The sequence below is a fragment of the Gossypium arboreum genome, chromosome 2, assembly GCF_025698485.1.
Source record: "Gossypium arboreum isolate Shixiya-1 chromosome 2, ASM2569848v2, whole genome shotgun sequence".
Lineage (NCBI taxonomy): Eukaryota > Viridiplantae > Streptophyta > Magnoliopsida > Malvales > Malvaceae > Gossypium > Gossypium arboreum.
In genome coordinates, this window is record NC_069071.1 from 58,061,338 (window position 1) to 58,133,426 (window position 72,089).

Here is a 72,089-nt window from a genome sequence, read left to right on the forward strand (position 1 = left end):
CAAAAATTCCATCCATGTCCAATTTTTGTCCATAAACTTATAAATTGGTAAAATTTCTATTTAAGGCCTCCTAATTAATATTTCAAAACAATTTCATACTAGAAACTTCTAGAATGCAAGTTTTGCAATTTATTCGATTTAGTCCCTAATTTCAATTTAAGCACTTTATGCATAAAATTTCTGCACGAAATTTTCACACAATCATGCAATCATATCATAGACCTTAAAATAATCATAAAATAATTATTTCTATCTCGGATTTTGTGGTCACAAAACCACTATTCCGACTAGGCCCAAAATCAGGATATTACATACTCACTGAAGAACATCAGTTATAATTCTAAATAATTATGTATCATTTCTTTTTCTATTATTTCATCAGTCATCATTCAGTAATTAATTACCCATTGAGTTTATACCCAGTGTTGTTGATTCAGTTTTCATCTAATTCACGAGACTATTCGTTTCTAGTATACATTTCATAATCAATACCATCGATATTTTCGTCTAACATTTTCACTATAAAACAGTACCAAACAAATATATCAGCATCCGATCCCGACTCAATTTCGACTCAATTATGGCATGTACCTCTAGACTCAATTCCGAGCTCGATTTAGTCCGAGAATCGGCTAAACCTGAATAGCTCTGATACCACTAAACGTAACGTCCCCTAACCCTATACCGTCACCGTAGCAGGTTACGAGACATTACCAACAAGATACCAATTCTGTCATTAATTAAAATAAATATTCACACACATCCTAGTTTTAAGATGTCGTCCCTTTAATGGGCCCTCGCGGTCCAATATGAACAGTAAATTCAATTCGGGACTAATTTAGAATCACTACGAATTCTTAGTAAATTTCAAAATTCATACTACATACCGTTGCCAACCATAATTTACTCATTTCATCAATACTTCTATAACCTAAATGACTCTCATAAAACGTCCTAGGTACATGACATTATCAATACTCAACATACTTTACCTTAATGAATTCGGGATCGTCTTGGGATGCTTGATTCAACGTACTATCTTTACTTAACTCAAGCGACGATAACAAACCGTGCATGAGTATGGTATACTCAATGGTATTTCTATAATTCGAACAATTAATAATATAATAAATACTTAAGATCATAATAACAATTACAATTATTTAATTATTTATTCATAGATAAATTTCAACTACTTACCATATAAATTTTATACAAATCATATAATAAACACAATAACATAATTGTTCAATTCTTAACTAAATCCATTATTATTTACTCCATTCTTTCACTTACTACTCGGTATAGCTTCCCTTAATTTACTCACAATTCAATATCATTAAACTATATTCAACTATACACTTATCAATCATATTCCATTTTAATTCATTTCAATAATAGTCAATTTCATTTATATCATATCAACTTACTATCCCTGATAGCTTTCAGTATATACATGCGATTCATATATCTCAAATCACATTTCAATTCATCAAGTGGCATCATATATCATCAATTCGAACTCCAATCATTTCATGAACCTTTGGTTCATATTTTCAATTTCATATCTAAATTTTCAATTCTCAATTCAATTTTTCTTTTCATTTTAATAGCTTGATCAATCAAATTTATTCGATTTATCTTTCACTTATTTACCCCTATTAACAAACCCGGACTTTGACGGATACACGGATTCCAACCCAAACACACCAGTACGGCACATTGTGCCTAAAACGGTACATAGTACTGATCAAGATATCGACACATAAAGTGCCTAAAACGACACACGAGGTGCCTGATACGACACATGAGGTGCCTGAAATACGACACATAAAGTGCCTAATTGGTAAAGCCGGCAAATCCCGTACACTTTCAGATCCTATGGCATGCCAATTATATCCGACTTAGCCCGACTAGTTAATTGGGTATTTCATTCACTTTCTCAATTTAATAATTCTTTCATCAATATCTCATTCAAATAATTACATATATTTACCCATTTTCACAATTCATACAATTTCATTCAATTCAACAATATATTTCAATTATTCACGTTAATTCATAATTCAATACAATTCAATTCATTTTTCAATATCAAATATTCAAATATCACAATCTCATTTATTCATATCAATTTCCTCATATTTCTAATCAATATATTTTTCAATATAATATTCATTCAATATTCAAATTTCTACATAAATCATATATATTATATAATTTAATCAATATAAATTCAATCAAAATAATTTCAATCAATATAAATTCAATAAAACAGATATTCATAAATCAATTCAATATAAATTTATCACACACTAAATCAATTCATTTCAATTATAAAGACACAATACAAAAATTCTCATCTTAATTATTTATCATAATATTTATCCAAAATTCAATTATCATAATTGCATAATATCTCATTCACACACACACACACACACACACACACACACACACACACACACACACACACACACATATATATATATATATATATATATATTTATAATATATAATTCAATTTAATTCAATCAATATAAATTCATCACATACCAAATTAATCCATTTCCATTATAAACACAATAATTCTCACTTCAACATTTATTAAATGCATTGAATAAAAAAAATATAACAATTAATAACTAGGTTCAGATTATAGAAATACAAACCGTAATTTTCGAGCTAACTCCCGTTGACTTTGTCTTGTCCTTTCTTAGCCGAGATTTCCGGTACCACATTGACTATGAAATTAATACAATTCATAATCATTAATACATTACTAATTCATATCTTGAGTTACAGAATTCTAAATTAAGATCCGCTAATTTTTCCTGAAACTAGACTCACAAATCTTCTTACAATAAAATTTTCAGAATTTTTGGTTTAGCCATTAAGTACAGTTTATTCTTTAAATTCACCCCTATTCTGCTGTCTGACAGTTTCGTCCCTTCTTCACTAAAAATTAATTATCTCACAGTACAGAACTCGGATAATATTCCCGTTGATTCTCCTGAAAATAGACTCATTAGGGATTCTAAAAATATAACTTTAAGCCTCTAATTATTTTTCTTAAATTTTTGGTGATTTTCCAAAGTCAGAACAGGGGAACCCGAATTCATTCTGACCTTGTCTCACAAAATTCATTATATCTTATAATTTACAATTCAATTGCTTATATCGTTTCTTCTATAAGAAACTAGACTCAATAAGATTTAATTTCATATTTTATTCATCTTCTAATTCGATTTCTATAATTTTTTATGATTTTTCAAAGTTAGACTATTGCTGCTGTCTAAAACAGTTTTAGTGCAAAATATTGATTTACTTTAATTTCAATTTAATCCTAACTAAATTCTCTTACTTTTCTATCTTAATTCATACTTTATTTCTATTCAAATTTTGTCCAAACTCATACTTAACTATTAAATTTCCAGCATATTTTCATAATTTGGAATTTATTTCCATTTAATCCCTAAAACTCAAAACTTATAGCTTAGTTTACGATTCAATCCTTTATTCAATTCCAATCAAAATTTCTATCAAATAAACCCCCAATTCCATCATTTTATTCAACATGAACCAAACTTAGAAATCTAATGACTTTCAAAATTTCTACTTAAAACAAGTACTATTTATCTCTAGGATTCCAAAAAACTCAAAAATCATAAGAAAAAGGGCTAAATTGACTTGCCAAATTAACTTGGAACCTTTAAAACCTTATTTTCCCTTTTTCTTTTCTTTCTTTCTTTCTCCCCTGTTTCTTCTCTGTTTCGTTTCCTGCTATTCTGTTTCCTTCCTTCTTTTTATTCTTTTGTTTCTTTCCTTTATTTCCTTTTTATTTACTTTACTTTTAATAATAATAATTTAATATATATTTTAACACATAAAAATCTCAGATTTTTATGTTTATGCCGCCTCACTTAGGACAAATGGCATAATTGCCATTTTGGTCCTCTTCATTTTCTTTTAATCTACAATTTAACTTTCATCCTTTATTCAATTTAGTCCTTTTTCTTAATTACTCTTAATTAAATTAAATTCACTTAATTAAACTCTAATTAACCACTCATTTTACTTCGTAAATATTTTTAATAAATATTTACAAATCCGTTTTTCAGAAATGGAGACCCGAAAATACACTTTTTCGGTAACGGTAAAATTCGGGTCATTACAGTTAAAGCCTTGTATTAGTTTTTGAGAATAACTCATTTTAAGTTTGTTATAACTGTAATTTGAACGTATGGGATTAAAATGTCAAATTACATGAAGTCTTCGTATTTACCAGAAGTATGTTGTATATTTTGTAAATCTTCAGTGAAAATAAAATGCGAAGCTGACCAAGCCTGTACTTGGTTGCATGTAGCATTCTCTGAGGGGCGATCGTTCGACCTATAGGATGGAAGTTACATGCCCTTTTCTTCTATATATAAATATAAAAATAATTTTTGAAATGATTCTTGCTCGATTTCGAGTCAACTTTATATTTTTCGTAAGCTTGATTTAGACTCAAATTTGTTTGTAAAACATGATTTATTTATGTGTTAGATAATTCAATGTTTATTTAAAATTTTTTATTTTAAAATTTTGCATGCAACTGTTTCGTTATGTGTGGTAGCTCCCTATAGCTCGAGTTCGAGGATTGGACCAAGTGAGGGGTGTTACAAAAAATGAAATGTTTAGATATGATTTTGGTTTGGTTTTATGCAGGTATAAGTGTGCATTTAAGCACCATTTGGGTAAGTTGATAAGTTGGCATGGAATAGGTACCAAAATGCAGATTTTTTTTTTCATTTTTGCTTTGAGGTATTGATACCTCAGAAAAATGTATTGATACTTTAGCAATTTTTCTTAATTTTCAAAATATCAAACATTAAAATGGTATCAATATAGAGGTAAAGCACCGATACCATGAAGGAGGTATCAATATTTCATGACTAGTATTGATGCATTAATTTTAGTTTAATCTTTTTCTAAACATCGAAGCTCAAAATGGTATCGGTACCTAGCAAGGGTATTGATACCTAATCTGAAAATTTGAAAACTTTGCAATTTGATCCCATTTCATATTTGAAATAGCAAATGAGCTCTCGTAAGATCATTTGAGTCTCGAAAAAGTTTCTATAGCATGTGATAACTGTGATTATGGAATGTTTGAATGTTTAAATGATTTATTTATATTGTTTTTGTTAGTAGTTGCTCCAGCAACGGATGTGACATCCTGTAACTCAGACCCGACGATTGGGTCGAGTGAGGGGTGTTACATTATTAGTCTAATAGTTCATGAAAATTCGGCATGCATATAATGATTATTGTTATAGTTTTTATATGAATCACTATATAGTTGAAGTTTATATTAAAATCCTTGAAGGATTTAGAATGTTGGAAGCATATAGAAATTTTTGGGAAATTGTTCAATATATTTGCATAAATATTTATTGATGTAATTTGAATATATGTATTATTATAGAAGGATCATGATCAAATGTGATTATTGTTGGAACATTTGAAGAGATCAAAATATATCTCCCCAAAATTTTTCCTCACTCATGACTTTCAGAAAAATTATGATATAAGTGTTTATCAAATTTGTTGAAGTGATCATTTGAAAAACTAGTATTCAAGATTGAATACGTAGAATATGAAACATCATGTGATGTTGTCATGAGGGAAACTAAATACGTGTTGTACTCTTTTTTTCTTAACCGAGGTTTTGTCTCATTGGGTTTTCCTGGTAAAATTTTTAATGAGGTAGCATGTTATGCGTATTATAGATATGTGTACTATTTTAACTTAGAATTTTTTTCACAGGGCTTTTATCTTAGTAAGATTTTACTAAGGCACATTATCTATCAATGGGCATCTAAGGAGAAGTGTTATAAATAATTTATTATTATAGAAGTGGATGTCCATTAGGATAATAAGTTTAATGTACTTAAGGACTCTAATGTCGAGTTTTATATCATATATACTTCTTATGTCTATAAATATAGACTTTGAAGAAGTATTATAAATATCCTATTGATCAATTAGATATACACTTCTCTTTGTTCTCCTAGTTCTCTTGCCCTTTACTCTCTTTATTCTTTTATTTTATAACAAAAATATTTATACTTATTCATTTAAAATTAAATTAAAAAAACAAATTTTCAAATCTTAAAAATCTTAATTTGAAATTAAAAAAAGGATTACCGAATTTAAATTTAAAAACTCAATCCTAAAATTAAAATATACATAATCAATTTCATTTCAAATTTCAAAACTATCCATTTTAATTATTTTAGAAAGTAGTATATCAAATTAAAAATTTAGAAATAATTTTTATACTAAATAATGAACTGATGTTAATTATTTTTAATTACATTATATGTTTTACATGTCACCCAATAATATCATTTATTAGTTTTAATTTTCTTTAATTCTGAAATAATGTATTTAAAATTATTTCTCATATTATTCAAAAATGTATAAAATTGTAAAATAATTTAATAAAATTTAATTTAAACATACGACCAAGTCGTGGGAAATCAACTAGTAATTATATAAAGGATTGGATTGTGGATTTAGTGTCCATATCCAACCTACACATTAATTTAGATTAATTTACATTTTGTTTTGAACAATTATCATAATTTTATTTAATAATTAATAATAGAAAATATATTAACATTTTCATATTTTTCTGGCAAAAAATATTACTATAATTTATAAAAAGAAAATTTAAGTAAATAATTATTGTTTAATAAAATTTAATTTGAAATTAATTTACATGTTGATATTTTTTCTAATATAGTATTGTGTTATGTTTTTTTATCCAATGAGGCATATGTATTTGAAAAAAGTTATATATTTTGGTACCCAAAGGTAATATTGTTAACCTTTTAGTATTTAATTCGATTTTATATTTAATTTGATGAAAATACATAATTAGCTAATAATATTAGCAATTAACTTCCATCAAATCAACTCTAAAACCGAATCAAATCACATCTATCGAACTGTATTTATCAAATTAAACATAAAATTAAATAAATTCACAGTTAAAACTAAATTTATTCTATAAACAAAATCATGAAAAACCAAACCTAATAAATATTAAAATGTTAACACCGTTAACTTTAAGTACGAAAATATATAACTTTTATCATACAAAGGCACTAAATTGGACCAAAAAATAAAACATGTATTACATTCAAAAAAGTGTCAAGCTCGAATACCAAATAATGTATTCAACCAGTAACTAATTAAAATTTCATTAAAAAAATTGAAAACCTCGACGTTAGTGGGGATTAAGGGTGAGATTGGATAGGCGGTGCGTTTATCTACAATTAGTGTAAAAACAGTGGTGTTGGTGAGATTAGATAATATAATGGTATTGTAATGTGAGACAAAAAATAAGCTAAACACACCACACTACATCTAACCGCTTATCTAAACTCATTCTCAAATTATAACATACTCTTTTTATACTCAAATCTAAAGGAAACTACACGGATACCAATCAAATTAAAACGATCGGCGAAATAGTGAAAGAAAATACTTGATTAAATATTGTTTGAAATATTAATAATTCTCAACAACATAAAATGATTAACGCTCCTGTTATCACCAACGTAATTCCCCTAATCCAATTTATAACTTGATTTTGACCCAACTAAAAAAGCATCAAATCACTCCATTAACATTTAGAAAATCAATTGAGCATTGTTTCAAACAGCAAGAAAAGAGAAAGTAGTTAGTTTCGGGCAGCCTGAAAATAGCTTCATCGGGCACCTTCAAGTTGAAATTCGACTTGGTTTTGAATGCTGTTAGACCCCATGGAGCTGTTGGTGGCATTATCCCAATAAATGTTTTTCAACTCCTCAGCAAGCAAATGCTCCGACTCTTCCACTTGCAAATTACGTTTACTCCAACTGTACATTTCCATTGCCTGCATTCCTGCCAATTCATGAGCAACCTCCTTCATTGTTGGCCTTTCCTCTCCCTTCACTCTCACACATTGCCTGGCCAAAGTTGCCACTTCCTTAAGCTGCTCAAAGTTTGTATCATTAAGCAACCGAGTATCGACAATGTCATGCAATTGATCTTTTTTCATCAAGGAAACAAAGTACATAACCAAAATTTTCTGTTCTTCTGATTTTTCCAAACATATTGCCTTTCGTCCTGTTAATAACTCGATAAGAACAACCCCAAAGCTATAGACATCACTTTTTTCAGTCAACTGACCAGTATGCATGCATTCAGGATCCAAATAACCAAATGTTCCTTGTACGATTGTAGTTATTTGTGCCTGGTCTGACGAGACTAATCTCGAAGCTCCAAAATCAGATACTTTTGCGGTGAAGTTTTCATCTAAGAGTATGTTTGCTAGCTTGATGTCTCGATGAATGATTGGAACAGAAGCTGCCGAGTGCAAATAACAAAGAGCTTCTGCAGTTTCTGTGGCTATTCTCAAACGAGTCTCCCATGGAAGAAAAGTAGAACCAGCAGTATTGTGGATATGGTCAAAAAGTGAACCATGAGTCACAAAGTCGTAGACCAACAAAGGAACTGGTGTCTCCAAACAACATCCTAAGAGTTTGACGACATTCTTATGGTTGATTTGGGAGAGAACCATTATTTCATTAATGAATGGTTCAACTTGACTATGGTCTCCAATTATTGATTTTTTAATGGCAACCATACGATTTTCGGGTAGTGTTCCTTTGTAAACTGTTCCCTGGGCTCCTTTTCCTAAAATACTGCTTTCATGGTAATTGTTGGTGGCTTTTTCAAGTTCTTCAGCTGAAAATATTTTATCATTTTCAGAGCACCCTCGACTTTTTGAAAGTCGTTGCAACAAATCCCCACCATTTTGCTTGAAATATTTTCCCCTCATTTTCTCATTCTTTCTTTTCCTAAATAACAAAAATGACCATGCTATGCACAGGAAGATAGCACCAAACCCAATGCTCATCCCTGTATTCAAATTCACATTTAAGAAGTACGTACAAATCCATTATAATTTATATAAGCATTTTTGGTGATCATGATATTGATTTTCAAAATATTTTATTTAAAATTTTTACTATTTATTACTTTAGAACTTATAATTTTATTCAAAAAATTTATTAAAATCTATTTCTCTTTTAAAATATATTTAAAAACAAATTCTAGTTTTGGTCCTACTATGCTCAAATTTGGATTTAACCCATATACTTAGATTTGATATAATTTTTATTCCTTTACTTTTTAATGTTATTAATTAGTCCATATAATTAACATTGTGAACTATTCCTATCAAATGTTGATGTGATTTTTAAAAATACCAATTCCAACTCATCATGTTAATATGAATTATTTTATTGAAAGATGTGTTTTTAAGAAAAATTTGTACCAGTTTTTTAACGAAATAACTACTTAAACTAACTAATGACATTAGAAAAATAGAAGATCAAATTCTACCAAATTAAAATTGTTACAACATAAAATATGGGAGTGGCTTAATATGGTGGTTCATACCGTGAGGGTGCGAGAGCTGCTAAGGTAAGGGTAGTGCACACCTTGGAAAGTGTAAAGAGCGACTTGAAATGGTGGTTTTAAGGATCTTATGAGCTTTGGTAAAGCTTTAGTGGGCTTCCTAAAGCCTCCCCTCTTCTTGTGGTGAAGAGAGCTTTTATAGAAGAAGGGGAATTTTGGCATAGATCCCATTGGAATGATGCCCTACTATATATAGGGTAGTTGTAGAAGCATGGGTACTTTTTGGGGTGTGATAGGCAACTTGATGGTAATGTGTTGGAATGTGCATAATGATTACCCTCAAATAGAAGTTTATAAAGTCAGATTTTTTGAGATTATAATGTTAGGGTGGCGGGGTGTCATTTTGGAGAAAGTGGAGGCTTCTGCCGTTAAAATACCGATTATGAGGCTTAATTGCATTCTACTTGAGATTTAGGTTCCATATGATCTTGGTGGATTTTTTTTTTGTTGTAAAACACCCTTTTTTGAATTTTCTCCATGAGAGAGATCTATGAGGGAGATCCATGGATATGCCTTTGAATATGCTTTTTCAATAAGCTCCTTTTGGCTAGCTCTTCTTTTAGTTATAGTTTTGCATGCTCGGTCAAACTATATATCTGGGATCCATATAAATAATTAATATGCTTGAGAAGAGTGGATTTGAGTGGATGATGTAGACATAATGAGGTCCTCTTCTAGAAGGGTATGCTTGAATAAATGAGATAGATATATTGTAAAAATAGAATGTCGATAATGGTAAGAAAAGAGAGAAAAAATAAAACACATAGATTTTACGTGGAAACTTTTTTGGGAAAAAACCACGGGCAGAGGAGAAGAAAATTTATTATATCGAATTCGAATGATATAAGAGAAGAGACGACTACGTCTATTTATAGGTTTGTAAAACCATATTCTAATCAAAGTCAAATAGAAGTAATGCAGTAAGGTTAAAACACCTTATTCAAATCAACATCAAATAAAGGAAACATACTTCTATACAAATTTCACTTGTGTAGCTTCGCACCCTCAGCCTTCGCCCTTGTAGATCTCCTATCTTGCCACTTGTATTTTTATTTAACAAGAATTTGGTTCACATATCTTTAACAATCTCCACATTAACATGAATTCTTAACAAACAAGTTCATCGCGAACTCTCAACGAACAAGTTCTCCACCCTTTCCATGAAACCCCTTAAGGGTTTATCTTCAACAATAAACACCAACCAAGTCTAAGCAATGCTTAAATTTGGTTATCAGAAGTGACTTAGTCATCATATTTGCAGGATTATCATGAGTATTGATTTTGTTCACAATAATATCACCACGAACAATAATATCATGAACAAAATGATACTGAACATCCATATGCTTTGTTCTCTCATGAAACATTTGATCCTTTGTAAGGAAGATGGAACTTTGACTGTCACAAAATTGTACTAATTTGAAGGTCTTCATTGAGTTCACTAAAGAGACCCTTTAACCAAATAGCATCTTTACAAGCCTCAGTAATCATCATGTACTCAGCTTTAGTGGTAGACAAAGCGACAGTAGTTTGTAAAGCGGCCTTCCAACTTATTGCATAACCCCATTATAAAGGCATAATTGTGAGAGATCTTCTTTTATCAATGTCTTCAGCCCTTGGCCTTCGCCCTCGTAGATCCCCCTATCCTGCCACTTGTATTTTTATTTAACAAGAATTTGGGTCACATATCTTTAACATATATAATAAACTCACTCGTTGGGAGGTATGCTTAGATAGATGAAGTAAGTAAATGATGAACTCACTCTTTCGGTTTTTTGACATTTGAATAACAACTATCTTTTCTCTTCCAAGCTCTTTCAATATAAAAAATCTTTCTGGCGTAATATTGGAGAGTTGGAGGAAAAATATTGTAGATTATAGAGTGCTTTGCCTAACTACTTTTACTTCATCAATTTTTGAGCCTCCTTTACAAGATGAAGATGATAAAGATTATGGTGTCACAACCTTGTTTTCTAGTTGTTTTCTATGTTTCCTCTGTAATTTATAAGCTTTACAATTTGCTATTAATAAAAATGGATATTGAAGAGTTGCCCTAATTGTCTTTTGTGCTTCAATTGTTTTTGTATTCACTCGTGTAGCTTTATTATTAGAAGTCAATTTTAATCTAGTAATATACCATATTTAATGTTATGGCTCCTCCTCACTTTGGCTTTGTTTATTTTTGAGGCTTGTGTTTGGTGAGCTGAATAGTTGCCTTTTGATGAATCGAGACCTTAAGAGACCTTATCGAAAATGAATTTAGGGTTTTCAAAAGGTCATTAGTGTTAGGGAGCTATTTTGTGGTTGTCATCCTTTAGTGAGTTAGGGCCATAAGAAGCCTCTCTCGATGGGGAACTAGAGCCTTAAAAGGCTTTACCGAAAAAAAATTAGATCCCCCAAAAGGCCATTGGTTTTAGGGAGCTATTTCATTCATAATTGCTTTTAGCGAGTAGGGGCCTTAAAAAGCTTTGCTTAATGAGGCACTAGAGCCTTAAGAGAGCTTGCTCGATGGGGTATTGGAGGCCTAAAACACTTTACCAAGTGTGATATTAGGGCTACTAAAAGTTCATTAGGGAGGCATATAAAACATGCATTCTTGCATTTTTCCAAAATTATGTTAGCATATTTTTCAAAATTCTTACCTATTTCTAAGTGTCTAAGTATCTAATGAATCTAGAGATAATATTTCTTTACGTGTCTAGTGTTTTACATTCTTGGTGTGGGTTAATAATCCAGGATGATAACTCATGCATTTCACATCCTATCTTTTTTATAATCTAGTAAAGCCCCTCCCAGTTGGTAGCCAATTTTCCCCTTTGTTCTAAGATGATGCTAGCTTATACATTGCACATTAGTAAATTGCCCATATGAAATTATTAATTTTTTACCTTATCATTATAATACTAAGCCACTTTTTAGGATTTAACAATCAATCTTTCAATTGTAACTTCTTTAGCTTTTTATAGAATATCTAAATTAGTGCTCAACGCCTCTTCATTTGACTACTCTTGGAAAAATGAGTAGTTCTATGCATGATGACATTAAATTTTGCTAGTACGATGACCGTTGAGCTATACACCATGTTGAACAATGTTTCTTCTGTCCCTATATGTGGTGTTGTCTAGATCACCCACAGTATTCCTAAGAGCTCTTCTGTCCAAGGCCTTTTTGTTTCCTCCATTTTTTTAATCAATCCTACAAGGATTTTCTTATTAGTTGCCTTTGCTTATCTATTGGTTTGAGGCGGTTTAACAGAGTTATGGGTGAGTGCAATATGAAGGTTAGAAAAAAATCATACTTGCTTTGAAATTAGATTTTGTTGTCTATAATAATGAGCTTAAGGATCTTAGATCTATAGATTATTTATTTCCACAATAAATTTATTTACTTGCTTTTCCATTATAGTTACAGTAGCGTTTACTTTGACCTATTTAGTAAAATAATATATGGCAACAATAACAATTTTTTAGGGGGCTGTAGTAATGGGTGATGACCCAAGGCTATCAACCCCTCAAGTCGCAAAAGGTTATGGATTAGAAATTACTTGGAGCAACTCTACAAGTGTTTTGGGTACTCGAGCAAACTTTTAACCCATGCCACATATTTGAACTAGCTCACTTACTTCCTAAAAAGAAAGTGGGTTGATAGTACCGTTACTATAAGTTTTTTTTATGCCAATGCCTTTACCCCATATGGTGTCCACAAATATCCTTTTGAATCTCATGGAGAATACTTCTTTAAGTTCCAAGCAACATAGTAAGGGTTATGCGAAACTCTTCTTCTAGAGGACAACTTGTATTAAGGTGTATTACCTGGTTCAAATTTCTACTTTGGTTGTTTATTGAGGGTCTTTTGGGAGATTTTCATGCTTTAAACATTCCTTGATGAATGTTATCTAGGTCAGTTCACCTATCGTGGCTAAGGTGTGGATATGGGTTTCACAAGTAGGGAATTCACTATACTGCAGTAATATCTTTCCTCACTACTTGATTTCAATTGCAAATGTAGGTCAAGCCAAATCATATGCCTTTATATTAAACTTCCCAGATATCTTTTGCAAGTCCACGTGGTAAAATTTTCTTAATAAGGTAGTGGTAATTCGATGGTATTTGCCTAAAGTTTGATAATGTACTTCACATTCTCCCTTTATTTTTTCACCACCAGCTAAGAATTTATTATGATATGCATGTTATTTTATGTCTAACCATTGCGCTAACTCCATTTTTTTAAGTAAGGCCTTTTATTTTACCATATTATCAGAGACAATAAACCCAAACATTAGCTTGTATTGTCATTCATTCCCTTTGAGGTCCATTAACATGACCTATGCATTTGATCTTGCTTTCCCCTAACTCGTCAACAAATAATTCTCATTTCTCCCTGTAAGGTGCTATTGTGGTTTCAATGTTTTTTCCTTCAACATTATCCTTGTTATGTGGTGGTGATATCAGTTCGGTTTAATTGGGCTTTTTAGATTTTTTGAACCATTCATCATAATTTGGTTTGGCTTGGTTTGGTTTTCAATTTTTCCATATTAAGACCTTTTTTTTTTTTTTAGACTTATTTGGATAAAATAAGCTTTGTTTTATGGCTTTTGAATATTATTTGACAAAAATTTAAGGCTTTTTTCGTAAATATTTCTAAAAAATAATAAATTTTCAAGAACTTTTTAGATAAAAAATATTTATTTTTATATCATAATAATTAAAACTAGTTATATGTTAAATAAAAAAGAAAGTTTGATTCGATTTTGAGTAACCATGGTTTTTGAACTTGCATTCCATAAACCATCCAAATACCTCACTTCAGGTCAATTTTCATTTTGCTCAATTTTTTTTTTACTCAACCCTATTGTTAGATAGGTACTCTTCAGGGGTTTGAATGTCAACTATTGATTTTGAGGATATAGTAGACTAAAAAGAGCACCCTGTCATGAAGTTGACCAACGCTTGGGCTTTGATGGCTTTAGGGGTTAAAATTCTAACCCATACTCACTAGGTTCAATACTCCACTTTACTAACCTTTTTGAGTTGTTTACCTTGTCTAGAATTTCTTTTAAAGGCTAGTCAAACATCATGCAAATTGGATACACTTAAAAATACTATTGTAGCCTTCGTACCACGAAAATCAGGCGCATATTATCTTCTGTGCCCAAGTATAATTAGCTCGCCATTGTACAGTAAAAGTCTAGCATAATATATTAGTATTTGGTGTGGCCTCTCATATTTGACTAGAACAATACCCACAATTTCATCATATTTAGCAAGATATATTTGAAAACAACCATCGAGTAAAGGTAAAACTAATAATCGTGATGACAAAATACCTAGATACGAATGGATATATATATCTAGGTATTTTGTCATCACGATTATTCGTATCTAGTCATTATTTTCAATGCCTTATAACAAAAGGCATTTTCCTACCAACTTTGAAACAAACTAGTTTAGAGTGGTCAACCTTCATGAAACTTTGAATATCCTTAATGTTCTTAGGAGGGTGTAGGTCCTATATAGCCCTAATTTTTTAGGGTTGGCTTCTATTCACTTTTGTGAAACCATAAATACTAGGATTTTTTTCACCGTAGCTGTAAAGGTACCTTGGTGGGATTCAATCTCATGTTATGCCTCTTAAGAATGGTAAATACTTTTACCAAGTCCATTACGTGTTGTTCTATGATTGTGCTTTTCATCCGTATGTCATCCATAAAAACCTCAATAGATTTTCTTATATATATTTCAAATAATCATTTTATAAGGTGTTCATATATGGCTTTGACATTCTTCAACCTAAAGGGCATGAATTTAGGGTAGCCTCTATTAAGGTCAGTTAAATCCATGCATAATCGCCACTTTCCTTTAGGTTTCTTGACCATAACCACATTGGAGAGCCATTTTGTGTATGCCACTTTTTTTTTGATAAAGTCAATCCGTGTAACAACCCATTTCTCCCTATTCTGGTAACGGATACGGGTTAGGGGTGTTACATTTAGCTAGCAGTTTCTAGGCTTCTTATTTGATCGTTATTTTTTTATCCAAGGCAAATCATCGTTGCTTTTGATGTATAAATTTGGCGTCAAAGATGAATTTCAATGAGTGTTCTATTACTGAAGGATCCACCATTGATGTATCTATTATTATCTAGACAAACATGTTTGTGTGCCTTCTTAGCATCTCCTTAAGTAATGCCTTTGCTTTTTTGTTATAAAAATAAGAATTTGGGTAGTCTGATCCTTTTCCAAGTTAAAAAGGTATATTTTCGACTATACTCTGATTGCTTTTGCATTAAACTGGCTAACGTCCACTCTCACATCTAGGCTTTCTAATTTTATCAACTCCCTATTGATCGCATATAACTGGCAGCTTACATGTCTCTCAAGCTGGACATCGATTATTATTCTTTGACTTTTATGTTAATTAAAGTTGAACCATTTACAACGACACATTGTGGTTTTCTCATACTATTCATTAATCAACCAATACCATTTTGGTCCTTCATGGGATGGAAAAATTTATCTTTATACAAAAGGTCACTATTGTCACCTCAAACTTCTTTATTAGCGATCGTCTAAAAATGAGATTGAATACCGAAGGTTGATCAACCATTATAAATTTCATTATCTTTGTAACTTCTCATCTTTCTACCCTTAAATTCTCTAGGAGCATTTTCACCCCTTTTACGTTAATAAGTTGCTTCATAAACCTGTAAATGGGACTAACTTTTGTCAATTTCTGCTCATCTAACCTCATATGTCGAAAGGCGTCTTGATACATTACATTCATCGCACTATCACTATTAATCAATATTCTTTTAACCTTGTGAATAGTGACGGGGATGTTATCACTAAGGGATCGTTTCCATCACCATCATCATTATCATCATCACCACCACCACATCTTATTCATTGGCCTCATCAAAATTCACTCTTCATTGATTTCCCTCTTTTAATTTCCTTGATGGGTGGGATTTTTACCAACATAATGCTTCACATGTAAGCTTTTCTAGCAAATTCGATGTAGCCCATTCCTTTGTTGCTTCTATTATCATGTCTAAGGTTCCCTTTATTGGTTCTCTATCAATCATCACTCTATGCTTTAGCCTCTTTTCTTCTTTTCTTTTCTCCTGTTTTTTTTCCCCCTTTTCTTAGGGTGTCTTTCAAAAAATTGATCCAATTGTCCATTCCCTACAACTCATTCTATGGCATCCATCAAATCTACTCACTCATCCATGATGTTTCCTACTTCTCCATGATATTTGCTTCTTTCTTTTGACCACCATCAGGTAGGCAAGGGCTTTATGCGTATTGGAGATCCCAACACCTCTTCCCTACCAATCTAGTTTAATATGTGTGCTCAAGATGCATTCAAAGGTGTGTATCCTTGAAACCAATTGTTCAGAAGCCCATTTCTCTTCCTAAGATCATAATTTCTTCTTAGTGATTGTTTCTTAATTTGAGAATGCCCGAAGAATGGTTGTTTCCTCATGTCGACCTGTAAGTGAGGTTTTTTTTTCATTTGTCTTTGATATAGATCCTTTTGAGATGTTTCCATTCTCTTTTTTTTATTTAACATTTCTTGGTTTTTTTTATCTTGATTGGGTTTATAGGAGCATGACTAGATGTATTTAACTCCTCAGTGTTGAGGTAGTGATGCAGATTTTTGTATAAGGAATATGATTTATCAGGCGAGTGCTCCATTAATGCATATTTTAGGCGTTCATGCGTTACCTAGTTGTAAAGGGTTGGATTGCCTAATCATTCATTAAGCTTTTAATTCCCTTAGTAATCGTCTTGAATTGTTAGATATACTCCCAAAATCTTTCTCATTCTTCTTACTTAGTGTTAAAAGGTGTTGTTGGGTTTTAGTGGCAATAATATTAGCAAAGTGATAGCATTCAAAGTTGCGAGCTAACTCATCAAAAATTGTTGATTGACTTATTTATGGTGAATAACTTACACTTCAGGACATTTGAAGCTCTCATAATCCTCATATAACTATTATATTGTTATAAATGATCTCAATAGTCCTCTAGCACATAATAAGTCTCTTTTGGCAACTTAGAATAGTTTGGAATCAACTCTACTACTACTCACGCAATCAATGAGTTATGAGCATATTGTGAAGAGGCTGTTGCTCTAGGCTTTGTCAACTCCTTCAATTAATACATCACCTTTTTAAAGTTTTCGTTTTTTTTTCAAGTACAGAGTTGGACGGGATTGTGTCCACTTGTTCCAAGCCACACCCAAAACCTCCCATCCCTATTCTCATAGGATGATCTCTTCACTTTGTAGTTGACGAAGCCGCCTTCTTGTGTCTTGGTGTTACATGTATTGTTTGAGGGTGTTCTCGCTACTCCTCAAGCTCGTGAGTGACTTGTGTGTTTTGTTGTATAGTTTCTTGTTATTGGTTAAAATTTTCCAACAAAAGTTTGAATTGTTCTTGAAGCTGTGTATAATGTAGTGCAATTGCTTCCCAGCAAGATTTGATTGGATGGGATATTCTTGATAATACTGAGGTGGTCACTCCTATCAATGCTCCTAATGTTTATCTCGATTGTAGCCATGCTTGCAATACCACTCTTAATCATACTAACCTTCCTCTTACTCTTAATCATACTAACCTTCCTCTTACTCAGCTTGGTTGTAATATTGATCATGGTAATGCTTTCTCATGTTCACGATCCACCTTATTGACTCGTGCTTCTAAGATGTTTTTAACTATTTGAGTTAGACATTTGGCTCTCTCACTATAGACAACGCCAATTGTTAGAACACAAAGGCTTGAGGGTATGTTGTGGCGGTTCATATCGTAGGGATGTGGAAAGTCGTTGTAATGGGTGTTGTTCACACCAAGAGGTGCGACGAGTTGCTAATCTTGAGCGATGGTCACTTTTCAGGGGTTATATGAGTAAAGTTTTTGGTATGTGTATATTGCATCCCTCTCTTCTTAGAGTAGAGTGGCGTTTATAAATAGTTCCAAGCTTAAGTTGACTACACCTTCATGATGATCTTTGTGTTTGGATAGATCGTAGGCCTAGTTTATGATGTAGATTGGATTTGACCTTATAGCATATATAATAGATCGAGTGAGAATGTCTTATGATTAGTGAACTTGGAAAGTTGAGATTATTAAACAAAATTAAGTATAAAATAAGTTGTGACAGTTCTTTTAGTGATGTTTCAACATTGCTCATCAGACTATTTATGCTGGGATGACATTTTAAAATTGTCAGTCTAGGAGTATAAGATCTAAAACTCAAATTTTAATAAGTTATTAATATTTATAATTAAAAAATATATTGTTATTTAAACATTAATGCTGGTGGAGTAAACCCAAATTATTAAAAGTTTGTGGCAAACTTTCTTAGTTGACATTTAGTCACCACTAAGAAAGTAAGGCAAGAGAAAAAGATGTATAATAAGTTATTCATTTGTATATTTTGTATTTGTTCATAATAAAAATAACTTAGCGGTGATTTTCAGCAATTAAAACTTTTTAGCATTAAGAAGAAAAAATTATTGTTTTTTTTTTACAAAAATGGGCTTAAAGGCGACTACCTCAATTAAAGCGAATAAAAAATTATACAACTATGGATATCGCTATAATATCGGAAAAACTATTTTTATTGCTAGATTTATGGTATTTTTAATGAAAAATAGGTAATAAATATATTTATTAAAATTTATATAAAAATTAATTAATATTTAGCTTAAAATGATAAAGTTAAAGGTTTATTATGCAATGTGAAAGATAATTTAGCAACCTTTAGTATTGGGTTAACTAGTAATTTCAATGCAGTAAAACACTTATTATTATTAAGTACTAACCAATGGCAGTCTGAGTAATGTGCAGTTTCCAATTGTGATGGTTGACCATAGGACTGCAACCAGATCCATCCTGGCGACCATCACCTTCGTATCCCTTCGGACACGAACAATAGAAACCTCCGAACTTATTGTGACATGTCGAGCTGCAGGGCCTTAAAGTTTCACACTCATCTATATCTGATAGATTCGAAAGAAAGTTCATGTTTGATGGCCATGCGATGGAAACAAAGGATTTAAGAGAAAAGGGATTCATTACCTTGGCAACCATTGGAGAGGTATGGGTTCCCCTGGAAACATCGCCACACTTGCATAAATATCCATTACCATTTTCGGGTTCACGACAGATAGTGTTCTCTTTGCAAGCGTAAGTTTCAGGATCCTTTTTGGCTTCACTGCAACTCTGATCCCCGATGGTCCAATCAAGAATCATGGGAAGTTTCCAATCCTCACCAGAATTGTTAAGATGTGAAGCAGAGAATTCATATTTTCCTTCCTCCACGACAAATGCATGGCTACAAGGATTGAAGCTTAATACGCGGGAATGGTTGTAGTAACTTGCGAGGCTGATGTCATACTCCCTCACCCCTCTGGGAATACTTGCCTAGCAGCAGCCGATACCCGAGCAAGATCCATTAATCACATCACTGATATCATCACATAACGATAGACAGCCAGTTGCATAATCCTGCCCAACTGAACCTGTGATGAAAGCGTAGGTGTCGTAACCGATGGCGGTGAACTTGTTTTTGGTGCTTGATATGTTGTATAGACCAGAACTGAGCCAGGTACTGAAACGGAAACTGCTGCCTGATGAATTGTAACAGTCTGAGCCTAGCCAATTAAGGATACGTAACTTCTGTAACAACGCTTTTGGGGGCTCCACACTTTTGTTACATTTGATGAAAAATTGTGTCCATAAAGCAACCATCTTCGGTGCCAAATGGGTATGGGACGCTAAGGTTGCCGCATTGGCTTTGGCAGCCGGCTTTCGCTTGAGCTGCTTCCATTGTTGCTGTTGTTGTTGCAGTCAATATTATCACAAGGACGATTATCTCCACTTGAAGTTGAACCCATGTTGATTTTCATCCAATGAAAATAAGAATAAGATGGGGTTTTAGGAGTTAGACTCAATCGTATGTTAGTGGTTTTCTAGGCAAAATTGCAGACAGTTGAAACCGAAGTAACCCACAACAAGGTTCAGTCAAATTATCAAAGGAAACAAAGACGCTTCTCCAGGCCATCGTTATAATCACAGAAATTCTCGTATATTAAATTCATGTTTGATTTTGTCCGAGAACTTAGAAGCACTCGTCCAACTTTAATTTCTCTTGTGGAATTTTCCACCATTTTTTTTTATCAAAACCATTCAAATTAAACCAAATATTCAGTTACGGTGCACTTATATAAATATAATGCCAATACTTATACTTTGATAAAATTTAAATTAAGTACTTATATTTAAAAAATTAAAAATTAAATCCTCTTACTTTTTCTATTTAAAATCCTAATATAATCATTAATATTGTTAGTCTTTTCATCAAAATTTGCTAACTTGACTTGTTTATTTGGTTAATCTCATATGGTGTGACATATGATTTACAAAAATAAACATATTTAATTAAAATTTTTGACACGATGTTAATGATCGTACTAGATTTTTAAATTTAAAAATAAAAGAATTTAACTTTTAACTTTTAAAGTATTAAGAATAAATCTCAAATTCTATAAAAGCCGGAGACTAACAATATTTTGACTTTAATGATCTTTTCAAACTCTTATGATATGAAATAAAATTATATATATATATATATATATATATATATATATATGACAAATACTTTTAAATAATAAAAAAGCATATAAAAACTTTTAATTTCTTTTGAATTTACTAATGTTCCAAGACTTTCTTACATAAAATAAAAATTCTCATTGTAATATATTTATTTATTTATCAAAGTTCAAATTTGATTTTTATTCGTGTTACAAGATATAAGATTTCTCCTCCTTTTATTTCCAAGCATTAGAGATGCGATCCAAATTCATCATAAAGTAAATTACATGTGGTAAAATACAAATGTGCAAGAGAAGTTCGAATAGAAGTATACTTTCTTTGTTTAATGTTGATTTGAATAAGACCTTATTGCATTATTTCTATTTTATTTTGATTAGAATATGATTTTGTACACCTATAAATAGATATAGTCTAATTCTCTTATAATCATTCGAATTCGACATAGTAAGTAAATTATCTTCTTCTTTGCTAGTGATCTTATCTTGAATCGTGTTTTTTGTGATATATTATCATTCTAATTTTCAAACCAGGTATGGATTTATTTTATTTTGATGAAAGTTACACATTTGGTCGATAATAAAAGCAACACATGAACCGGCAAGGGATGAGTATATGAATAAATGCGATTCTTATAAACAATCAATATTTGGATACAATCCTTTAATAAAATGATCATTCCGCATGGAATTTATCAACAGCAATAAAAAAAACTAGAATTTGGAGCACTTGAATCTTCCAGCAGGAGTTAATGATCAGCGGCCACCATGAAGTGGTGTTGAGAATATTTGGTCTCTCAGGCTATCAAAACCAGAAGTTGTGGTAGTGGCAGTGACATTGCCAGAATTACTGCCAAACTCAATATATGAAGAAGGTAGAGGCAGCAAGTGCTCGGTTTCTTCAATACCCAAATCAACTTTAATCCAAGAATGTTTCTCCACAGCTCTCAAGCCTTCTAATTCCATGGCTACTTCCTTCATGCTAGGCCTTTCCTCACCTCTAACCCTTAAACACCTTTTTGCTACCTCAGCCGTTTGGTTCATCTTTTGAATGCTTCCCTCATTCATGATACCATCATCAAGAATTTCAACCAACCGATCTTCTTTCATTGAAGAAATGAAGTATATAGCAAGGTTTCGCTCCTTTTCAGGTCTATCGAAAGCGAGAGCTTGCTTGCCAGTTAGTAGTTCAGCAAGAACAACCCCGAAGCTATAGACATCACTTTTCTCTGTTAGCTGACTGCTGTGGAAGTATTCAGGGTCCAAATATCCTAGTGTCCCTTGCACCAATGTGGTTAACTGCGTTTGATCCAGTGGAACCAACCTTGATGCACCGAAATCCGACACTTTGGTTGTGTAACTGTTGTCTAGCAATATGTTGGAAGTCTTGACATCCCTGTGAATTATCGGCATAGACGTTGCCGAGTGCAAGTAAGCTAGCGCTCCGGCAGTCTCTGCAGCAACTTTCAGACGCATTTCCCATGGTAGTGATGATGCAGATAGTTTATCATGTAGATGGTCTGCCAGAGTTCCATTTGTAATGAATTCATAGACGAGTAAAGGCACCTCTGTCTCTAAACAACACCCTAATAGCTTAACCACATTCCTATGGTTAATTTGTGAAAGCACGAGTACCTCATTGATGAATTGTTCTATTTGGCTTTGGTCACAAACTTTTGATTTCTTAATAGCTACTACTTTATTGTCTGGCAATATTCCTTTGTAGACTGTTCCATAGCCACCTTGGCCAAGGACTCTGCTTTCATGGTAATTGTTGGTGGCTTCCTTTAGCTCCTCTGCAGTATAGATTTTGGCAGTTTCGATTGATCCATTAGAGAGTTTTTGCTGTAACATAAGACCACCATTTTGCTGAAAGAATTTCTCCTTCAGTTTGATAAGCTTTCTTTTCTGAACTCCCCAATATATCCAGCAGCCTGCTATAATTATCAGTAACAGACTCATGCTGACACCTGCATAGAACTTATCTGGTTTAAAAACAGTCCTAAACTTTCTTATTGATCCTAACAAAATAAATGAAGTATTATCTTATGGATTAAAGAATATAAAGGATGAATCAATGGAATACTTACTCAATGGAATTATCAATCTCCTTTGATCACCTTGATTGATTATTCGACGACAACCGGTCCCATTTACCATTCCATCCCCTTCAAACCCTTCTGGACATGAGCAAAAAACACCTCCTGGAAAGTTGTTACATTTCCCACTGCAGGGATTTGAAGCTTTGCACTCATCAATATCTGGGAGAAAATGGAGCCAATCACAATTCCAATCCATATAATATGCATATAGCATAAGATTTCTTTTTACACTTTTGGTTAATGAATAAACTTATGAGAAAAGTAAACATAGTACTACCATATGTAGGAAGGTACCTTGACAGCCATCAACAAGATAAGCGTTTCCTTGAAAACCTGTCTTGCACCTGCAGCGGTACCCCGGTCCATTGTTTGAATCCAAGCATTCGCTGTTCGCGGCCTCGCATGCATAGGTAGTTAAATCCTTTTGAGCTTCTTGGCATGTTATATTTCCTACAGTCCAATCAAGCACCACAGGCATGTCTTGTTTGTTCTGCATATCTATGAGATCTGCAATGGAGAAGTTATAAAACCCTTCTTCAACCAAAAAAGCAAAGCTGCACGGGTTGAAGCTGTTCACAGTGGAATGATTGTTCAAGCCACCAACAGCTGCACCGAAATTCCGCGTTTCTATTGGTATCATAGTCTGGCAACAGCCGATTCCTGCGCAAGACCCGTTAGTCACACTCTCCATTTGATCACAAAGTGAAAGGCATCCTGTTGTGAAGTTCTGTCCTCGGGTTCCCGCAATGGCGGCGAATGTATCACAACCAACAGCCGTGAACCTGTTACGGGTCGAAATGGGGAATTTCTCCGAAACGAGACTAGAAGTTGTTTCCTCGACCAGCATGCCCGACGCATCATAACACTGGCGGGCTACGGAGAACGATACTCGCAATTCACCATCTAAAGAAATGTTGAGGACTGGGGCAGGTGTATTGCCTGGTCCTAAAAATGGTCTGGGAGGGCTGAAAGTGGTGTTACAAGTAATGAGAAATGAGTCATCAAGGGAACATCCCTCGCTTATTCCAAAAGGATAAGGAATCTCAAGGGAACCGCAACGCCCACTGCAGCCTGGCTTGGTTTGTGAGGCCACTTCTGCTACAAAAATGATCAAAACAACTATAAAATGCAGCGAAAGCAATGGAGGGAATTTCATTCTTGGGGGGCGGGAAACAAAAACCAACTTGTAATTGCCAAAGCTTTCACATATATATATATATATATATATATAATCCACTAAGCGTTGAGAAAGGTCATTGGTTTTTAAATCTGTTGGACTCAGTCCAGGGTTTTGGTTCATTTCTTTGACCAGGCCGCCCGGGTGTTGTATTCAGTCAATAAAGTAGGAAGTATGATGGCTAAGCAATTTGATGAATCTGAATGAGAATTATACGCATATTTCATATCTCCTTTTGAAGAACCAACAACCACCACTGGTTTTAACAGAAAACATCTTTACAGGTTTGCTTTGTCTAATGGTCATTACTCAAGCAAGTGCGCTGGTCTTAAACGAAACATCTTTTAAGTGTTTGCTTCGCCTGTTAGTCATTACATACACCCACCATTGTTGTCAATTCTATTCTCAGAAAAGGGAAAAAAAATAAAAGGATTAAAATTTTTAAATCATATTACTAATTGTCATTAAATTATAATTTTTATTTTTTATATAAAAGTAAATTTTTACTTATTTAAACTATACAAGTTGGATTAAGAAAAGTAATTAATTGTTAATTATTCCACAACAAGTATGAAAGGAAACAAAGACACTTCTTTCTCCAGGTCTTCGTTATAATCACAGAAAGTCTTCCATAATAAATGCTTGTTTGTATTGTCCGAAAACTTTAATTTCTTTTGTGGAATTTTCCACAAAATCATCTCCATCATTCTGCTTCAAATTCAACCAAAATATTCCCTCTCACTACCCCAATATAATTTAAGTTTGATTGAGTTGTGTTATTTTAATTTCATTATTATAAGCCAATAAATATTATTTTGAAGGTATATTTTTATTTTTATATTTAAATATAATAAGATTTGAATCTAAATTAATATAATTTTTAAGGTTAAAATATAAAATTTTCACTTTATTGTCGATGAATATTGAAATTGGCCACTATTCTTTATTTTGATTAATATTTGCCATCATAATATGATTAAACTCACCACACAATTTTTATGTATTGAATTTTACTATTAATCTTGATTTTTATTAAATTTTTCCAATTAATAGTAATTTTGATTACTTGAAATAAAATTTGACTAGAAAATAGTATTTCAAATATTATCTTTTAATAGTTAATAATAAATTAATTTATAAAATATTGAAAGATAATAAATTAACAGAGAATTTTATTTCATGAAAGAAAGACTTGAAAAAAAAGTTTACTTTTTACAAATAATTTTTTAATTGTTGATACAATATTACTTTTTTATTTCAAGTATTAAATTATATTATTAATTTTATTAATTTTTTAAATATATCTAAATTAAAATTAATAGTAAATTTTAATTCTTAGTGAGAATTTTAATTAAATAAAAGTAAAGTGGCAAAAATTAGGATAAAATTAAAATATAATCGTAAATTTATCTTTAACTCAAAAGTACAATGACAAATATTAATAAAAATAAAGTATATACAGTGACAAATTTCAATTTTAATCTAAAATATAGTCAATTTTACACATTAACCCTAATATTTATTATCTCAATCTGTATTATTTCAATCAAACACGCATTTTATTTTTATATCAATTTTTTATGAATTTTTAAATAAAAATTTTCACTTTATAATATAAATTAATTGTTTGATGAAATATTTAAAGAAAAAAAAGGTCTAAATTTCTTTTATGGGTTGGAATTAGACTTGCTCATGGGTCGGGCTACCCGGCCCGGCCTCAAGGCCTGCCCTAAATGTGGGAGGTTTGGGCAAAAATATAGGTCCGAAAAATGGGTTTCGACAAAAAAATAAGGCCCATTTAAAAAATGGACCGGGCCTCGGGTAAGGCATTTTTGGCCCGGGCCGGCTCGAATTCACTAAATGACAAAAAAATTCTGCTATTTTTTTTTTGTTTTTGAATGTTATTTTTTTGTTGTTTTCTCCCTATTTTGCTACCATATTACTATTAGTTGCTCCTATTTTGTTGTTATTATTTGGATATTGTATAAAACTTATTTTATTATTAATTTTGTTATTATTTTAAAGGCATTTGTTAATTTTATTATTATTTTAGAAGTATTTACTTGTTAAGTTGCATATATCTTAGTGTTATTTAAGTCTACATATTTTTAAAATTTATTTTCAATTTGTTGGAAAATATTTATTTTAATTTTTTTAGTATTTTGATGTATTATATATATATTTAAAAATTATATAAAATAATATAAAAATAAATACTGGCGGGCTAGGCCGGGCTCAGGTTTTAATATTTTTATTTGGGTCGGGCTTGGGCTAAATTTTAAGCCCATTTTTTTGGCCCGGCCCTGCCCGAGCCCAATAAATGGGCCTAAATTTTTAGTTGAGCCCAACCCGAACCCAGCTCGACCCAGCCCATGATCACCTCTAGTTGGAATGTTTCATTAATATTAAAATATGCTGTGAATACCTATACTAAGGTTTGACCCTACATTTTAAAAGTTAAAATTAAATTTTCTTATTTTATAATTAAGTCTGTTACTTTATTGATATAAAAATTCTAATTTAGTTCTTAATATTATTAGTTTTTTCGTCAAAATTTACTAACTTAACATATTGACTAGGTTGCCTTCATGTGATATAGTATATGATTGACAAAAATTAATATGTTAAATTGAATTTCTTTTATAAAATTACTAACGATGGTAACAATTGAACTATAATTTTAAATTAAAAAATAGAAAGATTTAATTTTAATTTTCAAATTACATGTAGTGAATATAAAATTTTGTAAACCTATAGAGACTAACAACGTATTTAACCTTTTATTAATGCTCTTTTAGACACTTATAATTTGAAACAAAACTTAATATATATATATATATATATATATATATATATATATATTAATGTTATGAATATCTTATTATTAAGTGGATGTTCATTAAGATTAAGATAAGTTTTGATGTACTTTAAATTTTAATAGTAACTAGAAAGTAAAGTTCTATTTTATTTATACTTCTTGTGTCTATAAATATAGACTTTGGAGAAGCATTGTATATCCTATTGATAAATAAAATATGTTCTCTCTTTGCTCTCGCATTTTCTTTGTTCTTTATTCTCTGTCTTTTATTTTATAACACGTTATCAACTCGATTCTTTTTTATTTTATAATACAGTCACTCCAAATTTGATGCTCAAGCTGTTGTCAATTACCTTCTAGAGCTACTACTATTTCAGTTTTTAATTGGGGTGTGCAAACTGTGAGTAATCATTATGTAAAGAAATTTATATAATCCTTACGTGTTATGTTTTTCTCATTTGTTTTTGATATTTGGTAAAATTATTTTATGAATTTTTTTTACTTTAAGGTTTCTTTTAAATTAAGATTCTTTTATTAAATTGTAGTATGCATGATATTTAGATTATTAATTTTTTAATGATTAAATTATTGTAATTAAATATGCTTGAAATTTGATTAAAATTATGAGAGAGAATATTAATAATCAATTGCCTTTGATTAAAGGAAAAAGGGAAATTCAATAGGATCTGATTGACTCATTAATTTTTATTGTTGAATGATTGGATTAAACCTTTTAGATTAAATTATAAAGTACAAATAATTTATTAGAGTATCATGAGATTCTATAACTTATATGTAGTATGTTCTTATGAAAGCATAGTTATTTTAGTACTTGTAATAGTGCTCCTAATAATAACCAAGGTGATGACGATGATGTTAAAGATTTTCAGGTATATTTTACTATGATTTATTTATTATACCATGTTTATTATAATTGGAGACTAATCATAACAACATTAATAGATAGATTCTGATTTGAAATCCACATATGTTTGCGACCTAAAACCCTAAACCCTAAACTTAGCCCATTACTATAGTAGAGTGCCCTTAATTTTCTTTATTGCGCACTCTTACTCAAACTCACCTTTCTAGTCAACAACACGAAGGAGTAAACAAAGTGGTGCTAACTTTACTTGACAATTCTAAGCATTGAAGTATTTGATGGCATTTTTTTATAAAGAATTTTCTTAGACATTGGCACTTTATTCATTATGAGTATTGCTTTTGTACTGCATTTAGCTTCAATAATCTCCAAGTTTATTAAAAGAAACTTACTATAGATCAATTGTAATTAGAATTAGGATATTCTAATTTTAGGGGTCAATTTGCAAGTAAACTATCCTAAGCTAACGTCACCTAATTCATTGTCACAACTTTCTCAGTTTATAAAAGAATTAAGTTCCTCATTGAATATCACAAACAAAAATACACTCATCATAGTCTAAACAATTCCTGGCAGTCATGTGTGCCATGGCAAAATGAATGACAAAAAAATAAAAAAATTAAAACATGTCCAACAAAATATCTCATGCAATCTAGATGTTCAACAATGCAATGCTAAATGCTCAGCAACCCCCAAACCTAAGGGATACATTATTATCAATGCATGTACAGATATGAATCATGAATGTAATAACATATATATGTACATAATGAGAATTAATAAAGGGAGAAAAACTTCCCCAGCTTGCAACTGAATGGTGCACTTTAATTGAGGCGAGTGGTCTTTTGTGCACTCATCTTATAACGCATAGACCTTTTTATGTAAATTGAGTAGTACATCCTCCTCTTTATTATGAAATCTGGTGAGTTCATCAATAATCCAATCGATCTCACGATCTTGTTCAGTCATCGGTACAGTAGAAGGAGGTGGAACAGCCACAGTGATGTCTATTGGTGGTGCAACTGAGGGGTTTGCTTCCTCTTTGTCCTCACGGTTAGTCTCAAAGCCGACAGACTCTGTTTTCTTTGGTTCTTCCTCCGGTGCTTTGGGTGCATTCTCTTCATTAGCAGGATTCGTCTTAATAAGCTCTGCGTCACCAACCCCTACCCTTCTTGCAGTTTATTAAACAAAGGAAATGAAATAACTAAGAGAAATTTAAATCGAAAAAATGAAATAAAAATAAAAAGAATTTTCAAGATGTTAAAGTTAAACATCTCCTAGATCAATGGATTGTTTGTCTTGCTTTATATGAGCACCCTAATAGTGTTTCAAGCATTGTCCATTAACCCCGTTTTCATGTCCTTGACATCAACAGCTCCATGCAGCTATACATGAGTTACCAAACATTATTCATCAAAATGGAAATGTCTATTTTTCTCCATTAAAGTGCACAAGGGTCTCTGCTCAAATGAATCTTCATATTATTAGATTTGTTGTGGAAAAATCTCATGAAATCTTCCTCCTCTATTGTTTCTATCAAGTCAATGGCTCGACATTCTTTATTCTCATCAGCACATTTCAAAGCATAAAAACCTTAAAAGTAACATGTTGATCATTTACCCTCATGGTCAGTTCACCTTTCTATACGCCAATTTGAGTTCTACCTATAGCAAGAAAAGATCTTCCAAGAATAATTGACACATTTCGATCAACTTCAAATTCTAAAATAAGGAAATTAGCAAGAAAGATAAATTTATCTACTCTTACCAGCACATCCTCAATTTTACCTTCCGAATGGGCATAGGATTGATCAACTAATTGCAAAGTCACTGTAGTAGGTATTACTTTCCCAATTCCTAGCTTCCTGAAAATAGACATAGGTATTAGATTTATACTTGCCCCTAACTCACATAATACCTTACTAACATAACAATTTCCAATTGAACATGGGATAGTGAAACTCCCGAGATCCTTCAGCTTTGGAGGTAATTTATTCATCAACATTTTTGTGCACCCTTCAATGAGAGCAACAGTCTCAAATTCTCTCAATCTTTGCTTTTTCGACAATATATCTTTCATAAATTTCACATAATTGGGCATCTACTCCAAAGCTTCTACTCACGATATGTTGATATGGAATTGCTTCAAAACATCTAAAAATCTTTTAGACTAAACATCCTGCTTAGAATTATGGAGTCATTGAGGAAAAGGTAGAGGTGGTCTTCCTTCAGGTTGCTAATGTTGTTTTGTTATGGCATTTTTGTTGGCCACATGATCTAATTTTGTCACAACATTTTTCTGTGTACCCTTTTCAGGTGTTGTATGCTTTTCAGTTGGCTCTGGGATTTTCCTGATTACAGCTAGATTTGTCTTCCTCTAGCGTAGCATCTTGAATAACTTCATCCAACTGAGTCCCACCTCTAAGAGTGACGGCTTTACACTGCTCCTTCCCTTGGGTTCTTAAATTTTTAGTATCACTTGGCAATGCTCATTGTGGCCTTGAATTTAGAGTGTTTGCTATTTGCCCCACTTGATTCTCAAGAGCTCGTAGGGATGCAGCCTGACTTTGAATCACAACATTTTTTTTGGCGTTATACTCCTTCAATAAAGATTCAATAGAATTAGAAGATGATACCTAACCTTGTTGAGCATTTTGTCTCGGCATAGGTTGAATATAATTAGGTGGTGCACTGATGGCATTCTATCTTGCAGCATTGTTAAAATTCCTTGAACCTTGATAATTCCAACTAAAGTTTGGATGTTTCTTCCACCCTGGATTGTACGTGTTGGAATAGGGATTATTATTCTAGTTAAAATTACCCATGTAGCATACGGATACTAGGTTTGATGGGCATTCATCGAACACATGATCTTCACCACAATAAACACATGCTAGTTTAACTGATTTCATCTCCTAAACTATAGTTGGCCTCTTCATTGTCTTAATTAGATTAGTTAAAGTTGATACTTGGGCAATCAATGAAGTGATTGCATCAAGTTCCATGGTACCAGCCGCTCTCCTACCAGTCCCAACTTGTGTAGCAGGATACTGATAATCATTATTGACTACTCGGTCCAAAATCTTATACGCTTCATTGTAACATCTCCATTTGAGTTCAGTGTTGGAATCCATGCATCAAAAATTTCTGAATTAACATCTCCATCATTCCCAAGCTTCATATAGTGTAACACCCCTTACCCGTGTCCGACGCCGGAACAGGGTACGAGGTATTACCAGACTTGAGTACTTGTAATCATTTAAAACTGAGACATAAAATTTCATCAATTTTAAACTTTTCAAACATATATAATTTGTCCCTTAAAAGGGCCTACAAGTCCCAAAACAATCATTGAAATTGGTTCAGGAACAAACAGAAATCTTTCAGACACTTAGAAATTTTTTTTTGGCTAAATCATAATATTACTTAATATCAATAACTAATTATCTATACATGCCACTTATTTGACAATAAATAAGAATCACCATGATTCTAATTTGATAAACTAATAGTGTGATGATACTTTCGACGATCTCCAACCCCAAGCCAACCTGACAACACTAAGAGAAATGGGAAAATGATGTAAGCTTAAAAGCTTAGTAAGTTGGCATATTAATAATAATAAGCAATTTAATTAACAATATTATCCCATTCCTCAATAAATATATATGCTCAATAAAATAGAATCATTAATCACATGATTTCATCTTTTTACACAAGATCATTAAAATTTGTTTTCCTAAATCATTGTTACTAATTTAATTATTTCTTAAGATACAGAACTCAAAATTTAGTTTCGTAAATTTTCCTTGAAACTAGACTCATATAAATTTCTACCATAAAATTTTCAGAATTTTTGGTTTTTCCAATAAATACCATATTTTTCTTAAAATTTCCTCTATTTCACTGTTTGACAATTCTAATCTCTCTATATAAAAACTAAGTTATCTCATTTTACAGAACTCAAATAATGTTTTTGATTATTCCAATAAAAAATAGACTCATTAAGGTTTCTAAGCATATAAACCATGCCCCATAATTATTTTTGTACAATTTATGATGATTTTACCAAGTCAGAACAGGGGATCACGTAATCATTCTAAACCAGTCTCACAAAAAATATAAATATATAAAAATATAGAATTTCTTTGCTTGCTTTATTTCTTTTACCAAGTCACATTACTGCTACTGTCCAAAACAGTTTTATTGCTAATTCACTCTTTCACACTTTCTTTGTATTAACCTCATTTTAACATACATATCACAAATCATTTTCACCACATTTCATACATCACAAGTATAGGCCCATGATTACAAGGTCACCATAAAATCATCCTCATGTATAACTTACTTGTTTATAACCTTACCACATCCCGGTCACTTAATGAACACATCATTCACATAACCAAGTTCTTGTACTTATTCATCACAAAACTCACAAAGTAGTACATAGTAAGTCTCCTGTTGAACACTTCGGATCAATCCTCGATACTTGGTGGTTTCAGCACATAGCTCCACCCATCATATAGTTCGGCTCTCTTGTACACATGGTGAACACTTAGTACCACCCATGTGACCTAGCTAGTTTATCTCGTAGCTCTCTTGTCTACATGGTGTCCTTCACCTGGAACCACGCATGCGACCTAGCTACATATATCCTGTAGCTCTCTTATCTACATGGTGTACACATAGTATCACCCATGCGACCTAGCTACATCATAATGTCTCGTAGCTCTCTTGTACACATGATGTGCACTCAGCACCATACATGTGACCTAGCTACTTATCATGTGTATCATCCAATCTTTCCAAAGGTTCAACCGGGATTTCTCTCTCTTTTCCAACAATTTCACCAATCAAGTAATTATCAACAAACATATTTCTAATATTATTATAAAATATCATAATACAAGTAAAATTGATGTATTACTTACATATAAACTTACATCTTATTTAATATCAAGGAAATAACATTAAATTACACATTGCATTATTAAAAATCATATGAACTTACAATTTCTCATAATATCCATAATCATAGAAATCACATTTATGTATGATAATTCAATGCACTTCATGTACCATAGACATGTTTTTAAATCAATTCATAAACTTGGTACCATAACATTTAATTTAACATAATTCAATTAATTCACTAAATTTAACTTTCAAATATAAATTATAACATTATTGCAGTATTATTATCATACCAACTTACCTCAAATGCTGAAATGGCTAACTTTCCTAACTTAGCACACAACTTTGTTCTTCCCCGATCTTAATCCAAAATTTCATGTTTTCGTGATCTAACATGTCAAATAACACTTATTTAACACATTTTATCAACACACTAACCAATTCAATTCATATATCAAAATTTGGAAAATTTACAATTATGCCCCCTAACTTTTCAAAAATTACACTTTTACCCTTAGGCTCGTAAAATAATTTTTATTCAATTTCTGTAAGGTTTAAGACATGCTGGACATTTTTCTCTTCTATGACAACTCCAAATTTTCACTAATTCACACACTTATGACCAATTTATAACTTTTACAATTTAACCCATTTTTGACATTTTTACCGAAATTTATTGAATAAAACTCGTATTTAACACATCAAACATTCATTATCTACTATAAATCATCAAAAAACAACCATGACATGAATGGGTAAATTTTTAAACTCTAATTTCTCTTCAATCAATTGGTAGAAATAGAAAATTTAAGCTTCGGGGATCTCAAAAATACGAAAATCATTAAAAACGGGACAAAAATCGTACCTATATAAGCCATAGAAGCTTGGCCGAATGGAGCTCATCCATGGCTGCCATTTTTTGTTCTTTCCCATGGTTGAAGAAGAAAGAATAAAAAAAAATGATAGCTTTTATCATTTTTGTCTTATTAGGTCATTTTAATTAATTTACAAAATTACCCTTTTTATTTCAACCAAATTTCAAAAATACCAAACAAATATCCATCCACTAACTTATTAAAGGACTAATTATCACTTAAGGACTTTCAATTTAAAACTCATAACAATTAGGCACCTCATATATAAAGAACTTAACTTTTACACTTTTTACAATTTAGTCCTTTTGACTAAATTGAGTGCCCAAACGTCAAAATTTTCGAACGAAATTTTTACGAAATATTTCCATAAATTTATAAACTATAAAAATATAATAAAAATAGATTTTTTCTCGTCCGGTTTGTGGTCCCAAAACCACTGTTCCGACTAGACCCAATTTTGGGTTGTTACATATAGCGTCTCATCTTCCATTTTCCAGTATGGACAAGGGAAATGATGTGCCAGTATGGACTAAAGTGCTAAAAAGTAAGAGAAGATGCATCTAAGGATCACCAATAAGGGTCTGCTAGAAGGCGTACAATAGATTTTGCATACGAGAGTAGGGTATGAAAAAGGGATAACAAGTGACAGATATATTTGTCAAGACTATTTCTGTAACAGCCCGATTTTGGGTCTAGTCAGAATAGTGGTTTCGGGACCACAAATTCGATGTAGAAAAATTTGTTTTTCTTATATTTTTATGTTCTACAGTTTTATGGAATGATTTTGTGAAAATTTCGTTCGAAAATTTTGACGTTTGAGCACTTAATTTAGCTAAAAGGATCAAATTGCAATAGGTGCAAAATGTGTGTTCTGGAAGCTAGAAGTGTCTAATTGCTATGAAATTTTAAATTGAAGGTCCTTAGATGGTAATTATACCATTTGTTAAGTTAGTGGAAAAAAATGGACATGAAGTAAGAGAAATTTTATGTTTTAAGTTGGGGGCATTTTAGTCATTTGGTTAATAAATGAATTAATAAGCAAAATAAAAGCCAATTTTTGTTCATCTTCTTCTCCCACTGAGGAGGACACAGCTAGGTTTTTTTCATCTTCCAAGCTCGATTGTAAGTCTGTTCTTGCCCCATTTTTAATGCTCTTTACATTTTTGAAGTCGTTGTAACCCGATTTATATATTTCTACCACTAATTTAAGAAATAATCAAAGCCTGAATTTTTACCCATGATATATATTTGCGTATTTTGATGCCTAATGGTAGAAAATGTATGTTAGATCTAAGATAAACAACTTTGGCTAAGTGATTTTTGATGGAAATGTCAAAAAGACCTATTTGTAAAAGTTACAAAAATGAGTGGTAAAAGTGTGATTAAATGAAAAATGTGGGTTGGTATGAGTATGAAAATGTTTTGCCTAGGCTTTGGTTTTGGAGAAATAGAATACATTTCTTTTTACGAGCCTAGGGACTAAATTGTAAAAATGTAAAACATTAGGGGTAAAAATGTAATTTTTGTCATAATATGATTTTTGGGTTAAATTGAACAATTTGAATATTAAATGAGTTAAAATTTTTATTATAGATCAAGAAAAACGAGGTTTGAACCTAGATAGGGGGAAAAACAAAGTGTTTAACGATTAGGTCAAATTCTACTATTTTTGTACCGAGTAAGTTCGTATGTAAATAATGCATTGTTATATTTATGTTTTAAATGCTTTAATATTTTATGAATTGTGATTGACTCTTTGGATGTACTCGACACAACCGAGAATTCCTGGTTAAGCATTGGGAATAGAATAGGATATGGGTGACATGTCACTAAAAACTCATGTGTTTATGTGATACGGGTGTTGGTCCCGTACGTCCTAGCAGTGGCTGGGTAGTCCGGCATGTGTTGCGAGATACTGACGACTTACGTGGGCAACCTTGTGTAGCTACTTCTGTTGATAGCTTGTGTGAACATGCCTATGAATAGCTCGAAAATGAGCCCATATGTATTATCAGATATGAGCTAGCTTCGGCTACATATATGGCACTTATGTGCAAGATTTTCGAGTATCCGTTAATATTCTGAGTGTTCAATGGGAATGTCAAAGTTGTGAAAAACTATGGTTATGTTGCGAGTTGGTACAGGTATGTACGTAAAACTCATACGTCATGAGCTCGATATGTGATGAACCCTCGGTAAGGTTGTGAGTGAGTAAGTTATGACTATAAGATTTTAATAAAATTCATGCTAATTTTCATCATGTTAATTGTATATGAAATGTGTGACTATGATGCTTCTTATTTGCATAGGAACTTACTAGGCTATATAGCTTACTCCCCTTCCTTTCCTTTGTCTTATAGTCTCACCAAGCTAGCTCAGGGATCGAAGATCGTCAGAGATCCACTTACACTATTAATAATTATTTTGGTACCAATGATTTCAACATTTTGAGTTATGGCATGTATAGGGGACTTGATCATTTTATTATGTGTCATAATTGATTTGGCCAAATGTGTTGGCTTATATTGGTTGAAAGTTCATTTTGTATAAGGCCATTTGAAATTGGCTACTATTGGTATAAGTAATTTATATGATGATACCTTTCATAGATGTAGGAGTTTACATGAATTGAGTTGATGAGTATGTGATGTTTGTGTATGATAGATGGTAGCATGTGAATGATGTGTTGATGTCTTGGTTATGGCTGATTTTGTTGTATGTATATGCTTGGATTGGTGCTGTGTTGTGTTGTGTAGGTGTGTGCACAAAAAGGTGGCAAAAGGGCTTGGTAAATAACCTTATTTTTGTCCACATGGGTAGATACACGGGCATGTGTCTAGGCTGTGTATGACACACGGCTTGCCCCACGGGCATGTGCTTAGGCCATGTGTCCCATGCACCTTAGTTTTGAGAAACAGAATGCTCAGAATTTAGCACACGGGCAGAGACACGGGCATGTGTCTCAGCCGTGTGGATGACACGGCCTCAGGCACGGGCATGTGTCCTGGGCGTGTGAAGTCTGTACTTAATTTATAAAAATTAATTTTCCACACGGCCTAGCACACAAGTGTGTGACTTGGTCATACGAGTTCAATTTGGTCATGAGTTACAAGTCAGATAGTTACACGGGGTCGGGACACGAGCGTGTGTGACAGCCTGCCTACACGGGCGTGTCCTATATCTAGACAGGCGTGTGACCCCTGTTATAGCAATAATTTTCTAAGTTTTGTAAAAATTTTCTAAAGTTTTCGTGTGACATCCCTAATTTAACCCTAGTCGGGAAGTGGTTTCGGGACCACAAAACTGGGTCACAAAAACATTTAAATACCTTATTCCATGCCAAATATATGTGAAAATGCATGTGTGAATTTTAATTCTTTGATTTAGTTAGATTGAGCGTGAATTGAAAGAAAAGGACTCATGTGAAAGGATTTAAATATATGTGGCTAATTTTAAGAGGTTAGTAAAAGAATGAAGTAAAATAGATGGAGTTGCATGTCAAATAGTCCATTTCCTAAGGATAGTGGCCGGCCATGACAAGATTATGGGCAAAGGGAACATGTTTCCAACATGTTAGGTTAGTGGTGTATGTAGGAAGCCATAAAATAAAAGCTAGCATTAAAGAATTGAGAAAAAAATGATGAGCATGGATGCCCCCCCCATTTTGTCGTGAATTGAACAAGAAAAAAAAAAAGTGCTCATCCTTTCTCAAATTTTTGTATTGTCGTGAGTGAGGGAGAGGGGGGGGTTCGGAGAAGCTTGGCCATACTTGCAACTAGATTGAGGTATGTTTGATGTCATTCCTTAAGATTCATGCATGTTTTAGTTGTTAGTTTGAAACCTACCTAGCCCATGGCTTAGATTTCTTTGCTATTTGATGGAGATGAAGTTCGGCCATGGAGGTTGTCTTTCTTGGTTGGTATTTTAATGTTGTTGTGACGAAGCATGAAGAGAAGTGAGATGAATGTTTAATAAAAGGAGATTTTTGTGCCATTGAGTTCTTGTTGTTATATGTGTATGTGCATGAGTATTCGGCCATGCTATAGAATCCATGTTGCAAAATAATTAATGCTTAATGTGATATATAATAGTACTTGTGAATGAGTTTGAGAGTATCTAAATTATTAGTTGGAGGTGCGAATGTGGTCTTGGATGAATTTTAAAGAACAAAGAAATTTTGGGTGACTATAGGTCAAGGACATTCGACCAAAGGCTTGTGTGCTAGCAAAGTCGGCCTAGATGGGGTAAATGTTAAGTGTTAAATGTTCATGAGATAAAATTTTGTGATTTGATGAATTAATAATGATAGTATAGTTGATGTCATGTATAAATATGTGGCAAGACGGTTAAACTAGTTAATTTATTGATTAAGCTCAAGAAGCTAGAGGTGGAGAATCAAGCAAAGGCAAAGGAAAGAACATCGAGTAGCGAGTTGGAACCATTTTACCCAATACAAAGTAAGTCATTAAGCATATATTTGATATTGCTTAAATGATTGTAATATCTATGCAATTGTGTTTAATGAGATGAAATATATACAAATGTAAGTGTATGAAAAGATGATATTGTTGAGCGTAAAAGAGATAGTGAAATGTGTAGGAAGTTTGCTTGGCACTAAGTGTGCGAGAAATAGATGTGTACAGTGTGAGATTGGCACTGAGTGTGCGAGCTTGTAATGTATGGCACTAAGTGTGCGAGTTTGGACTATATGGCACTATGTGTGCGGGCTTGAATCACATGGCACTAAGTGTGCGTGATTGAGTATTAAGCACTATGTGTGCGAACTCTACACATATCTCCGATTGAATATTTATATGGAGGTGTGACTTTATCGAGATGAGTATGGACAGCGGAAAGAGTAAGTACCTTGAGTTCATGGCTAATAGATGCTATGTTCATGCTCGGGTGGAGTTGGTAAGATTTAAATCTATGTGATGATTTCAATTGCATTCCGTAAATAAGGTATCGTGGAATAGATGAAAGTTCATTTGATTGCATGATTGTTGCGGAAATGAAATGATGTATGGAAATTGCTTCAAATATCCTATTGAATAGTATATGAAATGTAAATGTATGACTTGGTATGAGATTGATCCGAAAGGTCTAAGGAACTATGGTATAGTTTGGTATGGTGGAACACTTGGCCTTGTTTCATTATTTCATTTTATGATAATTTTATTAATGGGTGGTTGTGGAATGCTTATGACTTCTTGAGTTATAAACTCACTCGGTGTTTTCTTGTCACCCATTTTAGGTTTCTTGGACTCGTCTCCTTTTGGGTGCTCGGAACCGTCAACGAAGTCATCACACCGTGAGCAATTTTGGTATTGTCTTCTTAGTCAACTTAGGAGAATATTTGGCATGTATGGGCTATTTTGTTTTGTTAAATTTTGGGTTGTAAACTTTAAGCCATGTGAAAATGGCCTATGTGGTCGTTTGAGTGGGATGCTAGAATCTATAGCCACGAGTCTTAGAAACCTTAATTTTGATAAGGTGGCCATAATTTGTGTCATGTATGATGGATGATTAGTAAGGCTAAGGAAGGATTCATGAAATTGGCATAGTCTCTGCAGTAACTGTTGCGGACAGCAGCAGTGATATGAGATCGAAAAATCACTAAAAATAGTAGAAGTAGAATTAATTGCTAAAAAATTACGTACTCGAAGCTTGATGGGTCTATTTTCATATGGATGAAACGAAACGACCATATGAGCTGTATTTTAAGAGATATTCAAGATTTCGTGAGACAGGGCCAGAACGGTTTCTGGATTCTATGTTTCGACTTTGAAAATTTACCATAAATTATCCAGAAACAATTAGAAGTCATGCCTTATATGCATAGATTCCCCTTTGAGTCTAGTTTCATTAGAAACAAACGGCATGAGCATTGGAGCTCTGTACGAGATGATATCCAGGTCGTAATGCAAAGGTCAGTGTAGTCGAACCCCGAAACAGGGGTGACTTTAACTAATAAACTGTACCAATTGGCCTGACCAAAAATGTTAGAAATAAATCCACGGATGGATATATGAGTCTAAATTCAGGGAAAATTTACGGAACTGGTTTTCGAGTTCTGGAACTCGAGATATGATTTTAAGGTGACAGGGGCGCAGTTTGCCAATTTGGATGGAAATGTGAAAAATAGTCTGTGTGACACATGAGAGTTGGTCTGAGAACCCCTCATGTCCGACTCCGGCGACGGTATCGGGAACGGGGTGTTACATTTCGGTTTAGTCCCAAACCACCTCCAAAGCATGTTTTGGGCCTCGTAGGCTCGGATTAGGGACTTTATGATTATTTGCAAATGATTTTAATTTGGACCAAAATTTATGGCTCAGAAGTGTATGTTTGCTTATGTTTAAGTCTGGTAATGTCTCGTGCCCTGTTCCGGCATCGAATACGGGTAAGGGGTGTTACAATTTTTCTCAGAGGAGGATCTATCACAAGTACAACCGCCATGAAGCTAGTTCCAAAAAGGGAACCCTTTATATAAAGGAAACCGCAAACCTGTATGGTTAACCATATGGTGGAAGCCAACGACCATAACGGTTCCATATGGACGAATGTGTTTCACCTTAAAAGAAAAGTATAGCGAACAGTGCAGATTACCGAGGAGTAATCTAAACAACATTGTAAAAATCAAGTGTAAGGTAAAATAAAGAACGATAATATAAGATTAAATCAACCAGTGTAGAGTGGTGCTTGCTAATAGCCTTATTGAAGAATTGGAAATAAATACGCCAAACTATAATGAGATAAGAGATACAAAAAGAAGGAGAGAAGTGTATTGAGAATAGAGTGTTGAGATGACCCCGTCCCATGGAGGACGATGGGGGTACATGTAATAGCCCATTTTTTAATGAAATCGAAGCAGTGGTTTCGGGACCACAAATCTGATCCAAAATATATTTTATTTTTATTTTACCATATGGCCTGTAATATGCTAGAAAAGATGTGTGAAAATTTTGATACGAAAATTTTATCGATTTAGTGCCTAATTACGAGGGACTAAATCGTATAAAATACGAAAGTTAAATTCTAGTAGCTATAAGGATCAAATAGCTATGAAATTCAAAACTTAAGGTCCTTATATGGTAATTAGACCATAAATAAAAGTATGTAGATTTTTATGGTGACTCATCCATGGAATTATTGAAAAAGACAAGAGACTGAATTGGAAATACCAAAATACGTGATTAATTAAAAAGATGAATAGAATTATATCATCTTATTTTTTCATCTTCAACCTTAAAAAAACATGGAAACCCTAGGAAAGAGAAAAGAAGCTTCCAAGGCCTAATTGGGTAAGTTTCGTTGTCCCGTTTTTAATAATTTTGGTATTTTTGAAACCGGGATAGCTTAATCTCTCTATTTGAGGGATTAATTTAAAAAGTTATCGAGGTATGAAAATGGGTCATGGATGTATTATGCTGGAAATTAGAAATTTATGGTAGAAAATGAAAGATTATTGATAGATAAATAACTTTTACAAAGTAATTTTTGAAGAAAACTTGATTTAGGGACTAAAATGTAAACTTGTAAAATTTGATGAAAAATTCTGAAATTCTATGTAAACATGTGCTGGAAAATTTGCAATGGGCTTTGGTTAGGCTTGGAATAGGGAGTAATTTGTAAAAGTTTCATTTTCCGGGCCTAGGGAGAAAATCGAAATTTTTGAAAAAGTTAGGGGCAAAATGGTAATTTTTCCTAGGACGCAAATTGAGTCCGTCTAAGGATGAAATGTATGAAGTTAGTGATTAAATTCATTTATATAGATCTGGAAAACAGTAATTCGAGATTAGATCGAGGAAAGGAAAAAATTTGGATTAGTAGATTATTACGCGAACCAGTGTCGAGGTAAGTTCGTGTAACTTAATCGGATATGTAATTATGTTAATTACTTGTTTTGTTGTATGTAATGTGATTTATGTTGATATAGTTACTTTTATGTTATGATGATAAATGAAAATACGTTTGAAATGGTGATAAAAGGGTTAGTCCCGATTGAATATTGAATTCCGATGAATGTATATGCTTTCCCGAAACTAATAAGGCCCTGCATTTGTTGCGGACGAGATTTAGCTTGGACGAGTAATCCCAATGACCTTGTTATATAAAGGATTTAGCCTGGATGGGTAATCCTGATATAATACCTCTCGAGCATACGTTATGATTAAGGTTTAGCCTGGACTGGTAACCCTAATCGAACTCTTGTGAGCATACGTTATAATAAGGATTTAGCCTGGACTGGTAATCCTGTTATATGACATGTGGCTCGCGAGTGTGTTCCTTGGTTAAGTACCCTAAGCGGGTACCCTTGATAAGAATTGACGGATTAATGAATCGTACACCTCGAGTGTACGACTTGAGCCTTCACCGGGATTTCAATGATTCAATGGACATATAACTCTGGACTTGGCATGAAAATCTTGAGATAAAATGATAATGACTGGAAAGAACATTGCTTGATAAGCTCATCTATGTTATTTGATTGATATGAAGATTTTGGTGACTAACATGTTTGAATGATTGTATGTGTTTAGGCAATTTAGCCAAATGGATGGAAAGCATGTTACGTATGCTTAGATTTATTAAACAAGATTGGTAAGTTTAGTTTCTGTTATACGAACTTACTAAGCATGTAATGCTTACTCCTTTTATTTTTCTCCTGTTTTATAGTGCTCGGAAGCTCGTGAAGATTGGCAGATCGTTGGAGCATCGTCATACTATCAACTAGAATTTTGGGTATATATAGTGATATCATTTTGGTATAATGGCATGTATAGGGAAAACTTGGCTAATAGTGGCTTGAAAATGTTATTTTGTAACCTAGCCATTGAGATGGCTAGTAATGGCTTATTTTGGTATGATTATGTAGATTATGATGTTATATTCATATGTTATGAATATGTTATTAAAGGTTGCTACTTTAAACACTTGAATTGGTTGGAATTGGGTGAGAAATGAAGGTAGAAATGGCTTCATTTTGTCCACACAGGCAGATACACGAGCATGTGTCTAGACCGTGTGTGACACACGGCCTAGTAACACGGGCATGTGGTTAGGCCGTGTGTCCCCTGCACCTAAATTTTGAGAAATAGGATCCTCAGAATTAAGCACACGTGCAGAGACACGGGTGTGTGTCTCAGCCGTGTGTGCCACTCGGCCTAGAACACGGGCATGTGTCTTGGCCATGTGAAACTTACACCTAATTCGAATTAAATTAATTAACCACACGGCCTAGTACACGGGCGTGTGGCATGGCCGTGTGTGCAAGTCAAAGAGTTACACGGGGTCGAACACAGCCTCTAACACGGGTGTGTGAGCCCTACACCTTGGAAAATTTTGTAATTTTGTGAAAAATTCTTAGAGGTCCCGATTAAGTCTCGACTCGATTCTAATGCTCGTATTGTGTAGCATGCCAAACCCAGCCTAGACGTTATGGCCGGATCTGTGATGTCACATTGGAGTGAGTTTTGAAAAGCGTAGTTTTATTGGAAAAGCCCATTTGTGTTAAAACCTCGTTTGTGATCTTTATGAGAAGTTAACTTATTTTGTTCATTTGTTAAATTACAGGTTTGTTTAGCAAAACATGTGTCATACTAAATCGTTATTACACTTTAAAAACATTGTTCATTGCGAAAGCTTTTAAAACAAGTTGCGTAGCATAGTAGTTGAAAATCATTTACCTTTTGAAAACTCGAGTTCTACTGCCAATAGATATAAATCAATTTAAATAAATCCCCAATTAAAAGTAAAAACTTAAAGCAGCCTTATTACATAAATTTTACCCAAATAAAACTACTTTTACTAAAAAGCCAAATTCGGGAATGTAAACAGTGGTGTGGCCCTCTTCGAGTTCCTCGCAGCACCGACTCGCCTAAGGATTACCTGCGCAGATAAGCAAAAGGGTGAATTTATGAAAACTCAGTGTGCAATCCCTATTTACCAACCAGTAAATCATGCAGTGCAGAGCAGTCTGGGCCTAAGCCCATATCAGTGGAAATATCAATGTGGGCCTTAGCCCATTACAGTAACAGTATCAGTGTGGGCCTTAGCCCAATTTAGTACAGTATCAAAAATGCATACAGAGATCCTACCCATCCATCCTCTACACTCCACTCTGTCCAGCCCTACACTCAATGTGGGGATAAAATCGACCCACCCATCCCTACACTCTAGAATATAGTACCGGTTGCGGCATTAACAGTATTTGCAGCAGAGCTGCTAGTACAGTGCATTTCCTCCAAATATATCAATCCCACCCCCATGCATCATGTTATGTCATAATATAATATGTGTACGCAAAATATCATGCTCAAATACAGTCAATTACATTATAGGGGTATATCAGTCATTTTACCTCTTAGGGGTCTAATCGTCATTTTATCAGTATGAGGTCTAAATGTACTCACCAACCCTACAACAGGTCCATAGTCGTCTCGGGCACTCGTGTAACCTAACTAGTCAAATAATGGAAATGGGCCCAAAGCCCATAACACAGCCCATGAGGGCCCACATGCCCGTGTGGCCCAATAAGCCCAATAACCTTGGTCGTGAGAACTACATAGCCTGGTCCACTAATAGCCCGGCCCAACATGGCCCAAACTGGCCAAAGCCCATGAAATTGCTCATGGTGGCCTCTTACGATCATATGCCCTCGTTTTAAGCGTTCTGAGATCAACACAAGAGTAAGCACGCTCATATAGAGTTAACACGCACAGTTTTTCGGCTTTTGCCGGTTAATGAATATTGAAGTGTGGTTACACACCTGTTGCGAAACGTCCGTCTAGCCTAAAAGTTCCCCAAACCTACATTCAGTCACGATAATCCGTTAGTCGATTACTACTAGGGTTAATCCCCCTTCTATATTCCCAACTTATAATAATATCAGATACTTGCATTGATCGCAAGAGTAACTAACCCTGCTCAAACCATTGATAAAGGCTGGTTTACTCTCTTAATCGAATAGCTGCATAGTCAGTGAAACCCATTAATGATGGTCACCAAACACATGACGCGAGACTAACATACAACTTAATAAAACACACCCAAGAATAAGAGAAGGTAGGCTATCGGCCAACACCTTCATAATCAAACCAAGTCCAAAAGGACACCATAACTGCAAATAGAATTACCTTGATTGAGAAAAGAGGGAAAGGTTTGACTGCTCAGCACTCATGGAAACCTCTTCACTTCCAAAGAACCTAAGAAACCGCAAGATACACCACACTTAGGAAAAAGAGGGTAAGAATCGGCAAGAAGGGAATAACATTCAGCTTTAGCCAGTGCAAGATTACTTGCCGACTTGTTGAAGAACAACACCAAACCACAACCCAAAGGGGATTAAGTATTCAGCCTCTAAAATTAGATGAACATAAAAAACTTCAATAACTACGAGATTCGAAAGAGGGGAGATAGTATGTTTGGTCAAAGGAAGGAGGAGAAAAGAAAAGATGAAAGATGAAAGAAAGAAAGTGTGTTCGGTCAAGAGACTTGATACGAAAGAGAGAAAAAGAGCACAAGCAGTCGGTGACCAAAACGTCAACAAGAACAATAAAAAAAAATGCCTAAAACGAACCACCAAAACAAAAAGCAACAATTCACATCCAGGAGAAAAGAGCCGAAACCAAATAATGACCAAACTCCCAGTCTTTTGTTAAAAAACTACAAATTGCCAAAAGTGAGAGTCCATATTCAGCACACTCACTACTACCCCATTCAAAATCCTAATTTCTCTCCCCCTATCACTTCTAAGATCTCTCAACCTTATCCCACTCCCCCAAATCCATACCAGCTGAAACTTCCTCCACCCAATCCCTAGAATTTGGCAACAACTCTTCACACTCCTTTAACACCTCAATTTCAGTCCCACTATAACAGCATCCCATGTCAGGAGCAAAACAAAACCAAAATACCTTTTATGCACAGTCAGGACTCGAACCTCAGATCCCCTTTAACACTCAACACGCCACTAACCCATAGACCAAAACTCTTTTTATGACACTTCCTTCCCATATTTATTTAAGAATCTCACTAACAGGAGACAGGGTTTGATCAAAGCCAAAATCAAAATTTTGTACAATCCAAGGCTTGAACTTAGGACCTTTTCAATACTCCTCAGGACACTCAGCCGCTGAAGCGATCATACATTTATGCAACACAACATATAAAAATAAATACCTAAGTTTTGGGGGCATTACATATTGGACCTCGAGGGTTCAATTAAGGGACATTATGAATAATCTCGGTTAATAAATAGTGATTTACATGAATGAATTGAAAAATGTTCTAGATGTTCTGGTAATGCTCCGAGACCTTGTTTTGACGACGGGTACAGGTTAGGGGTGTTATAGTACATGCCGATAAGCTTAGAGAATTAGGAGCTTAGTATCAGGGTAACAGGAAAAAAAACGATTCATTCCCAAAAGTATATCGGTAAAGTGAGAATTTGACAAGATAACAAAGCATTTAGAAACCATCGAAACCCTATCGACAAGATTAAACTTGACCAGGTTCTTATAATATTAGCTGTCAAATCACAAAGAAGGAAAGGCGCGTGTGAGAGCCCGCTAGTTCAGGCACAATGTGGAAGTCTAAATAAATTAGAGAGCTAATGTATTTGAATTTCTTTTAAGTTAATACCCCAACTAAGAAAGGGTGAGCTATGCATGGTAGTAGTGAAGAAACTCATTAATTTTGTTTAAACTTACAAATGTTTTGACTTATGATTGCAAGACTCATTGGATAAAGAACTCGAAGAGAGACCACATCAGATATTGCTGAAGTAAGAACCAATGTCAGTAGGAAGTCATGCACGTAAGTGGGGGCTACTTTTAGAGACTTCACCATGAGGACGACTATATTGTATCTATATAGTTCCCTTAGAGTCTGGAGTTAAGACAATAAACTTTTAGTAAAACTTCCATTTTTTCTTCTCTTTCTGTTGTAAGTATTTATAAATAGGTAATACAGTTTATTTTTAAAATAATGAGTTCTAATCTTGTACTCAAACCTGGTTCAATTGTGTTGCCCCATACTCAGATTCAACGAATGGCTTGAGTAAGGGTGTTATAGAAGTGGCACTGTAACGATGATTCATAAGTTGGATAGAGCAACACCGATGGTGGCTTGTAGGCTCTATGGGGTGATGATGTGATGACAAGACACAAGCTCTATGGAGTGACACCACAAAAGGGGTTTAAAGACTCTCGAAGTTAGTAAAAAAAGGATACTCTACTGGGATGGCAAACACAGGAAGTTTGCTAGGATGTTAAACATGGGATTACCTTGTGTAGGACAATAGCTCGGCTATAGCAACATGTGGAGTCTTATAGGACAGTAAACATAAAATACATTGTGTACGACCATAGCTAGGCTATGGTGTTAGATAAAGTTCACTAGGAAGTTGATAGACTAAGGAAAAAGGAGATTATAGTAAGACTCGTGCTGAGAGTAGTATAGTTGATGAGTGCAGAGTGTTTGGAAACACAGGTAAATGGTATGGTAAGAGAATCCACCAAACTATGAAGAGGAGAATAGTTGGTAAAAGTATTTGAGAATGTGAGTAAGACTTATAATAAAGGAATCCACCAATTTGTGACGGAGAAAGGAATTGGGTATATATGTGATCTTATCAATGTAGAGGAAACAGAAAGGGTACCTTAGCACGGGTAAGGGGTATCCATCATGTAACACCCCGATCCCGTGGCCGTTACCGGAAATCGAACACGAGGTGTTACCGAGCTTACTTCATTTATTTCCCCCAATTTTTTTTTTCAGGCATGCTGGCTAACTGTATCGTAGTCACTTTAAAAATCATATCTTGAGTTCTGAAACTCAAAATCCAATTCCGTAAATTTTCCTTGAAACTAGACTCATATATCTATATGGTAGAATTTTTGTAGAATTTTTGGTTGGGCCAATTAGTACAGTTTATTCATTAAAGTCTCCCCTATTTCAAGGTTCGACTATAGTGACCTCTGTGCATTTCAACTTAAATATCTCCCTGTAAAAGGCTTCAATTCCTATACCGTTTGTCTCTAATGAAACTAGACTCGATGATGAATCTGTACATATAAGTTACGACCTCTAATTATCTCAATAAAATTTATGGTAAATTTCCTAAGTCAGAACAGGGGATCCAGAAATAGCTCTGGCCCTGCTTCGCGAGAATTTAAACATCTCTTAACATATAGCTCATATGGTCGTTTCGCTTCTTCCGTATGAAAATAGACTCATCGATTTTCGATTACATAATTTATTCATTATTTAATTTCATTTATACTATTTTTAGTGATTTTTCAATCTCACATCACTGCTGCTGTTTGCATCTGTTACTAGAGTGAACTATGCCTATTTCATGATTTTCCTTGGTCTAACTAATAATTCATCATACATGTCACCAATTATGACCATGACTAGCCATGCCGAGGCTAATCATCACCGACCATCTCCCTACTACACTATAGCCATATCATGAGTATAGCACGAAAATAAATCAGCCACGACATATGGCGTAATAATCGAGTAGACCTCAACCAATACTCAACCAAAACCGAATTACTAAGACTTGTGACCAAACATCATAAAACCAAATCCAACCAAACATTTATGCCATTTTCGCATGGCTAAAAGGTTACATACCAAATTTCAAACAAACATAATAGCCTATACATGCGAAATGTTCTCCTAGACCAACTAAGAAGAAAATACCAAAAGTTGCTAGCCGGTGTGATGACTTGACGACGGTCCCGAGCACACAAAATGGATCAAGAACCTAAATAAGCAACAAATAAGCACACCCAATGAGTACATAACTCGATGAAGTCATAAGCACTACTCTCTTGTCCAACAATAATAATCATAAGTGAAAAACAAATAATACAAAATCATTTTTTTTCCAACCATAACAAACTATGCTACAATTTCTTAAATTTTTGGTTCGATCTCATGCCAAGTCCTTCAATCAAATCAAATGCCAAGTCAGCCCAATCGATTTAGATCCATTTCCTCAAGTTTGGAACAACGATGCACTAGATAAATTTATGCATACACCGCACAACCTCAATTTCGATATTTAGTTAGTAGCTCAATCACTTACCTTGTTCATGCACAATTTATATCAACAACCGAATGTTGCACACATAGTGCTTATTATGTTTGCACACATAGTGCCATAGTAAATCGCACACATAGTGCCATAGTAAATCGCACACATAGTGCATTTGAGATTCCCTCGTGCTTCAACCTCTCAATCGACACACATAGTGCCATATAATTTTGCACACATAGTGCCCTATGTTGTTTCATCATGGTAAAGCAATTTACTTAACTCAAATTGTACATATGGTCATATTAATAAGTAGGAGAATCACTCTGAAAAATATCTATCCAAGGAGTTCTCACAAAAAGTGCTTAAGGACTTACCTTGTGTTGGGTATGACGGTTCCGACCCGGCTACTCGATGTCCTTGGCTTTGCCCTTGCTTGATTCCCCTTCTTTAACTTCTCGGGCTTAATAAATAAATTAACTAGTTTAATCATCTTGCTAAACATTTATAATTCAATTACACATGCATATGTATGTTCGTATATTCGGCAACCACTCTTACTAATTACCCATTTAGTCGATTATACACATAATTAAAGGTAACATCACGAATGGGCATACTTATGTGTATATATATATATATACATAACCGAATGTGCACCAAAAATTTGATTCAACATCACCTACATACTCACTTTGATGGCCGAATATATATATACATGTACAATGTCATCTATAACATCATCTAAACACCTAAATTCTTCTCATGCATACTTGATCGACTTTTTCCCAATCTAGCATAGCTTCACCTCTATTTGTAATATCATATAAATCCACATGTGACTACATTTCTTAAGTTCAACATCTTAATGCCCATTATAGCCACTCCCATAATCTAAATCTAAAAATCGGCCACATCCCTTTCAACTATGTTAGCAGAATACTCATTCTCTTCTTAGTCCTAAATTCGGCACCTCCAACAAAATGACTTAACAACTTCAACTTTCATGCTAACATAACAAGCAACTTAGCACATCCATATAACTAACATGTTAATAGCATCAAGGTATCAACTAAAATTTTTAAGCTTCTTTGTCAAATCCCAACTCTCCAACAACCCCAAATCCAACCATGGGATAGATAGAATTCAAACTAACAACCAAAATATACATGAATTTAAAGGAATAACTTCAACATACCTCAACCTAGATACAAGTATGGCGAACTTCTCCAAAGCTTTTCTCTCTTTCTTTTACTTGGTTTTTCGGCTAAAGGATAGCAAGGATGAACACACCCTTTTTTTGTTCATTTTCTTATTATTAATCTTTATTTCTTCTCTATTTTAATTACTTACCAATATTAAATAATAAACAACATAATCTTGGAAGAATGAAGCCATGCTTGGCGGCCACTCAACATAATTTGGGCATTTTGACATGCAAACCCAAATTTTCATATTTCAATACTATTTGGTCCTTACTTATTTACCTATCAAAATTTTCTAAGTCTCTCAACTAAATCCTTTCAAGCAAGATTCACATTCCTAAGATAAAAATTAAAACATCAAATTTTTATACAAGTACTACCACACATATAAGGTATGCAAATAAAATTTTAACTAAATTTTATGACTCGGTTTTGTGGTCCCGAAACCACATTCCGACTAGGGTCAAATTAGGGCTGTCACACATCATTTTTAGTTCATCGGTGGTTAAGTGAGTAATATATCATTGAGTATAATAGGTTAGCCAACAAGTAGAACCTAAGCTAAATGGTCAGTGTAGTAAGGCCACCAGTGACCTACCGGGAAAGAGGAAAATAGTGTAAGACCATGTGGGACTTCTATTGGTGTAGACTGCCAAGAATATTTAGACAAGTAAAATCCATTAGGGTTTGTCAGTAAATTGGAGCATTTTAAAAAACTGGGCCTATGAGAGTAAACATTCTAAGGGTTACATTGTAGGCATGAGTCCACTAGGGAAAAAGGGGACATGAAAATTTATTTAGCGGAATAACTTAGTGAGCTCGCAGATAAGGAAAATAGAAATAGATCTCGTCCTGAGAAGGGGGATCAGGTATGGGTCATGTTAAAGGGAAAATTTCCACTGAATTGGCACAACAAATTTGTATGGAAATTTAGGTGGATCAAAGGTATCATCTAAGGGATTCATAGTTATGGTGAGGTACTGGTTCAAAAGTCAAGAGGGTTGCTCAACCTATGGGGGCATCAACGAGAAATTCATGATAAGGCATAGCTTGGCGAGTTCGAGAGATGCTTGGATTAACGACAGTTAGGGTTAAAACCCGTAAGAAATCCTTGTTTAAAGAAATTATGGGTGAGTGGTAATGCCTCTGGTAGTTCGTTTGGGGAAATCAATGGCAATGGCTTCACCAATGACGTCATGGACCTACATACGAGTTTTGTGTTAGAAAGGGTTGATTAGGAACTTGCATTTTTGTCGAACTCATCTCCAACTGATTCAGCCTTTCGAGGACTTGTTTGTACTTTTCTACACTACCGACAATATTCACGATAGATTGTTTAGCTTTATATGTGAATCGTTCAACTGGCCATATATATTAATTCATTGTCATGTCTTCAATGAGTTGGCATGCCTCGACATATGTCTTTGACATGAACGCCCCCGTGAACGCTCCATCAAACTAGAGTGCAAGTTTCCATCTAACCCATTATAGAAAACTTGAAGTTGCAACTAATATGCAAGCCATGATATGGACACTTACGTAACATGAGTTTAAATCACTCTCACGCCTCATAAAATGACTTCCTTTCTAGTTGTCGAAAGTTCTTAAAATCCATACGAAGCTTCATTGTCTTGCTTGGGAAAGTATTTCGCCAAGAATTTGCTTGCTAGCTTATCCTAAGTGCTCATGGAATCTACCAATTGTAAATCTAACCACATAAAACCATCGCTAGTAAGAGAGAAAGAGAATAACCAAAGACAAATAGCATCATCAGATACCCCAATTATATTTAAATATATCTTAAATGGTTTAAAATCTCTTAAGATGATGGTTAGGATCTTAATTCATTGACCTCCGAAATTGAAGTTTCACTTGTATCTTTTGGATCATCGGCGGTTTGATCTCAAAATTGTTAACGTTAATTTTCGGGAAATTAATGCTCCCTTGAACAAAATCGAGGTTGGGCATCACATAGTCGTGCAAAGTGCGTTTCTCCATGGGTGGTTGTGGTGGTTTTTGTATCTCTACTCATGGGTAGTCTATGGGTTTGTCTCTTTGTGGAGATTGGGTGTCTCTAGGATGTTGATCCCTTCTCGCATGTGTAATGATATGTTCTGATTCTGACTCAAATTATAAGACACCATTATCGATTCGAGTCATACAACACCTCCTACAAGCACAAGAGAATAAAAAAAAGCAATCGAAAATTGTAAACAAAATAAAGAAAAATGAAAACAAGTTTTAACAATAATTTTGACATTTGACGATTATCTCTTTAAGTACACACAATGTGTAACACCCCAAACCTGACCTAGATGTTATGTTTAGATCTGGAGAAATTACCACTATTTATTTGAAAACCTAAAAACTATTAGAGTCTTGTAAAATAAATAGCGCTAGCTTTCGATAAGTAAAATTCCAGCTTATTTGAGAAAACACTTCCTTTTGACTAATTCATTAAATTTAGGATTATATATGTATAAAATCAATTAGTTTTTTAGTGGAATTTCTTAGTTAAATTTAGTTTTGGAAAACACGATTTAGTTTTGAAATTTAACATTTTTCAGATAGAATTATTATAATAAAAAATGTTAAAATAGTTTTAAACATAAAATAAAATCCTGAATTTAAAAACAGTCCCAAAAGTCCAAAAATAGTCTAACGAATAAAACAATTTTAATCTGAACAAAGTTAAAGAAATGCAATAAAAATATATATTTAATCGAGCTACCGTCGCACTGATCCATCCTACCACATGGTCATGTGACCCACATAGGCTACCACACGACCTATCACACGGTCGTATGACCCATAGACCTTCGTGTGACGTTGATAGAATGTTTTTTTGACATTATGCCATTCGTTGTTTTTTAGATTTTTTGTTACACATCTAGATATTTTCTAAGTTGAATTCAATAATGTGTGATTCGATACCTAAAAATATCATTCATCTAATGGATTAACCAACAAAAACAAATTGATTTAAGAGGATATGATCCTCAATTTTTCCTAAAATACCAATCAAGCCAAATAAGATCAATCCAAACAACCAAAATAGCCCCAATTTGGCATTAAACACTTATCGTTGGACAAAAACAACACTCTAATAAGACTTAATTCACCTGAAGATTAATTGCCTTGTGATCTCCACCTAGAAAACCCACACGATTAAACATATGGAACATAAATTTACAAAAATCCCAATTAACAAAAGATATCAAGAAACCTCGAAAGTGAAAAATTATGCAACTTTTACTTAAGAACCAAGGTGGAAATGACACAATACAGTACCCACCACTAAATTTTGAAAGGCACAAAGAATAACGATCAAGAACAAATAAGAGACTGAGAAAAAGAAAGAAAGAAAAAAATATAGAGAATAGAAGTAAAAGTTTGAGAACTTTCTTTATTGGAACCCATGTGAAAAAGAAAAACATGAAAAAGAGAGAGTGTGTGGGGGACACGTGAAATAGGTGGGAGCAAATTTGGGAAAAATCTTTTAACTATTTTCTAACTCTTTTATTTTAAATAAATAAATAAATAAATAATAAAAAATCATGATAACAACTCACCAGATACTAATAACTAAGATTCTCAAGAGTCTGAATTTAATCTAAACTCATCCATATTAGCAGAACATATCATAGGAATACAAATATTTCCACTTGCTCGTGCTAGGATTTGAACACAGGACCAATGGGTAAGTCAAATGTATAGAGATAGAGATAGGAACAAAAATAACAAAAAATTTCAAGAGTGAGGTTTCAACCCATGACCTTAAACACACATCAAAACACTTAACTACTAAAGCAGATCACTTAAGTGGATAAAATTTAACAAATTTAAAACTCAAATTTTGGGGTGTTACAACTCTCCCCCTAAAAGAAATTTTGGCTTCGAAACTTACCTAATTCAAATAGATGTGGGTACTATTGTCGAGTCGAGTTCTCGGGTTCCTAAGTAGCTTCCTTTGTACCATGATTCTTCCACAAAACCTTAACCAACGAAATGGTTTTTCTCCTCAAGACCTTAATTTCACGATCTAGAATCAGAACCAGTTTCTCCTCAAAAGTCAAATCCGGTATTACCTAAATCTCCTCAACAGACATAATATGAGATAGGTCAGACTGATACCGCCTCAACATTGAGACATGGAACACATCGTGAATATGATCTAAATTCGAAGGTAACTTTAATTGATAGACAACCGACCCAACACGTTTCAGATTCTGATAATGCCTAATGAACATAGGGCTCAACTTGCCCTTACGTCCAAATCGAAAGATCTTTTTCCACGGAGATACCTTAAAGAAAACTTGATCTCCCACAACAAACTCAATATCTCTCCTTTTCAGATCCACATAAGATTTATGTCTATTAAAAGCCGCCTTAAGATGAACCTAAATCAACCTATCCTTGTCCTCAGTCTCAAAAACCAAATCAGGACCCATAATTTGTCTTTCACCTAACTCAGTCTGACACAAAGTTTTGCCATATTTATGACTATAAAGAACCTCGTAAGGTGTCATCTGAATTCTAGACTAAAAGTTGTTATTATACGTGAACTCTGCTAGGAGGCAGAAACTCCTCTCAATTACCACAGAGGCCAATAACACAACTCCATAGCATATCCTCCAGAATCTGAATCAGTCTTTCTGATTTTCCATCAGTTTGAGGATGGAGCATAGTACTGAAATCCAATCGAGTACCCAAAGCTTCATACAATATTTTCTAAAATCGAGACGTAAATTGATGGTCCCTATCAGAGATAACTGAGACTAAAACCCCATGAAGTCTAGCGATCTTGAAAATGTACAACTTAGCAAATTTCTACAAAGAATAGTCTGTCCTAACCAGAAGGAAATGAGAAGACTTGGTCAAACGATCCACGATGACCCAAACAAAATCCTTCTTAGTGGGTGTCAAGGGCAACCCACTAACAAAGTCCATAGTTACATGCTCCCATATCTTAACAGGTTGTAGCAAATCTGAAGGTAGTTGGTGCTCAACCTTAACTTACTAGCACATCAGATAACAAGAAGTAAAATCAGTTACCTCTTATTTCAAATTGGGCCACAGTATAACTCTTAGAGATCACGATACATCTTATTTCCACTGGGATGCATAAAATAAGGGCTACTATGCATTTCCTGTAATATGGATTGCCTCAACCCAACATTATTAGGCACAAAAACCTAACCTCTGAAACATAGAACACCCTTACTATTTAGCCCAAAATCAGAATTCCTATCCTCTTAAACCTTTTAAAATCGAAGAATCAAAAAATCATCCACTATCTGCTTATCTTGAATATGATCAATCCAAGTCTAAGCCACCAGTATAACTCTCAGAGATCTTGATACATCTTATTTCCATCGGGATGCATAACATAAGGGCTACTATGCACTTCCTGTAATATGGATTGCCTCAACTCAGTATTATTAGGCACAAAAACCTGACCTCTAAAACACAAAACACCCTTACTATTTAGCCCCAAATCAGAAGTCCTACCCTCTTCAACCTCTTAAAATCGAAGAATAAAATAATCATCCACTATTTGCTTATCTCGAATCTGATCAATCCAAGTCAGCTTGACTTGCAACTTGGCTAACAGACTATCATCATCAAACAGAATTAAGCGTGCAAACATCACCCTCAAATCAGACATCAATATACGAATAAGAGTATCGACCACAACATTAGTCTTTCTAGGATGATACTCAATGGTGCAGTCGTAGTCCTTAAACAACTCAATCCATCTACGTTGCCTAAGATTCAACTTCTTCAAAGTAAGAAGATACTTGAGGCTTTTGTGATCAATGTAAATTATTCACCTCTCACCATTTAGATAGTGCCTCTAGATTTTCAAAGTGAAGACAATCGATGCCAACTCAAGATCGTGCGTAGGAGAGTTGCCTTTGTATGACTTAAGTTGTCCGTATAACATCCCAAAATAGGGTTTAGTCGGAACAATTTTTTAGGGACCACAAATATGATGTTGAAATATTTATTTTATGATTATTATGAGGTCTAGAATATGAAAGCATGCATGTGTTAAAGTTTCATGAGGAACTTTTATGAGTAAGATGTCCGATTGGAAAATAAGAACCAAATTGAATAAATTGCAAAACTTGGATTCTAGAAGTAATTTGTATGAAATTGCTATAGATTATTAATTAAAAGGTCCTAAAGACCAATTTTCCCAATTTCTAAGGTTTTGGACAAAAATGGGCATGTATGGATAAAATTTTAAAGAAAGGGCTTAAGGGCATTTTGGTCATTTGTCTAATTAATGAAATAAAATGTGAAAATGAAGGCAAAAATCAGCCATTCTTCTCCCTCATTCAGTCAAATTTCTCAAGCCCTCCATATTTAGGGTTTTCAACATTTTCAAGCTCAATAATAAGTGCTCCCAAGCCCCGTTCTTAATGTTCTTCGTATTTTTGAAATCTCGGTAGCTTGCTCTCTCCATTTCTACCCATATTTTTAGTTAGGGTTCATGTTTGTAAAGTGATCCAAGTGTGACATGTTTATTCTTTGATGTTTTATGGAGGAATATGAAAGTTTGATGTGTGTTAAACATCTTTTTCTAGGTGATTTTCATGAAAAACCCCTAAAGGGACCTTTTTGCAAAAGGTGTTAAATATGTGGTAAAAATGTGAAATAATGGAGAAATGGGGGCTATCATAAGAGGAAAGAACATTCATCTAGGTTTGGGTAAGGTAGAAATTGCATGCATTTTATTATACGAGCCTAGGGACTAAACCCTAAAAATGTGAAAGGTTAGGGGCAAAATGGTTATTTTGTTCAGGGGTGAAATTTAGGCTCAAAAAGAATAATGTGAGGTATTGATGATTCATTTTATTATTATAGACCCCGAGGAACAAATTTCGAAGGTCGATCGAGGAAAATGAAAGGTTTCGGAATAACCGAAACACGAAATCGAGACGAATACCAGGTAAGTTCGAATAACTTAAAGTAAACTATTAATATGCCTAATTACATGTGTTACTAATGCATGATATTTAGTTATAATGATGGCATGAAAATGCATGAAAAATGTAAATAATAATGACATGATAATAAAGTCCAGTTGAAGTAAAAAGGGAAATTCGATGCATAAATCATGGTTTACATAACATGAGATCCTGCATGTGTTGCAAAAAAGGATTTAGCCCAGACAGGTACTTCGTTGATCTCAAATATAGAAAGGATCTAGCCCGGACGGGTGTTCCTTGAGTGATCGAGTCTTCCGAAGAATATGTGTGCATTGTGGATTTAACCCAGACGAGTAAACTGATTAGGGTCTGAATTTAGCCTGGACTGGTAATTCAGATCTGAGCTCATTGAGAGTGCTTGTCGTTACGAGGGATTTAGCTTAGACTGGTAACCCCACCCTAAGATGTGAGGTTAGCGGGAGTACGTACTTGAGATGATCGCTCTTATGACTTGAGGGTAAATGAAAAATCCATTGAGATTTCTGAGAAACCCGACGAGATTAATATGAGATATAAAATAAAAATGTTGAATGATGAGCTCATCTAAGACAAATTTAAATGGTGCATTGTTATAGAACTAACTCATTGATTGAGTGCATGTGATAGGGGTACTAATCCATACTTGTTGGTTTTGTTGCCTAATATGAATGTATGCTAATTAAGCAGTAAGTTTACTTTCCAGTTGTTCGGGCTTACTAAGCATGTAAATGCTTACTCCTCTCTTTTCCCTGTCTTACAGAGCTTGTGGAATCAACACACTATCATCTTGTCTAGCTTTGGTATATAGATACTTTTATTTTGTTCAATAGCATGTATAGGGCTTTTGCTTATTTTGTAATATGTGTCATTTGTTTAGCCAATATGAAGGCTTGTAAGGTATACATGTTCACATGCATATGGCCATGGGAATTGGCCTATTTTGTTATAAGGTATGACCTACAAAGTTGTGCATGTTTGTGTTCAAATGTTACTGTGATGATTGAAATTGGTGTATCATAAGTAGATACATATAACATGATAAAATCACTTGGGATGGTTAGGCCATAATTGGCAATGAGTTATAGAAATAAGCCAATCTTGAATGTGTCGTAGGGTATAGACATCCTTGATGCGAGAGAAATAACCTAGCATGCGTAAGACTGATGAATTGAGGTTTATTGAGGTCATTTGAGTGTATAATTAGGTTTGGTTATGTGTTATGGAAACCTATAAGTGAGAATATATGTTAGAGGGTGACAAAAGGCTTGGAAAATAGCCTAACAAGGTCCACATGGGTAGACACACGGGCGTGTGTCTAGGCCGTGTGTTACACAAGGACCACCCCACGGGTGTGTGATATGACCGTGTGTCCCTTGCACCTAAGAATTTTAAGTCAGAATGTATGGTGGTAAGCACACGGGTAGGGACACGACCGTGTGTCTCAATCGTGTGGAGGGCACGGCCTAGCACACTGGCGTGTGTTTTGGCTGTGTGCCCCTAAATGCATGCTGACGTCATAACTAAAATGCTCGAGTTTTTAGACACGAGAGACCACACGGTCGTGTCAAGGCCGTGTGAAGGACGCGGGCCAGAGACACGGGCGTGTGCTTGACCGTGTGAAAACCCCTGTAGGTTCGAAGTAGAAAATAATTTCAATTATTTCCACACGGGTAGGAGACACGGGCGTGTCCATGGGCATGTGCTCTGTCTCCACACGGGCGTGTGAGACACTGACTCAGAATGCTTCTTAAAATTTTCTTAGGTCATCGCTTAGTCCCGAACCACTTTCAATGTATGTTTTGAGCTTCGTAGGCCCATAATAGAGACACCAAGATATTATTGGATTGGTTTCAAATTTGGAACGAAATTTTATAACCCGTATTTCTTGAAAATGTTCGAGTACATGCTTGGTAATGCCTTGTACCTAGTCCTGGTCTTGGGTATGGGTAAAGGGTGTTACATTTAGTGATATCAGAGCTATGGTTTAGTCGATTTTAGGACTACCGTAGAGTGCGTCGAGTTTAGCTATACATGCCATTATATGAACGCTGATAGTGTGACATCTCCTAATTGTTTAATTATTTTTTAATATAGTAAATGTCTTCCAATCAAGCACAAGATGAGTCCGAAGGAGCTGAGAGTCATGTTCCAGCTTCCGTACAACGAGTTGTTTCTAGTAGTAGTAGAAGGCCTATATCTGAAGGCTAGAAAGAGGCCAGGGCCCCCTTCTTTGACATGAAGGATGAATGGTTTGGGGATTATTTGATGAATCACCCTAACATACCACGACCTCCCCCGCCCGTTGACCGACCTGATGAGAAAGTGCCATGAGGTATGACACCTGTAAGAATTAGTAAAGCCCTTGTAGACAAGCTTAGAAAGTAAGGGGCTAAGGAATTTAAAGCTAAGATTGATGATAATGCTAAATGAGCTGAGTTTTGGCTCGAGAACACTATACGAGTATTAGACGAATTATCGTGCACACCTGAAGAGTGTTTAAAGTGTGCTATATCTCTTTTAAAGGACACTGCATACCACTGGTGGAAGACTGTATCTTCAGTGGTGCCAAAGGAAAACATCACTTGGGAATTTTTCCAAGCAGAGTTTAATAAGAAATACATCAGTCAAAGGTTCTTAGACTCGAAGCAAAAGGAGTTCTTGGAACTCAAGCAAGGAAATAAGACTGTAGTGGAATATGAAAAGGAGTTTGTAAGGCTAAGTCAGTATGCGGCTGAATGGGTTCAAACAGAGTCAGAAATGTGTAAATTCTTCAAGGAAGGTCTGAATAAGGAAATCAAGCTATTGATTGGGATCCTTGATATACGAGATTTTGCCGCATTAGCTGATCGGGCCAAGAAAGTCGATGAGCTCAATAATGAAAAGAAGCAAGCTAAGAGAGAAGCTCGAGTTGTAAGCAAGAGATCCAGCGGTAAGATGCTCTCATTTCCTACAAAGAAATTGAGGAGCCAACATGAACACTTCACTTCATCGGTAGGATATTCGGGTAGAGGGAGAGGCTCCAAACGACGTAATTAGAAGTCTTCTTCCCCAATGGAGACTAGTGTGGGGAGTGTAGATAACCAAAAGCCAAAGTGTAAAAGCTGTAATAAATTTCACTTAGGAGAGTGTTGGATGAATAGTGGTACGTGTTATAGATGTGGTTCTCTTGACCACTTCTTCAGAGACTGCCCAGAGCGAACTGATAAAGAGGTAGAAGTAACCTCAAAATCGAGTGCTCCTATTCCAAGAGGTAGAGCTCCGAGGTATCCTGAAAGTGCTAGTGGTAGATGAGTTGTGGCCAAAGACACTACGAAATCAAAGGCTCCTGCCCTAACAAGAACGTATGAAATACGCGCTTGAGAGGAAGCCTCTACTCTTGACGTTATCACGGGTACTTTTTCTCTTTTTAATACTTGTGTTGTTGCCTTAATTGATCCGAGGTCAACGCATTCATACATTTACATGAGATTGGTGTTTAGTATGAATATATCCATTGAACCTACAAAATTTATAATCAAAGTGTCGAACCCATTAGGCAAGTCAGTCCTGGTTGATAAAGTCTGTAAGAATTGCCCCTTGACGATTCAAGGTCATTGTTTTCCGGCTAACCTTATGTTATTACCATTTGACGAGTTTGATGTAATACTTGGCATAGATTGGTTAGCCCTGCATGATGTAATTGTAAATTGTGGTAGCAAGTATATTGAATTGAAGTGCCCAGATGGTGAGATTTTACAGGTTAATTCAAGAGAATTGGATACACTGCCTGTTATAATCACAGCAATGGTTGCTCAAAGATATATAAGAAAAGGGTACGGAGCCTACCTTGCTTTTGTATTAAACACTAAGGAAATGGAGTTAAAGATCAAGTCCATGCCAATAGTATGTGAATATCCAGATGTGTTCCCGGAGGAACTACCCAGATGACCTCCTGATAGAAAGATAGAGTTTGGTATTGAACTGGTGCCAGGAACAACTCCTATTTCTATTGCTCCGTATAGGATGGCACCAACCGAGCTAAAAGAATTAAAAGCACAGTTGCAAGAGTTGACGAATAAATGTTTTGCGATGCCAAGTTTTTTGCCCTGGGGTGCTCCCGTATTATTTGTAAAGAAGAAAGATGGTTCAATGATGCTATGTATAGATTATAGGCAACTGAACAAGGTAACTATTAAGAATAAGTATCCTTTGCCAAGGATCGATGATTTGTTCGACCAATTGAGGGGAGCCACTATATTCTCTAAGATAGACCTGAGATCCAGTTACTATCAGTTGCGAGTTATGGAGTCAGACGTGCCTAAGATGGCTTTTAGAACGAGGTATGACCACTATGAATTTCTTGACCACTATGAATTTCTTGTCATGCCGTTTGGGTTAACAAATGCACTGGCCATATTTATGGACCTAATGAATAGGATATTTCGGCCCTACTTGGACAAGTTCATCGTTGTGTTCATTGACGACATTTTGATTTATTCCAAGGATGAGATAGAGCATGCAAAGCATTTGAGGACTGTGTTGCAGACTTTACGGGAAAAGCAATTGTATGCTAAATTTAGCAAGAGTGAATTTTGGCTCCAAGAAGTAAGGTTTTTGGGTCATATTGTTCCAGGTGATGGCATCTGAGTTGATCCAAGTAAGATCTTTGCCATCGTTGATTGGGAACCACCTAAAAATGTAACTGAGGTTAGGAGATTTTTGGGCTTAGCCAGTTACTACCGAAGATTTGGTAAAAGATTCTCCATGATAGCGACACTAATGATGAGATTGCTATAGAAAAATGTTAAGTTTGAATGGACAGAGAAGTGCCAGCAGAGTTTTGAAAAGTTGAAGACATTGCTGATTGAAGCTCTAGTTTTAGTATTGCCTGAGTTGGGGAAAGAGTTTATCGTTTATAGTGATGCATCCTTAAATAGACTGGGTTGTGTACTTAGCAGTATAGCAATGTGATAGCCTATGCTTCGCAGCAGTTGAAGCCATATGAGAAGAATTATCCGACGCATGACTTAGAGCTTGCTGCTATTGTTTTTGCCTTGAAAATCTGGAGGCATTACTTATATGGTGAGACTTGTCACATATTCACAAATCACAAGAGTTTGAAGTATTTAATTACTCAAAAAGAATTGAATCTAAGACAGCGGAGATGGTTAGAATTAATTAAAGATTACGAGTTGATCATCGATTATAATCCAGGAAAGGCAAATGTAGTCACCGACGCGTTAAGCAGAAAATCTTTATTTTTAATGAGGGTCATGAATGCTCGATTGGCGTTGTTTGATAATGGTTCGGTATTGGCAGAGCTAAGGGTCAGGTTGAAATTTTTTCAGGAAATTTATGATGCTCAGACTAATGATAGTGTCCTGTAGGCTAAAAGAGCTCAATATGAGTCGGGCATTGAATCAGACTTTCAGATTGGTCCTGATGGATGTTTGATGTTCAGAGACAGAGTTTGCATACCAAAGAATGATGAAATTATTCAGAAAATTTTGCAGGAGGCACATGATAGCCGTTTGTCTATTCATCTTAGAAGTGCCAAAATGTACAATGATTTAAAGAAAATGCACTAGTGGAATGGCATGAAAAGAGACATCTCTGAATTTGTAACGAAATGCTTGATATGCCAGCAAGTCAAGGCTGAACAACAAGTACCTTCTGGTTTACTACAGCCTGTGATGGTCCCCGAATGGAAATGGGACAGAATCACTATGGACTTTGTGATAGGATTACCATTGACCCCAAAAAAGAAAGATGCTATATGGATTGTGGTTGATAAGTTGACAAAGTCAGCTCATTTTATTTCGGTAAGGAAAGTTTATTCACTTGACAAGTTGGCCGACTTGTATACATCTGAGATTGTGAGATTACACGGGGTACCGCTATCGATTATTTTAGACAGAGATCCGAGATTCACTTCAAGATTTTGGAAGAAGTTACAAGAAGCCTTGGGTACAAAGTTGAGCTTTAGTACAGCTTTTCACCCACATACCGTTAGTCAGTCTGAACGGATGATTTAGATTCTTGAGGATATGTTGCGATGTTGCATCCTTGAATTTCAAGGCAATTGGGAGAAATACCTACCATTGGTATAGTTCGCCTACAACAACAGTTTTCAAACAAGTTTGAGGTTGGTACCTTACGAGGCCTTGTATGGCAGGAAGTGCCGAACTCTATTATATTGGAAGGAACTCAAGGAGAATCAGATTCACGGAGTTGATCTGATCAAGGAAACTGAAGAAAAGGTTAAAGTGATACGTGATCGTTTAAAAGCAGCATCGGATAGGCAAAAGTCATATGCTGATCTGAAAAGAGAAGAGATCGAATTTCAAGTTAGAGATAGAGTATTCTTGAAAGCTTCTCTATGGAAAAAGGTATTGAGATTTGGCTGGAAAGGCAAACTGAGTCCGCGATTTATCGGGCCATACGAGATCACTGAAAGAGTTGGACCATTAGCTTATCGCTTGACACTGCCACCAGAACTAGAAAAGATTCATGACGTATTCCATGTATCTATGTGAAGGTGATATCGATCAGACCCCTCTCATGTGATTTTGCCGATGGAGATTGAAATTAGACTGGAGATGACCTATGGTGAAGAACCAGTAAAGATTTTGGCTCGCGAAGTTAAACAACTGAGAAATAAAGATGTGGCTTTAGTAAAAGTCTTATGGCATTGACATGGTGTGGAAGAGGCTACATAGGAGCTAGAAGAAACCATGAGAAGCCAATATCCGAACCTGTTTACTGGTAAGACTTTCGAAGATGAAAGTCCTTAAATGGGGGAGAAATTGTAACATCCCAAACTAGGGCCTAGTCGGAATAGTGGTTTCGGGACAACAAATCTGATGTTGAAATATTTATTTTATGATTATTATGAGGTGTAGAATATGAAAACATGCATGTGTTAAAGTTTTATGAGGAAATTTTATGAGTAAGATGTCCGATTGAAAATAAAGACCAAATTGAATAAATTGCAAAACTTGGATTCTAGAAGCAATTTGTATGAAATTACTTTAGATTATTAATTAGAAGGTCTTAAAGAGAAATTTTCCTAATTTTTAAGTTTCTGGACAAAAATGGGCATGTATGGATAAAATTTTAAAGAAATGGCTTGAGGGCATTTTGGTCATTTGGCTAATTAATGAAATAAAATGGGAAAATGAAGGCAAAAATCAGCCATTCTTCTCCCTCATTTAGCCGAATTCCTCATGCCCTCCATATCTAGGGTTTTCAACATTTTCAAGCTCAATAGTAAGTGCTCCCAACCCCGTTTTCAATGTTCTTCGTATTTTTGAAATCTCGGTAGCTTGCTCTCTCCATTTCTACCAATATTTTGAGTTAGGGATCATGTTTGTAAAGTGATCCAAGTGTGACATGTTTATTCTTTGATGTTTTATGGAGGAATATGAAAGTTGTATGTGTGTTAAACATCTTTTTCTAGGTGATTTTCATGAAAAACCCCTAAAGGGACCTTTTTGCAAAAGGTGTAAAATATGTGTTAAAAATGTGAAATAATGGAGAAATGGGGGCTGCCATAAGATGAAAGAACATTCGGCTAGGTTTGGGTAAGGTAGAAATTGCATGCATTTTATTATACGAGCCTAGGGACTAAATCGTAAAAATATGAAAGGTTAGGGGCAAAATGGTCATTTTGTTCGGGAGTGAAATTTAGGCTCAAAAAGAATAATGTGAGGTATTGCTGATTCATTTTATTATTATAGACCCCGAGGAACAAATTTCGAAGGTCGATCGAGGAAAATGAAAGGTTTCGAAATAGCCGTAACGCGAAACCGAGACGAATACCAGGTAAGTTCGAATAACTTAAAGTAAACTATAAATATGCCTAATTACATGTGTTACTAATGCATGATATTTAGTTATAATGATGGCATGAAAATCCATGGAAAATGTCAATAATAATGATATGATAGTTAATGTCCTGGTTGAAGTAAAAAGGGAAATTCGATGGATAAATCATGGTTTACATAACTTGAGATCCTGCATGTGTTGCAGAAAAGGATTTAGCTCAGATGGGTAATCCGTTGATCTCAAATATAGAAAGGATCTAGCCCGGACGGGTGTTCCTTGAGTGATCGAGCCTTCTGAAGAATATGTGTGCATTGTGGATTTAGCCCAGACGGGTAATCTGATTAGGGTCTGAATTTAGCCTGGACTGGTAATTCAGATCTGAGCTCATTGAGAGTGCTTGTCGTTACGAGGGATTTAGTCTGGACTGGTAATCCCGACATCACTCCATGAGTTTATATTATGGGGGATTTAGCCTGGACTGTAACCCTACCGTAAGATGTGAGGTTCGCGGGAATGCGTACTTGAGATGATCGCTCTTATGACTTGACGGTGAATGGAAAATCCGTCGAGATTTTCAAGAAACCCAACAGGATTAATATGAGATATAAAATGAAAATGTTGAATGACAAGCTCATCTAAGACAAATTTAAATGGTGCATTCTTATGGAACTAACTTATCGATTGAGTGCATGTGATAGAGGTACTAATCCATACTTATAGGATTTGTTGCCTAATATGGATGTATGCTAATTAATCGGTAAGTTTAATTTCTAGTTGTTCGGGTTTACTAAGCATGTAACTGCTTACCCCTCTCTTTTCCCTGTCTTACAGAGCTTGTGGACTCACGAAGATTGGAAGACGGTTGGAGAATCAACAGACCATCATCTTGTCTAGCTTTTGTATATAGATACTTTTATTTTGTTCAATGGCATGTATAGGGTTTTTGTTTATTTTTTAATATGTGTCATTTGGTTAGCCAATATGAAGGCTTGTAAGGTTTACATGTTCACATGCATATGGCCATGGGAATTAGCCCATATTGTTATAAGGTATGACCTACAAAGTTGTGAATGTTTGTGTTCAAATGTTACTGTGATGATTAAACTTGGTGTATCATAAGTAGATACATATAACGTGATCAAATCACTTGGGATGGCTAGGCCATAATTGGCAATGAGTTATAGAAATGAGTAAATCTTGAATGTGTCATAGGGCATAGACATCCTTGATACAAGAGAAATAACCTAGCATGCGTAAGACCGATGAAATGAGGTTTACATGCAATGAGGTTTATCGAGGTAATTTGAGTGTATAATTAGGTTTGGTTATGTGTTATGGAAACCTATAAGTGAGAATATATGTTAGAGGGTGACCAAAGGCTTGGAAAATAGCCTAACAAGGTCCACACGGGCGTGTGTCTAGGCCGTGTGTGACACATGGACCACCCCATGGCCGTGTGATATGACCGTGTGTCCACTGCACCTAAGAATTTTAAGTCAGAATGCATGGTAGTAAGCACACGGGTAGAGATACAACTGTGTGTCACAACCCTGTGAGGGCACGACCTAGCACACGAGTGTGTGTCTTGGCTGTGTGCCCTTAAATGCATGCTGACGTCATAAATAGAATGCTCAAGTTTTTGGACACGAGCGACCACACGGGTGTGTCAAGGCTGTGTGAAGGACACGGGCATATGCTTGGCCGTGTGAAAACCCATGTAGATTTAAAGTAGAAAATAATTTCAATTATTTCCACATGGGTAGGAAACACGGGCATGTCCCAAAGCATACGAGCATATGCTATGTCTCCACACGGGCATGTGAGACACTAACTCAGAATGTTTCTTAAAATTTTCTTAGGTCCTCGCTGAGTCCCGGACCACTTTCAATGTATGTTTTGAGCTTCGTAGACCCATAATAGAGACACCAAGATATTATTAGATTCATTTCAAATTTGGAACGAAATTTTATAACTCGTATTTCTTGAAAATGTTTGAGTACAAGCCTGGTAATGCTTTGTACCTGGTCCCGGTCTTGGGTACGGGTAAGGGGTGTTATATTCAGGATGCGTAAGCCACTATCTTACATTCCTACATCAGATCACATCCCAATCCGATCTCAAAAGCATCACTGTAAACAACAAACTCTTTACCAGATTTAGATTGTATCAAAACGGGCACTTGTGTCAAAGCATATTTAAGTTTCTCAAAGCTCGATTGCTGCTTATCAATCCACACAAAAGGTGTGTTTTTATGCAACAATTTAGTTAAAGAGCTGCGATAAGTGAGTACTGCTCAAAAAATCTCCAATAATATCTCGCTAAACAGAGAAATCTCCAAATTTCAGACACATTCCTAGGCTATTTTCACTAGAAAACAACATCAATCTTCTTAGGGTCTACACGAATACCCTTAGCAAAAACCACATGACCCAGAAAACTGATCTCCCTTAACCAAAACTCACACTTGTTCAACCAAGATGTTTATCATGATCCACTTCAATATTAGAGTATGCCAGAATATGATCAATGAAAATCACAACGAATTGATCCAAATACAGCTAGAAAACTTGATTCATCAGATCATAAACACAAATGGCATTACAGGAACTCATAGTGCCCATAACGAGTCCTAAAGGCGATTTTATGCACATCAGCGTATTTAACCTTTAACTGATAATACCTAGAACAAATATCAATCTTTGAGAATACAGATGCCCCATGAAACTGATCAAACCAGTCGTCAATCCTTGGAAGTGGGTATTTATTCTTTGTCGTTAATTTATTCAACTGGCATTAATCTACACACAACCTCATAGTTCCATCTTTCTTTTCTCACAAAAAGAACTAGTGCTCCCTATGGAGACACACTAGGCCTGATAAACCCTCAATCGAGAAGTTTTTGAAGCTGTACTTTCAATTCCATAAGCTTTTTCAGTGCCATGTAGTAGAGAGTAATGGGCACTGGAGCTGTTCAAGGCAAAACCTCAATACCAAACTCCACCTCCCTATCCGGTACATCCAAAAATTCCTTAGCTATCTAAATATCCTTAATAGAAGATTCCAAAAACTCATATCCTCACACCCTTTTCGGGCTAACTTTTCAGCTATTAGAGTAGAGATTACAATGGAGAGGTAATCTCGACACTCACCAACCATAACAATCTCTAAATCATCCTCACATCTCAGAGTTACTCTATTTATAGAACAATCTAAATTAACTCGATGTTCAACGAGCCAGTCCATACCCAGTATCAGATCAAACTCCCCGAATGGAAACTTCATTAGATTAGCCGGAAACACAACACCTTGTATCTCCAATGAAAATCTCCTATAACTTTTATTAACTCACATGACTGACCCAGTGGACTAATTATAGAAATCTCACCAAAAGTACTCTCAATAGGAATTCCCAGATCAGCAGAAGCAGTACTAGCTATGTATGAGTGAGTTGAACCAATGTCTATTAATGCAAAATATAGAAAAAATAAATATAAAATGTACTGGCTATCACATCAGTGATGCCTTTGTCCTCGCGATGCCTTGCTGCATAAACCAAAGCAAGCTACCTCTCCTCAATTTGATTAACACCTTTGGCCGATGCTCTTTGTCCTCTACCCATACCATTACCAACCTTACCCTGACCACGAGCCCTAGGTGGTTGTTGAACTGCCCTCTGAGGCTGTACCAAACCCGGAGTATGAGCTTGTACCTGATCGACCCGAAGCGAACAATCCCTAATGTAATGATCCATTGGCCCATATCACAGAAAAGCTCCCAACCTCCTCTAATACTCACCCGGATAGTGCCTACCACTATCCCCACATATTTGAATCATAACAAAAATTATCGGTGCCTCAACTGGTGAAGACCCATCAACCATACCTGAATCCCTCATAGTCGTATTCTAGCCCCTTTCTTTATCCCTTTTTTCGTTCTTCGTATGCTAAATTTCCTCCGTAATCTTTGCCTTCTCCACCAAGGTTTTGAAGACTTGCTCCCACGGCAGAGCTACCAAAACCTTGATGTCATATCCCAATCCATTCTCAAAACAGACACTCTTCTCATAATCATTCTCAATCATGCTTCGAGCATACGTACTTAATCTTAAGATTCCGGCCTCATACTTAACCACAGATCTATCCCGCTAGTCAGCCCAATAAACTCAAGTCTATGAGCCTTAATATATCTCACCCCCACATATTTATTCTAGAAGATATTACGAAAGAAGGTCCAAGACACCCGTTCTAGTTGGGTGCCTTGCTCAATAGCCTACCACTATTGATATGCTACATTGTAACACCCCAAACCCGTGACCGTCACCGGATTTGACCACGTGGTGTTACCGGGCTTACTTCCCTTATTTCTCTCTTTGAAATAATTGATTTCTGTTCCAGGCAGGCTAGCTAACTGCGTCACTGTCACCTTAGAAATCATATCTCGAGTTCCAGAACTCGAAAATCAGTTCCGTAAATTTTCCCTGAAACTAGACTCATATATCCATCCCTGGATTTATTTCTAGAATTTTTGGTCAGGCCAATTGGTACAGTTTATTAGTTAAAGTCGCCCATGTTACAGGGGTCGACTGCACTGACCTTCGCTCATTACGACCTGGATATCTTCTCGTAAAGGGCTTCAATGCTCATGTAGTTTATTTCTAATGAAACTAGACTCAAAGGGGAATCTGCACATATAAGGAACGACTTCTAATTCCTTCTGGATAATTTATGGTAAATTTTCAAAGTCAAGACAGGGGATCCAGAAACTGTTCTGGCCCTTTTTCACGAGAACATTAATATCTCTCAGTATACTGCTCATATGGTCGTTTCGTTTCATCCATATGAAAATAGATTCATCAAGGTTCAATTTCATAATTTATTCACTATTTAATTCTACTTATACTATTTTTAGTGATTTTTCAATCTCATATCACTGCTGCTGTCCGCAACAGTTACTGCAGTAGACTATGCCAATTTCATGAATTTTTCCTTGGCCTTACTAATCATCCATCATACATGACACAAATTATGGCCACCTTATCAAAATTAAAGTTTCTAAGACTCGTGGCTATAGGTTCTAGCATCCTACTCAACGACCACATAGGCCATTTTCACATGGCTTAAAGTTTACAACCCACAATTCAACAAAACATAATAACCTATACATGCCAAATGTTCTCCTAGTTCAACTACGAAGACAATACCAAAAGATTTCCAGCCGGTGTGATGACTTCAACGACGGTTCCGAGCACGCAACAATACGAGTCCAAGAGACCTAAAATGGGTGACAAGAAAACACCGAGTGAGTTTATAACTCAGAAGTCATAAGCATTCATCAACCATCCATTAATAAAATTTTCACAACATCAAACAATAAACGAGGCTAGGTACTTCATCCATATCGAAACTATACCATAATTCCTCGGACCTTTCGGTTCAATCTCATACCAAGTCATACATCCACATTTCATATTCTATACAATAAGATATTTGAGGCATTTTACACACCAACTCATTCACACCACAATCATACAATTGCAATCATCACATAGATTTAAAGCTTACCAAGCTCAACCCCGAGCATGAACGTATTGCCTATTCGTCATGAGCTCAAGGTACTTACCCGATCCGCTGTCCGGATTAACTCGATAATGTCGCACACTCAGTGCCAATTGTAATGCAAGAGCATATAGTGAATCCGCACACTTAGTGCTATATATTTTCAGCTCGCACATTTAGTGCTATATAATTTTCAGCTCGCACACTTAGTGCTATATAATCAAACTCGCACACTTAGTGCTGTACAATTTTAAACCCGCACACTTAGTGCCAATCTTGTCACCGTGTCCATTTATACCCGCACACTTAGTGCCGAGACCAATACCTTATGCATTTTGCTGCCTTTATACATTCAACAATGGCATCATTCCATACACATACATTTTCATTTACACATCAACTCATTTAAACACAATTATGTATATATTATGGTCATTTACATCAACACCAAATATATGCTTAATGACTTACATTATGTAGGGTAGAACAGTTCCAATTCGCTACTCGTTTGCTTTCTCCTTTCCTTTGTCCGATTTAGTCCCCCTTTGCTCTGGAGCTAAATCAAACAATTCACCTCTCCATCAAACACAAACATACGGCATTCATATACATTATTATGATTATTGCCGAATACTTAACACAACTAAGCTAAAATTTACTCAATCTCATCTTAATTTATTGCTACTTATTCATCAAATTCCCAATACAGGTATTTAACACCTATGCAACAAAACCGGATTAGCAAACACCCATAGCCCATGGCCGATTACAACTTAAACACAAGTCAACAAGATCTCATGATTTCAAATCAAACTCTTCTCAAGAATGCACCATGTCGAACCCTTAGATGATTAAACATCTAATTTAGACAATCTTAGAACATCTAAACGACACTTGTTCAAGGCATTAAACCACTACATGTTCGGCTATTACCTTAGGTGCATTAGAAATTTATACTATCAATAAGCTCAACTTCTTGCAACAACAATTTCTTCCTCAAGGTTTAAAGGCTAAAATCAAATTATCCTCCCATTAACCATAAACGAATGTACCATACCTCCATCAAGATTTCAAGATTCTTTTGGCTTGGGTTAAGTAAGAAGCAAGATGATTAACCTAAAACAAGCTTGAATTTCAAAACAAATCTAACACTTTTACTAACCTTTCTTCTCCTTCCATGACCGAAAGTCTTTCTCCCTCTTCCTCTTTACATTCGCCAAGAAGAGCTTAAGTTCCAAGCTTTGTTTTCATCACCCTCTTGCTAGCTAAAGAAGAATGCCGATTTGCTTTAGGGAGATTTCCCTATTCCTTCATCTTTTCAAGTCATGGCAATTGTAACAAAAATGAGGAAGGATGAACAACCAATTTTCTTCCCCTTTTTTTTTCTTTGTTTTGTCACGGCACAAGAGTATCCATACACACATTTTTCTTCATCATTTTCTCTTCTTTTTTTTTTTCATTTCTTTATTTCCCTTCCATAATGCACTAGGCGAACATGTCTAGGACATGTTTTCTTTGCCCATCATCATGTCAAGGCCGGCCACTAACCTTAAGAAATGGGTTATTTGACATGCAACTCCACCTTTGTGT

At 34.7% G+C, this 72,089-nt stretch overlaps 2 protein-coding genes and 2 long non-coding RNA genes across 4 annotated transcripts; 1 reads left to right on the top strand and 3 right to left on the bottom strand.

The window, feature by feature from the left end:
* Positions 1 to 7,762: 7,762 nt before the first annotated feature.
* LOC108466023 (wall-associated receptor kinase 5) lies at positions 7,763 to 8,956 on the bottom strand. The gene has a single exon (XM_017766399.1). It carries the CDS (start codon positions 8,954 to 8,956, stop codon positions 7,763 to 7,765), a length of 1,194 nt encoding a protein of 397 aa, XP_017621888.1.
* A 7,462-nt stretch (positions 8,957 to 16,418) lies between these two features.
* On the top strand, positions 16,419 to 18,059 carry LOC128287939 (uncharacterized). Its single transcript, XR_008278645.1, has 2 exons — positions 16,419 to 17,011; positions 17,723 to 18,059. It is a non-coding gene; the product is annotated as an uncharacterized LOC128287939 (long non-coding RNA).
* Positions 18,060 to 21,742: 3,683 nt separating this feature from the next.
* LOC108464593 (wall-associated receptor kinase 2-like) lies at positions 21,743 to 24,464 on the bottom strand. Its single transcript, XM_017764961.2, has 3 exons — positions 23,530 to 24,464; positions 23,224 to 23,394; positions 21,743 to 23,103 (listed from the first exon to the last, which is right to left on the bottom strand). Exons 1-3 carry the CDS (start codon positions 24,389 to 24,391, stop codon positions 21,890 to 21,892), a joined length of 2,247 nt encoding a protein of 748 aa, XP_017620450.1. The 5' UTR covers positions 24,392 to 24,464; the 3' UTR covers positions 21,743 to 21,889.
* Positions 24,465 to 31,358: 6,894 nt separating this feature from the next.
* LOC128285444 (uncharacterized) lies at positions 31,359 to 33,969 on the bottom strand. Its single transcript, XR_008275922.1, has 2 exons — positions 33,895 to 33,969; positions 31,359 to 31,672 (listed from the first exon to the last, which is right to left on the bottom strand). It is a non-coding gene; the product is annotated as an uncharacterized LOC128285444 (long non-coding RNA).
* Positions 33,970 to 72,089: the final 38,120 nt, after the last annotated feature.

What these genes read in the sequence shown, in the direction of transcription:
- LOC108464593 (XM_017764961.2), bottom strand. Translation starts at nt 24,391, where the DNA reads ATGAAATTCCCTCCATTGCTTTCGCTGCATTTTATAGTTGTTTTGATC. An exon ending in TCTTGTTGATGGCTGTCAAG is followed by an intron (nt 23,395 to 23,529) that starts GTACCTTCCTAC and finishes ATTTTCTCCCAG; the next exon opens with ATATTGATGAGTGCAAAGCT. An exon ending in GAGATTGATAATTCCATTGA is followed by an intron (nt 23,104 to 23,223) that starts GTAAGTATTCCA and finishes AGTTCTATGCAG; the next exon opens with GTGTCAGCATGAGTCTGTTA.
- LOC108466023 (XM_017766399.1), bottom strand. Translation starts at nt 8,956, where the DNA reads ATGAGCATTGGGTTTGGTGCTATCTTCCTGTGCATAGCATGGTCATTT.